We start from the raw sequence: 60,948 nt of genomic DNA, 5'->3' as shown, positions 1-60,948 counted from the left end.
CTTAAATATTTACAACATTAAGCTTTATTTGTTTCAATAACCAGACTATGGTTTTTTTTTCTTCTTCTTATTTTGATTTTCAATGAATAGTGTAGATTTTTCTCTTAGACTGTGAAGTTTTTTTGCTTTCCTTTAACATGTTCGACTGCAAAGTTGTAAAATATGTAATTTATTTATTGCCCGATATAAGCCCGATATAAACCCGAAACCCGAAAAAATACGTGAGCCGAGTTTGAGCCTATAGGCATGAGACCCGATGGTATTAGAGCTTGAGCCTATAATAATGAGGCCCGATGGTATATGAGCTTGAGCCGACCTAGGCTCGGCTCACACGGCCCGATTGCCAGCCCTACTCACACTCAATAACAATACTCATACTAATATTGATACGAAGAATAATACTGATACTAATATGATTACTCAAACTCATACTGATACTCATACTCATACTGATATGTACACTAATATTGATATTCATACTGATACATATATTGATACTAATACTGATACTCATATTCATACTGACACTGATAGTCATACTGATACTGTTACTTATACTCATACTGATATTGATAGTCATACTACTGATATTGATACTGATACTAATACTAATATTGATACTCTTATTGATATGCATATTGATATTGATACTCATACTCATACTAATATTCATAATCATACTCAAACTCACACTACGCATACTTATACTCGTTGTCATACTTATACTCATACTCATACGCATACTCATGCTCATTGTGATACTCATATTCATTACTAATACTAATACTAATACTAATATTAATATGGATACTACTATTGATACTGATATCAATACTCATACTTAAACACATACTGAAACTCAGATTCATACTCATACTCAAACTGACACTGTTACGAATACTTATATTAACATTGATACTAATACTCAGACCCGTACTCATATAAAATACTCATATTCATACTCATACACACTAATACTCATGCCCATGCTTATACTCATACTAAAAGTCATACTCGCTGATTATCGGAGGAATGGCTATTGGTGTCTCTATTCCATATTTCATCGGTTCACTTTTCTATCATAGAATCCACGTATGGGCATTTTGTTATCCGTATTTGTTTCGAATTTTTTTTTTTTTTTTTTTTTGGCGCTGGTGTTGGTTTCTATGCTCAACGGTACATTTGTTGTTGTTTTTCTTTCTTGAGTGTAGGTGTGGTTAGAAAGGTATCCGAAGAGAGCTTCTATCGTAAAACTAGCGGGCGAAGGAAGTTGTTTTAATCAGTTTCGAGCTGTTGATTTGATTAGGATTTCTCCTTTCCCATATGTTATATATAACTACTGTGCTGTGGCTACTGATGTGAAGTACGTTCCTTACTTGTTGGGGACACTCGTTGGAATTGTGCCAGAAATATTCGTTGCACTTTACACGTGAGAACTCTCTCTCACTCTCACTATATATATATATATATATATATATATATATATATATATATATATATATATAGAGAGAGAGAGAGAGAGAGAGAGAGAGTTAATTGCAAATACCACCCCTGTGAAATCTCTAATTGTGAAATACCCCCCTGTCAAAAAAATATTCACTCATGCCCCCCTATGAAATAAAAGTCAAGGCATCGAAGCCCTTCGGAGCAAATCGTGTCCCTCACGCGCTGACGCTGCGAATTTTTCTCTCTTTTTGCGTGGAAATGTCAAATACACCCCCACCCAAGCCTTTTTTTTCCTTTTCTCTTTTTCTTTTTTTTTTCCCTTCTTTTTCTTTCCTCTCCTTCCTTCTTCAACTTCTTCAAACCCACCACCGTCAAACATGTATCTCCTTCCTTCTTCATCTTCCTCAAACCCACCCCTGTCAAACATGTAGAAAAATCTTCCTGTTGATATAGCCCGGAAATTCTATAGAAACCATTGACATAAGTTTTTTCTCGCCTCTGCAACTCCAAGGCTGACCGTTGCCGCCGCACCGGTCTCACCACCCACCGCCGCGGCATGGCAGCGACCTCAATTGTGAGAAAATCGTTCAATCCTCCATTTTTTGTAGAAGATCTTAGTAAATTTAGAAGAAGAAATCGAGAGAAAATAATGTTAATATAACCTAATTTTAGGTCCAATTTTATTTTTTCATTAGGTCATTCAGATGAGTGAATTAAATGTATTCAAAATGTGAACTTTAGAGTGTATTATGTCCATAGTTGAAATTTTTAGCTTGGAGTTTGTGCGGCGGATCTGTAGAAGATGTGGTGGTGTTGTTGACGAGCGTGGTGGTGCAGGAGGGTATGTGCGTGGGGGGCTGTTGCTGGGAACAAGATGAAGATATTTTCTCCTTTTTTTTATTTTTTTTTATTTTAATAATAATAATAATAATAATAATAATAATAATAATAATAATAATAATAATAATAATAATAATAATAATAATAATAATAATAATAATAATAATAATAATAATAATAATAATAATAATAATAATAATAATAATAATAATAATAATAATGTTATTATGATTATTATTATTATTATTATTATTATTATTATTATTATTATTATTATTATTATTATTATTATTATTATTATTATTATTATTATTATTATTATTATTATTATTATTATTATTATTATTATTATTATTATTAAAATAAAAAAAAATCAGGCGAGCACTGTTGAAATGCTCGTGTATTTTTGCGTGAGCAGAATAAATGCAGTTTATTTGATTAATTAAAAAAAAAAAAAAATTAAATTGCTCGCGTGGATGTACACGAGCGCAGTGGATGCGCTCGTGTAAATCCACGCGAGCAACCCAAAAAACCGGTTTTTTTTAAGAAATAAATTTATAAAAAAAAAAAAAAAAAAAAAAAAAAAAACCAAAAAATATTATATTCAAACGCTCGCCTGATTTTACGCGAGCGAAGTGGATACGCTCGCGTAAAATCAGGCGAGCGTTCCCAAGTTTCGATTTTTTTCGTTTTTTTTTTCGGATTCGTAATCTACATAACAAGAGGATCGTAAAAACGTAAAAATTACCTCCGATCTGTTGACGATTTACACGGGCTTTGCGAAAGAAAATCGAAAGGGTAGAGAGAGTTTTTGAGTTTTTTACCTTTTGTTTTTTGAGAAATGGTAAAAAATGTGCCTGAATGTTTAATTTGTGCCTGCACAAATCATTTCAGAAGATTAAAATGGCAAAAGGTGCAGTGTGTTTCAAAATATGTTACACAAGGGGGTATGAGTGAATTTTTTTTTGATAGGGGGGTATTTGACAATTAGAGATTTCACAGGGGTGGTATTTGCAATTAACCCTATATATATATATATATATATATATATATATATATATATATATATATATATATATATATATATATATATATAGGGGTAATGGCAAATAGGCCCATGATAAGGGCACTTAATTAAAAGAGGGACATCCAACTTTTTTGTCTTTCAAATAAATCCAACCCATGCAAACTTATTTGCAAATAAAGAAAATCCTTTTATATATACCAAAATTATCCCCAATTCATTGAAACTCAATTTAACTCCAATTTCATGATTTACACCCCAATTTAGCCCAATTTCATCAATTAACCAATTTTAACCATAATTTCAATTTTGACCCCAATTTTGACCCGCCAACACCGGAGACCGCCGGTCGCTGCCGTTGACTTTTTTTTTTTTTGAATTTTCTTTTTCCTGAAATTTTTTTCCGGCCGGTCAACTGCCGTTGACCGCCGGGTCTCCGGCGGTGACTTTTTTTTTATAATTTTGTTTTTTCTTAAAAAAAATATTTTAATTAATATTACTGTCTTGGCTGCTAAATTACTGTCTCCGGCAGTTATTTAACTGTCGGAGACAGTAATTTAACTGTTAATTGACTCTTTTTTTTTTTTTCTCTTCAAAAATATTTTAATTAATATTACTGTATTCGTTGCTAAATTACTGTCTCCAGCAGTTATTTAACTGTCGGAGACAGTAATTTAACTGTTAATTAACTTTTTTATTCTTAAAAAAAATATTTTTAATTAATATTACTGTATTCGTTGCTAAATTACTGTCTCCGGCAGTTATTTAACTGTCGGAGACAGTAATTTAACTATTAATTGACTTTTTTTTTTTTCCTTAAAAAAAATTATTTTAATTAATATTACTGCCTTGGATGTTAAATTACTGTCTCCAACAGTAATTTAACTGTCTTAGACAATAATATTAATAATATTACTGTTCGGAAAAATAATATTCATAATATTACTGTCCCAAACAGTAATATTACTGTCCCAAACAGTAATATTACTGTCTGAGACAGTAATTTAGTAGCCAAGACAGTAATATTAATTAAAATATTTTTTTTCTAAGAAAAACAATTCGAAAAAAAAAAAAAAAAAAAAGTCAACGCCGGAGACCGGCGGTCAACGGTGGTTGACCGGCCGGAAAAAAAATTCAGGAAAAAAAAAAGTCAACGGCGGTCTCCGGCGGTCAACGCCGGAATCTGTCCGGAAAAAAAAAACATTTCAGAAAAAAAATTATTTTCTGAAAAAAAAAAAATTGGGGGTTAATGTGATATATTTGTTTAAATCCGGGGTCAATGTGTAATATTAAGGAAGTTAGAGCATAATGGGTGGAATTGATAAGAATTATATTATTGAGGGTATTTTAGACTAAAGACATGGGGATGAGCTTAATTGAGAGACTGTTTTTTTTGTGGACCAAAATGCATTTAAGTCCCATGTGATGGGTCTTTTTGCCATTTGCCCATATATATATATATATATATATATATATATATATATATATATATATATATATATATATATATATATATTATGTGTGTGTGTGTGTGTTTGAAATTGAAGTCGTGATTTATTGGTTGTGTTTCTTTAACTGCAGTGGCATACTAATTAAAACTTTAGCTAATGCTTCGCACGATGGGCGCTCCCTCTCAGCTCCACAGATTGTTTTGAATGCAATTATATTGGATTAAGCATTACTGTGATTGTAACAATTTTAATCACACTATACGCGAAACGGCGAATTAAGGAACTGCAGATGCAAGAAGAGCTATTGCTGCAGTGAAACTCTCTCGTATTTGAATAGCTGTGATACAAATACAACCGCACAAGCTGAGCTTATAAATATACATGATGATTGAAGAAGTTGACAGAGAGCTCTGATGAAACTGACTCGATAATAGTTCATTTCGTTGATCGAAGAAAAAGGGAGGCTCTTTTCTTGATTTTATTCGTTCTTTCGTACTCTTACACATGTTTCTCTAGTTAGTTAAAATCTTGTTTGATACAAGATAACCTACTCTGATGTTATAATAGACATGTTTACGATATACTTGTGATGAATGGTAAATGCTATAATCAATAACTCGTTTTTTTATGCTTGCTTATAACTTTTTCAAGTTGGTTTTTTGGGATGTAGACCAAACATAGGGGTGAACCTTGCAACAAAATTTTCAATTTCCTGATCCAAAAAAATTCAACGTTAGAACAATTTTTTTTCATTTCGATTTCCAAAACTCCGATTTCCGATGTTTCTGATTATTTTTTTTTTATTCCAATTGGAATTATATAAAAAATATTTGGAATTTCCGATCCGATTTAATTTTCGAAATTTATTCCAAAAGTTTTGATTTATTTTCCAAAAATACCCCAATTATGTACATATATATATATATATATATATATATATATATATATATATATATATTCATTTTGATTTCCAAAACTCCGATTTCCGATGCTTCCAAATTTTATTTTTTGGATTACAATTGGAATTATATAAAAAATATTTGGAATTTCCAATCCAATTTAATTTTCGAAATTAATTCCAAAATTTTTGATTTATTTTCCAAAAATACCCCAATTATGCACACACACACACACATATATATATATATATATATATATATATATATATATAATACTTTATTTATGTTAGTTAGCATAAAATAAATTAAATATTTAATCATAGTTTGTCTTTACTTTGCTATTTTTCACGTAAATAAACTCTAGTTAGTTTCTTCCCTAGTTTTGACTCTGTCATTTCGAGTGATTATAATTTTGTGTTATTTGAAAATTGGTGTTCAGTGTAATTTGAAATCATAAAAGTTATTACTAAAATACTAGAGTTTACCATAATAGTAGTTTTTATTTTATGATTTTATGAAAGTGTTCTGAAAATTTATGAAGGTTTCCAAAAGAAAATGTTAAGTTTACGAGATTTCTAAAATTTCCGAATTTCCAAATTTTTCATAACATTTGGAATCGGAATGAATTTCTAGATTCTCGAAATGTAAAATGACAACTTGGCAAATACCTAAATCTTTTTTTTTTCTAATCCAAAACAAATACCTAAATCATACGTAGATAAGACGTCTTTCACTTCAAATTGTGAATGTAGACGTATGTATGTTTCGTATTCTGGACTAGGAACTCGGTTTCGTATTGCCGAAAGAAAGAAGAAAAACACATGTTTCGTATTCTAGACTAGGAATTCGGTTTCGTATTGCCGAAAAAAAAAAGAAGAAAAAACATCGCCAGCAAATTACTGGACATATCTGTTAAAGCATTAATTTATAACTTTGCCAATTTTCATACATATGATAGAGTGAACCATCTCACGTGCTCAGAACCAAATTCTCCATGTAGCAACAAAGTTCACTCTCACGATATAATCGGATCTGGACCGTAAGTCAACTCTATCGGCTTCACACTGCAAAAGTTCATTACAACGGATGAGAAATTATATATATGTAATATTGCTCATTAAGTTTAAAAAGAATCAAAACTAGATATAGAAAACGAGAATAATTTTAAATTATACCATACGGATAATAAAATTATATATATATGTGTGTGTGTGTGTGTGTGTGTGTGTGTGTGTGTGTGTGCGCGTGCGTAGTTCCTCGAGTTATGTAACGCACCTTTGCCTAACTTTAAGCATCCCTGTGCCGATTTGGACCGGTATGCCCATAATAATGCATTCACTAACTCCTTCAATCTTATCGACCTTCCCATGTGCAGAAGCATTGAAAAGATGATCTGATGTTCTCTCAAATGAAGCAAGCATTAGTACACTGTCCTTCATTTTCTGCACACCGTACCTCGTTATTCCCAACACTTCACCCTGAAATATACATGTCACAACAGTATAAATGAGCAAAAACATTTGAGTTCGAAATTTCCATCAACTGAGAAAACGGAAAAGATTTTATGTATATCAAATAAGTATTATCTTGACGTTCTACTTTCACACTTTTACCCATATTTCTTGTGTGATTTTAAAATAATTTCAGAAACAAAGTTAGAATTATGTGTGTGTGTGTGTGTGTACACACGAATAAGCAAAACTGGAAGTAGAAGAATATGAAATAGACCTTAAATGTCATAAGATCTGCGAGAAGCATCATGTGACGTATGTCAATGGTCATGCCGTGGCTTGACATGGTGTACTGTATCTCATCAATAATTTTCTTTCTTGCAGCTTCGATTCCAAGTGTATGCTGTACTTCAATGATGTGATTACTCGTCGTCTTTCGACCCTCAACTCCTTCAATGCCCATGACAGATAAAAGACCAGTCCTGCATTTCAAATATTATGCACAATTAACTCGATGAAATATCAAACTAACATTTAATGCAACTATTACTATAATGACAATCTCTTCTAGGAAATTATACCCAATCGCCCCAAAAACAATGTAACCCATTTAGAACAAGATGCTTATTTGTTTGAAACAAACCAGAAGGTCAAATAGAGGCAGGGGAAGGCAATAAATAGGCAAAACGGAGTGTCTTCTTCCTAATATATATTATAATCATCAAACTAATAACACGAGAAAAGGCAACGATAGGTAAACTACTCTTTTGCTGGTAACACAAGGAAACATAATTCATCAACTGAAGGTCAAACAGAACATCCATAATAATATCGATTATTGCCCAATAACAAAAAAATGGACAAGGATTAAAGATGTCTGCAATGTACTTTACGATCCCGTTCGTCCCTTTCCAAAATGAAGCGAAGTCCTGTTACAAAGGTAACAATTTTGGAGATCTTATTTCTTTCACTCCGAATGATGCTTTCCTATATACTGATCTTACATTAGAGGATTAATAGTGGATATGTTTTTTCTTACCATGACAAGGCTAACAAATTCAATTTATCTGAAGTAGTGTAAGCCTTTTCTATTGCTTTTTCAATATCATAATCAATTCAGTACAAGTGTAGCCATACGCTGCACCATTTCATCTCACAAAATAGATGGGGAACAGTGTCCGTCATGTTGTGCATCAGTGCATGTGTCACACTGTTCGTGTTACGAAAATAACGTATGCCAATAGGAGGACAAAACTAATATCAATACAGTATGTGGAACTAGTGGGTGAAAACATGAAATGCTCGCTAGACTCAAAATATCCGTGATTATTTTGGTAAAAAAGAGAAAACAGGTAAACCTCTACAGACTCTTAACAAAAAGCAAATTAAGAGTCACAAGGCATTTTATTGAAACTTACCCCTCTACCAGTAACTTCATTTTTTTGTTTGCACTTGGATCTTTTTCCTTTGCTTCATTTAATATTATAGCACGTTCAACAGTGTCGATCCCCTGCCATCCAGAGAAGATGCCCATGGAAAAATGAAGAAAAAGGAGAGAGATTTAAGTCTTAAACAACTAATGGAAGCACCAGACCAAAATCAAATGAAAAGGCATCAATATCACAAGTTTAACTTCCACATCAGTTTCACCTTCACAACAACTTTGGAGATCTTATTCTTAAGACCGTGGAGTTCAAATTGAAGTTTTTTTTTATCGGCGTGCATGACGATTTCCAGCTTTCTGTGATCCAAGACCTTGACTTGCTGCAGCAGAAGAGGCAGTAGTATCAACAATTAACGGACACACACACATGCACACAAACACGTAAAGAGAAGATGATAGGGATATCGAACCTGCTCCTTCAGTTTCATTCTTTTAGTTTTTAGAATTGATTCCTTCACAGTATAAGCGTCAACAGACAGATGTGCACCTTGAATTTTTGTCATGTCAAGTGTTATAACTATGGATGCGGATCTCGATGCTTGGGAAGTCTTTATACTCTTAGCTACCTACACAACAAAGAGATGGCCAACTAAAAAGATCAGCTCAATCCTATTATATTGACTTCAAAATTCCAGAGGCCAAAATAAACTTATCAAAAAATTAGAGGAAGAAAATGATTAATAAATCCCACTTAATAAGCATTTGAAAGGTGATGGAGCAGACTGATTTTAGATACCATAACAACAAACTATTTTATCCCTGAAAAGAAAGCTCTAAAATATGCCTCTACAAACTGTTTAATCTAGCAGAAAATTGTATAAAATCAGATTAAAAACCAGCATTAGCACTCAATGCACGATTTTCAATTGAAAAATATGGGGCTTACCTGCTCGAGAAGTGTTTTTTCAATACGCCCCTTCACTATCTTAGCAATTATCTCGTTGTTGTCGGATTGCAGTGCGGTAGTAATAATTGGTGTATTGATTTTTTTAGCAGCATTGATTATTTCCTTTATACGCGGAACACCAAGGGTAACATCTATTCAAGATTAAGTTAAACATATCGGAAGCTACTAAGTATTACGTAATATACAAAAGGTCAGAAAACCATGATAAAATCAGGGAATAATCATATAAAAAAGGATACTCATGCTTGCAACTCCAGCAAAATGGAAGGTTTTTAGTGTCATCTGTGTCCCAGGCTCTCCTATACTGTGGGCTCCAATTGCACCTATTGCGGTCCCACCTTCAATTTTCTTTAAACTGTAACGAGAGATGCAGGTTTCTAGGAAGACCTAAAACAATAATACAATAAGTTCTGCTGTAAGTTTCAGATATCATATTTACAGCTTTTTCTAGGCAAACTCTGTACATGTAACAAATCAGAACATATTAATCAAGGATTGTGCAGATGGCATAAATGTAGAATTTAAACGAAATGAATAAACATTCAGTGTTGTTTCATCAGCTGTTTCTCATTCTCCTCTCCTTCTTTCTCTCACAGATGCACATAAACTCAGAAGTGAGAGAAGTGGTTAACTGAAGTATCTAACCAAGCAATATTAGCTGCATTATGATTGTTAGACTAGTCTAACTGGCTCTTCTACAGAAACATAAGCAGTAAAACTGTAAAAGTTCAACTAAAACATACGCATAGTTCAGTTGATAACTATTATTATATCAAGTGGCAAGCTATGTTAGCCTACAGCCATGTCTTGCCCAAAACAAAGGGTCCTCTTTACAGTAATGTTCTTTTACTGTAAACAGTTCTTTAAAGCTTTAATGCACATCCAAGAAATGGGAGAATCTAATTAGGCTACTAAATTGCCCCTTTGTTCTGGTAAAAATCTCAATGCAATTAGTTATACTCAAACCAAATGTGAGAACTCTCTTGCAGGAAGAGTAAAAACATGGAAACGAAAATTACCATTAGCTGCTGCCTAGTAACCCCACATATATTTGAAGCAATTTTTTCCAAATAACCTTTATCTTCATCGGAATGTTCCTTTCCATTCAACTTCAGCATGAGATCTGAGTTTGGGTATTTCTTCTGAATAAATTTTCTTAATGAGTTATCAAAAGTTTCCATGCCACCCTCTTTATTTGATGAAGCAGAAAATGCCTGTGAGCTCTCCCCTTCAGGAGTCCCAGTCGATTCTGAGAGTCGATCCCCAATTATCTCGTCCATTGTTTTGTCGATTTCTTCAATACTTAGACTCTTTTGCTCTACTGCAGGGCAGGTGGCCTTTCAAGATAACAATGAAAAATTACTTTATCAACTGCTGCTGCAATAATACAGTGAATTATATGTCTTTAAAAGAGGAGGCAAAGAAAGATACTAATACCTTTGCTTTCATAAACAATCTTTCAAAGTTCAACGGAAGTCCACTTTTTTCTTCCATCTGTCCAGGATCCATAGCATCACCCCCATACACAAATTGAACAATGCAAACACTAGCATTTCTCACTGTGCCGTCATAATGAACTGAGAGGTCCTCTAAAGCTTTCATAAGTCTACGAGCCATATACCCTGTGTCAGCAGTTTTAACCTGCAATGAAATTGTCAGCGGTTTTTTTCTTGTCACGGATCATATCATCAATTAAGGCTTCTTATTCCTATTTTGTTTACAAAACATGATTAATTAAAGTACAAAATCCGTTAACAAGCGTATGTGCAGTGCCGCAGTTAACTCAAGGACCCTAGTAGTGGGACAATAGTGGGAGACGGTAATTTGGTAATCTGTTCAAAACCAAATCTAGAAAAACAGAAAATTATACATACCGCTGTATCCACAAGGCCTTCTCTTCCTCCCATGGTGTGGAAAAAAAATTCAGTAGCAGATAAGCCAGTGTAAAAAGAATTCTGAACGAAGCCTTTAGCCTGAATTGAAAATGCAAACATGATATTAACATGTTAGTGTATATACTTTCCAAGTTGATCATAAATGAACATACAAAGGATAAGCAGAAACCTAAAAATGCCAGATTGGAACCAACGAAAACGGCTAATTTAATTATTGGTGGTATCTACTTCTTACAGAGTTCTTCCAACAGACGAAGATAAGAGGAAAGCAGCAAAAAATTGGACAAGCAAGTACGAAGATGTCTATCATATCTGATATTAAGTCAAATTATTCATGAAAGGGTATAGCACCATAGCCTACGTTGAGTCCTAAAAAGGTTTATGTCATATAAATATGTCTATTTGCCAGATTGTACTGAACTAAATCCTAGGGCCTGCAGTTTTCAGTTTGAATATCAAAAGACACATTTGTTTCCCATAACGATAGTTCAAATTAATAATAAATAGGACAAGTTGAGTTTAACAAAGAACGTGTCAAATTTTAATGCAATGCTAGAAATTGGATGAGCTCAACATTTGAAACATCCTATTTGCCCAATAATCTAACTGATTTAAGAGTGAACACCAAATAAAATAGTAATTGAACTCAACCTACTTCATAGACCATCATAGTACCACTATCAAAATACTTGATAATTATTCTTAAGACCAAACTCAAGCAGTCTATCTCTATCTGCAATAATGTAAAATCTCAATTAGATGTCAGTGAAAAAATTCATATTTTCGCGGATGCAAATAATTTAAGAGATTCCAATTTCATTTAAGGGGCTTCATGCATAGATTTCATCTTCACCTAGGAGATTGAAAATCATGAGAATATTTAGTGTTTTGAGAAATAGGTATAGAGGCCTCGAGTGGAAAAAGGACTGCATGTATTTTGAGTCAATAGTTTTTTAAGGGTTTCTTCCCATAGGATTCTACAAATGCAAGCATTTGAGTATCAAAATACCATTTACTGGGTGTCATTGGTTCGATGCAGGCATGTATGTTGCTTGAAACTTCACTTAAATGTATCTTCCCTTCATTATATCAGAAAATGTGTAGGGTCTATGCAATCTAACCCACAAGTCTCTAATATAGTGACATTTTTGAACAAGTGATAGCTGTTTAACCAGAGAGCAACAATCTACTCAATCAAAAAGCACATATAAAGTTTACCAAAAAATAAGAAAATAAGGCAGTAACATACGTCTGGGTCCTTCGCTTCTCTTTCAAAATGAGGCAGAGTTCGATCAACGAATCCATTTGGTGCTCTACGACCTCCGACAGATTGTTGACCGACGCATGCAACCATCTGTGCGATATTAATGGGAGATCCTTTGGAACCACACTGTGACATGATTAGGGGGCTATTCCTCCAATGTAAATTATTCATGCAAACCTACCAAAACAATTTAAGATGATGAATACGTTAGATTTTAAAATTATCCAACGAGAATGTTAGATTTTAAAATTAACACGCCGGTTAAACAATTAAACAAGTACAAGATTTTCTACAGGAATTATAACATTGAAGGTTTAAACACAGATCAGTTCAATCTTGTACAAAACAAATGTGCATGATAAAGTTCAAGGTGGGGAGCAGATGAAGAGAAAAATAAACTGTCATTTGAGCCAGCTACAAATATAGAGAAATCACAAAAAAGAAAAACACCGCCCTGAGGTAATAAATATTACCCAAATTCCATGAGCTAAATTACGGGTATAAGTTTGTACCAGAACAGTAAGAGAAAAAATAGCTGAACCAAGAATTTATCCAGATATTGGGCTCATAGACCATGCTATCCTGGGTATGGCTTGGTTTCCAATGTTCAGGAATAAAAGTCCCATAAGAAGTAAATAGATCAGACGTAATAGACGGATAAACCAAGTAAAATATTAACAGGGTTGACATAAAATATTCATGACAAAAAACACATCCAGATCATTTCCTGATACCCAAAATGTACAGAACATAAGATGTACAAAGGCGATATGGTCCAGGTCCAACCAATTGGGAAATTTGGGAGTCAGAGCAACCTTGAGGAACATAAACCAAGACACCAGCAACCTTGAGGAATAGAATTTAAGAGACCACAAAAAATATAGTAGCCAATAAAACTTCGTTGACATTAATCTTGATTATACATGTATATTTGTCAAAAAATCTGAACTACTCCATTTTCTATTCTCAGCTTGATAGTCGTTTAAAGAAAAAAAATTAGTGTTAAAGAAAAAAGAAAGATAATCGTTTAACTCAGCTTGATCGTTCCCTCAACCTAGAAGGGGGTTTATATACAAATTAAGGGATACAGAAAGGGTGCATTTGGATTGAAGGATTTGAAACGACTCCAAATAAGATGAATTTGAATCCACCACAATTTCTCCAAAAACAGAACATCGGAGCTTTGGGTTTGAAATTTCTTGTTAAACTACTCAGTCCCAACAAACTCGATGGATTTGTTATTATGGATTTGAAATCCCTCCCCCAAATCCTCCCATCGGAAATGCACCCGAAAGGAAAACATATACAACTCTCATCGAAAATATATGACTAGGAAAATATATGCAATTAATATGACTGATTTTCAGCCATAAGCTGTCTATCGAAACCTACTATTATCCCTAAACTTAATCCTATAATTAAGTAATTCATAACAATTTCCAAATTCACAAAGAAGAATTCCAAAATCTCTTTAATACTAGATTAATAGTCACAAAAGACAACCAGATATATCCTCTTACCCAAGTTAGGATGCTTCTTTATTACGTTGCTCGCAAAATCTTACATCCTAACAGTCCAAAACAAAGATGCACACCATGATCAAGTTTAAGGATCATGGTTTCTAGATGTTGCAACCGAAAAAGGGACTGGAAAAGCAAAATTTAATAAGGGGGGTCAAATCGGCAAAGAGTTGGGAGTTTTATATAATCGGCAGAAATTCCGTTAGCAACTAATCCAGGCAAAATCTGCAATGTCATATACTGGTTTCTGGACTTACAAGAGCAAGATGAGCCACCAGAATCATCGACATATAATAGTACAAAAAGAATTTAGAAATCATGTAGTGTCACCAAATTAATAGTCATACTATAAGAAAAGAGACGGCCTCTTACATTTGCAGTTCTTTCTCGAATGTTATTTAGGGTTCCAGTTATATTAGCTTCAAGAGTCTCAGCGTTATTGCAGCCTGGTAGCAGGTCTAGACTTCCAGATTTATAACTGCCTATATAGTCAATACACTGGCCATAACCCTTATCGATTGTCACCTTCTTCTCCTTGTTTAGTACAATTCCAGGTTGAACATCATTGATTCCAATTGAGAATCCATGATTTCCAATCCAGCGAGCACTGTAATGTAAGAAAAATAAAAATAAAAAAAAATCAAAACCGAACTGCAGCAAACTTCAGAATCTTTATTTTCTTCGAAAATACAAAATATCAAGAACACATCTCATCGATGCATAAACACACACACACACACACATATATGCATTTATCCTACCCACATCATTTAATGACATGAAAACACAAACATAAGTTCATCGTGCAGTTGAAAGGCCCACTTCTAATTATAGAATCAGTTACCTTCTTCAATATTAAATCCAACTCAGCATCAACTACATAAATATTTTGTTTCAACATTCAGCTATTAGGAAAATTAACACTTCTTATATCTTACTTTTATTGTACAGAGGAACAAAAATGAGGATCCCAAAAGGAACAGGATTAGGTATTATAATTTATTCATCAGCTTCTAGCTGAGAACGTTTGAGACAGAATGAGTATCTTCTTCACGTTAAACCCATTTTACAGGACAAGTGTAAGAACCCCTATAGATTTCATAAAATCATATGATATTTAATCGAGTTTTACTAGTTAACTGGCACCAGCAAAGAGAATAAAATAGTCCATGCACTTGAACTAGAGTTGCACTGGTCTCACCTTAACTTAGCCAAGCGATTCATGCAAGTAGCAGCCGCATGTGCACTGTAGTCCCTGAGAAGAACGGAGTAAAGACCATCCTTACTCCCATTTCCTGTTTTCACATTGAATGAATAAGCAGATGATCTTCCAGCAGAATACAGAATAAATCACTCAGTAACCATATCTGGAATCGCAAAAGTCTAATAAAACTGCCATTCGGACAAATAGCAAAAGCATAGAAATTAGAGTAACCTAATGTAGCCTTCCCAAGTTGCCCGCTAATTAGCTCACTATTGCGGATATAAACAAACCCATCCTTCGGGCACATCGTCTCTCCAGATTTCCCATAGTTCTTTTCTGCCACTGTAAGATTTACATATACTCTCATTTTTGCATGGGGGCGCAATAGTATACTAAACAACTGTTTACCAGTCCAAAGCTCCACTGGCTGCAATGAAAAGATAATAGATATTAGATTAGGTCACAGATACCAAAATCAACATTAGAATGGGATATATCACAATCCCCACAGTAGGATACAAGGCTAATCACAAAAGGTTCTGACATCGAGAAGAATGTGGTTCATTAACATCAACCACTTGTGACATTGGTGTATGCTCAGAAACACTACAATTATCAAAAAGAACACTAGCCTATCGTGCTTCAAATACATGCAATACAGAGGTTATGGCCATCAAAACTCTTCTGATGATAGAAGAGCTTCTAGTTATAACCAGAATGCCCTTACTTGCTTTGGAGTATTTTTAAAATAAGAAAATTATTTTACAGCTCTCAAGCATTTATTACGCTACTTTTCTAAATGTTACCAGGGTTGCATAGGACCATTACTATGTATAGACGTGCTGTGCTGTACACCATCCTATTCTTCTTTTCTCAGAAAAGTACGACTTATCAAACAAGGATGGAAACGGTGTTAACTTATCACCCCTGATTTTGAATGATCTTTTGTTGCTCCTGCCCTCAATGAGCCACATGGCTGGGGCATCATAACCAACCCCCTCCTCCATCATTGCAGAACCACAGTCCACAACAGATCACTAGTTATTGGTGTGGAGGTGGCTCCAGCATATGGAAAAAGATGTCACAAAATGCAACATAGCACTTCATCTAGGGTAAGAATTACATCAATCGGCAACAAATGGATGGTTCTTGTTCAACCCATCATGTACGGCCAGACTTCAGAAGAAAGTGATACCATAGGGTTAGTAAAACCAGTTTGGTTCATGCCTTGATTTGGGACTAAAACCCCTAAATCTCGTGAAAAAACAGGTACACATTCTAGCATAAAGATGAGGTACTAACGAAAACATATATGCTTTGACATCAAGATGAACCAATACATGATGAAATATATGTGTATAGAAAGACAGATACACATAAGGATGTGAATAAATAAAATATTGGGCTCGTGCATGACCTATAAATTGTGTATGACGACAGTGAAGCACACAAGCCTACTCATATCACAGAGTGCATTACCGATTCAGTAGAAGTGTATGACACTGTGTACACAAGCCCCGATAACAGAGAGGACAGAGAAGAAGATAACAAATAGAGGTGCAGAAAGTTATACACAAAAGACAGCAAGAAGGAACTAAAGCACACCCATATATGGATGGGTACAAGAGCAAAGATCAAAAACTTTTGTAGCACTAGAATGTGCATGCTGCCTGAACTCACCTTAACTAGTGCTGGTGTTGGCAAATCAATCGGGTCCATCGCATCACCCATGTATGAGCATATAAGAGAAAAAGAAGCACGGTCATAAAAGGTGTCTTTCCTTGTTATAAGGTAGGATGATGTCAAAAAATCCTGGGTTGAAGCCACCAAGATTTCTCCATTCTTTGGGGTGCATAAATTGTTTTGCACCTGTAGTTGTATCACCAACAATGAGAAGTCAAAACCATTGACACATTACTATGTGGTCATTACAGTCTAAACTTTTGTCCACATGCAAATGTACTATTTAACCAATCACAATCTGATGAGGAAAAAATTATATAAAATTCAGCCCTAAATTGAAAGAGAATAAATGGAAGAATTATCTAAATATTGCACCATAATGTAATACTACCACCAAATGATTTTGGACAATTCTACGTAGCATTATGATTGTTATTCTATGTAAATCACTCGAGTTATAACAAAAGAGTAAAGATCAACTGCGTGTGAAATATTCCAGATATCAGACATCATAAGAACTCCTTGCCTTAAATCAAGTTCAGACATTACAACAACTCATTCTTCAACAACGCTTGGATAAGTTGCCTAAATCATGTTTCCACCCTCCTCCCTAAAGAATAGTTTCACGGAGAAACAGGGAACTCATTCTCCTATTTCACTTATATTTGGCCATCTCATGAAGAACTAGTTGAGACACAGTTAACTTACTCTGTATGGGTGCTTAATACATGACAACATGCTTTCATTGCACATAAATGAAACAACAAACAAGTAGATTATGGCAAGAACTATGTGATCCATCCAAGATTGATGAAGTGCGGCAAGGATGACAATAACCAATGATCAAATAATATATCTAAGTCAAAACCACATGAATATACATATTATTAACGGAAAACAGATGAAATAGCTAAAGCCAAAAGATAATAAAATGGAAACATTGTTTACCCCCATCAACATCAGAGCCTCTGTCCGAGCCTCTTCTGTTTGCGGTACATGCATATTCATCTCATCGCCATCAAAATCAGCATTATATGGGTTGCAAACTGACTCGTTAAATCTCAGCGTGCGCCATGGCATAATCCTTGCCTGAAGAAGAGAAAAATGATGAGGCAAATGACAATATCTAATACCAATTTCAACATATATGTTTCAAATGCAGCAAGTACCCGATGAGACATGATTGACATTCGATGCAAACTTGGTTGTCTGTTGAATAAAATAATATCTCCATCTTGAAGATGACGACAAACAATGTAACCGTACTTCAAGTCATCTGCATGGCGATGTCTGACTTTACTCGTTAATGATCTGCAACAACATACCAATTGAAGACAAGTAAGAATTGAGCACAATGCAATTTTATTTTATGTACAAATATCCAACATTTACATCTCTGTGCCATCAGGATGCTTTATAAACTTGGCCCCTGGATATTTAGTCGGGCCATTACGAACACATTGCCGCAATCTCTCTATATTATGATGTGAAACACGCTCAGGATAAGATAAAATTTGAGCCATTAGGATAGGAACAGCAACCTGTCGCGGAAAAAAAAAATGGTCAAAACAAGGTGAATAGCTTGGGTTTTATAGATAAGTAGAAAGCCTGACCTCGTTAATCTTCAGATTTGGATCGGGAGATATAACAGTCCTGCCAGTGAACTCTACACGTTTCCCTGACAAATTACCACGGAACCTTCCATGCTTTCCTTTGAGGCGCTGAACAAAACCACTCAATGGCTTGGTGTTTTCAGAATATTGCAATGGGACACGGACATCACTGTTGATGTATTGTGCAACCTCCACTTGTAGAGAATCCCAGTTATTCGTCTAGCCCACATTTTATGATAAATACACTTTGTAAGAATGAGACATATTCAAAAACGGGTTGACTAATTCATAATAACCGCACAAATATTAGTAAGGTTAGTTCTACAATCATAAATATCCTTTACTCATGTTTCAGTAACATGCAATAAAGCACTACTGCATTTATGGAGTTACTCACAACGCATCAACACCCAATTATCGAGATACCAACAGTAAACCCAATTTTATGACTAAGAAAAGGATGGAAGAATAATAATATTTTTAACAGCTCTGCAGGATGAACTTGGAACAAAGGATTATCTCGGAAAGGACTATCATGGTTCTAAAGTCAGCCCAGTACAGGGATAACAGGGATAATAGGAACCAAAAAAATGTACACAGGAAAAGAGACACAAACTATGCAGGTTTTACACTATGCAGTGCACCCATCGATTTTTTGTTATTAGTAAGATTTCTAAAACTGAGCCCGATCACAAAGCAAAGATAATATTTGAAATTCATTATTCATCTATTCTTTCTAAACCCAGAGGACTCTCTAATCTCCATTAAAATTTATGTTTCCATTTGAATTGAAAACAACCAAGCAGTCAAGAAATCTCCATGTCACACCATATGTATACAGAGAAACGTCGACCACTTTGGATTCAACTGGAGGAATTGTAAACTGTTTCCAGTCCAGGTCACCATTATTCAGAACAAATATACAAAAAATTTGGACCTTGTAAGGTTGTCCTTACTTCCTATCAAAAAAAAAAAAGCTTGTCCTTACTCCTTAGACATCCAAACTTGTCTAGGACTCAAAATATTAATCTTCATAAATGTATCAACAGCCACAAGACAACAGTCTTAAACTATATCAACAAGTACAATATGAAACATAGACCAATAAATGGAGTTCTAGTAAACTTCGATAGGCCAATCAAAAATACAAAAAACTAAAATTTCAAACTTAATTCAAATAATATGCATCGTTAGATTTAGAGTCTAAACTATTATCTGCAAGAGATAATTAATTGGCAATCTAATTGAGTGTGTTTCCAAAAGCAGAATGCTTACATGACCCAAGTAAAGTTGGTATACAGAAGTATAACAAGTTTGATATTATGCGTCACTGCATTTTTGTTGATTCCCCTTTATACACCAATAAAGCCTTGGGTACTCAAAATCTCATTAAACCTATCTAGATTCTAGCCGCATTATTAGATTGCACAATATATTTTCCGCTTATGCCTCATGCTTGAAGTTTAGTTTCCAAAACCAGAGACAAGCAAAACTTAGAAAATAAAGGATAATGCTATAGAAGAACCCATTAATGTTTCAAACAAACAGAAATACGTAACTTCCAAAAGAAATACCACAATGAAAAACCTAGTCAAACAATATCATACCAGGCTCTGGCTCTGAGAGCTTTGATCTGACATTTCTTGTAGAACTGCAGCATTTATCTGAATGATTTGTTTTAGCCTCGATGTAATGTCATTCTCATTGCTGCACCACCAAAAAAGAAAATGAAAAAAATCAAAACAGAACAATATCATGGTAGAACAGAGATATCAAGGCAGTCCAGTGTAGGTTTTCTTGGTCCTGACAAAGCTGACCTATGCAGCTCTTTGCAAACTTCAATAAAGAATCGTTCACACTTGGTTCTGATTCAATGGCATACATGCCTCTACATAACCAAGAGGATGGACTCAGCTACAAAATTTATTTTGTACTCAGCATAATTACTGGTGTTTGAAGTTATTTAACAGGCAACATAGAAGGAAGGCAACTGCTGATATTTAGGAGGTTAGAACCATAGAAGGCATTTCTCGCTAAAATTTCAAAATCAGTTACAAAATTTGTTGGTTCCACTGATTCTTTTCTTGGGTATCACCAGATCTTTACTAAATTCCAGGTCCTTAGGTTACTCGAACATATCCATAATATGTTCCTTCACATATAATTTTTTTCTAAGTTTACGATAGTGAAACACAAAAGGACAAAAAAGTCAAAGCACAGGCAAAAATATAACTGAACTCCTCATGCTGATTACAGGCACTGTATCTATGTGTACCAAAAAGTATACTCACTTCCTGATGGGGAACATACATTAGTATAACCACGACTATCATGTAATTCCACTCACGTTGCATATAACTTTAGCCTCAGGTTATTTCCAATCTTAGAAAGTTTTTTTTAACATTAAGATCTTAACATTTGAACAAAGCATACAAACATTAACGGAAGCAAAATAGCAAGGTAGAGTGTGTAATTCTTCTCGGGATACCTCATTGCTCTTGTACTAAAAACCGAAGGGCGTATAGCTATTGGCGGCACAAGAATATTTGTGACAATAAGTTTCTCTGGTCTATCATGTAGATAGAGCAACTCACAATCCTGTAAACAAAAATGAAAGGCAAAAGGAAACAAGAACACAAAAACTAAGAATCATTGTAAATAAATATATCCAAGATAATACGGTAAATTACAAACAACTCTTCAGATAAGCCAGTTTATGAAGGGAAAAGAAAAAACAAACATTTAGATACTAATACTCTTCAGATAAGCCAGTATGTCATTCAGGGTTGTTGGCCATTTATAAAAACAAACATTATGTCACAAACCTTTTAACGGAGATCGTGTAGTATCTAAATTGCCTCCGGATTAAAAAAACAAATTTGTGAAAATATCTTAACAGTGATTTGTTTGTCATACCTTTGTGTTATTATTAAAGAAAAGAGAGTTTTTTTCGCAACAAAAGAGTTCTTGAAATCCTATTTTCCGAAACAAAACTTAGAAGGTTCAGAGATAAACCCACATGTACATCTCTTGATGTATAGTATTGTATACGATGACCATTTTCATGGAAACAAAGTTTAACAGGCACCTTACAGTTTTTTCTTTTTAGTTTTTATTACTAATTTGAGATATGCTATTAGAGAATGTCATGAAAATGTGATAGAGAAAAAGCAATTGAAGTGACAATAAAAATAAGCAACGAAGTAGTATTAAACTGGCTAAAAGAAAGTCAAATTCTACATCATAAAAAATTATATTAAAATTAACCCCTAATAACTAAAAAATCAATTAGACCTCTGACAGTTACAAGGATAAAATTTGTTTGGATTGATATTCACGGGATCTAAAAGATTGTGCTAGTGTTCATAACCACCATCAAGGGGAAAATTTTAGGCACGTGACAGCTCAGGGTAAATGTAATTACGCAGATAAGTGGGATTTTTTCGTAATTTATCCTCACCAGTTACCACGGAAGTGATTTTAATTCACCCAAGATGACATTCTAAGTAGACCATGAGTTTATAACCGAGGGGTGTAAAAAGGGCCAAATATTCTTGAAAAGCTTTTCTCATACAACCATGAAATCAAGAGATCGAGGGGAAAGAATACCTCATCCAACATATTTTCTAGTAGATGGTAGGCTGTTTTAGGGTCAATTGTAGAAATAACCATGGAATTTCCTTTGAAGTCCTTTGTGTGGGCAAGAGCAGATCGACGTTCATCCAAGCAATTGTCAACAACTTTGGCACGATCATGCTGAATCTTTAAAGGTTCTTTTGCCTTTTTTACCATCCCTAAAACAAAATAAGTGTTCAAAATTCCCCGTCAAGAAAGAACGTGACAAGCAGAAAAGAACCAAGGAAAGCGGTAATGCTGATCTTTTTTAAGGAGCAGAAGTATTTTGAAAGTTATCATAAGCACAAAAGAGGCAACATGTTCCACCTTTCTGAATATTTAGTTTCATAGCCATCCAGTAGTTGCTCACAATTATAGGGGAAAATATGTAGATCATATATGTGATTATATCCTCTAAGAAGAGAAACCAAAAACTATTTCTTCAACAAAATCACTGTTTTCTCCTTTCCTTCAAGAAAAATTCCTATAATATTCATGGAAAATACCACGCAAATTGCAATTATAGCTGAAAGATATATCATGTATTTTCCAAGGTCCAACTCCTGGACGACCCCACAACAAAGACTGATGCTGCCACCTTGGCTTATCACATAGTAAAGATGGTTAAAGCTCAAGGATAGAGAATCTATGCCAACATCCCAATCCGAAAGAATTCCCAAAACACAGGTTTGTAAAAACCCGATGGTAGAAGATACAAGCATGCTATACTGCAAAAGACTCAAAATTTCACATAGGTTATAAATCTAATATCTAACATTAATGAAAAAAAAAGAAATTAAATTCAACAAGTGAATCACCAATATAATAAAGCAAATAGACACGGGAACACGGACACAGAGAAACATGGAAATGTGTACGGGGAAAACATTATAAATGTAGGTGTATATTTACAAATATATATATATATATATATATATATATATATATATATATATATATATATATATATATATTTGTACATACATATACGTGTTTTGTTCATATATAAATTATCTTTATGTATTTTCAGGGAAAAAATAAACAGTAATGCATTTTTTATATGTTTTGACTAACCATTTATATATCCACATCTGGAGCACTTTACAGCCCTCTTACTTCCTGCCAGGCTATTACACTTCTTCACCACTCTTTTCTGTATTTCAATTTTCTTCAGCGTCTCACATTTAGGATTTCTCATCTGCTTTAAAAAAACTTGATGATCTTTATCCGCAAGAAGAACTCTGGAGCAATTCTGTTAAAGAAAACAAATAAGAAAATAAAAAAATGAATCTTCAACAATCAGAATCATCACAGGACAAAGACCAGCTATCATCTCTTCATGTACATATAATATTGATGATGATGAAGAGGATAAGGAGGAATAAGATGAAGAATAAGATGGTAATAGTAATAATCACATAAGGATAGTTATTTGTACCATTATGAGCAACAATAATAGCAGCTTAAAAGGATATACGAGACAATATGAGATGAAGGGAAGAATGGATAAGAACTGTATCTAATTGACTACAGAAAGCACTTACCTCTACACAGATATTGAATTTTCCTTTGGAATTCAGATATTTATTATCATGTCTCAATATGATTAGTCGTACTCATAGGTAATTTTCTTAATATGCAAAGTAACTTTTGCAGAAAGCACTTACCTTTCAAAAAAAACTTTTCTAGACTAGAGTGATTTATTAAATGTCTGAATATGAAGTCGTATATGAATGTCATCTCCTTCCCATTTTGAAAAAAAAAATCTTATAAAAGTCATTTACCATATTCAGTGATTAAATCTCCACAGCATAGGCATCCATAGCTTTAAATAAAAGGCAACCGTCGTGAGTATTATTCCAGATTATTTATGATAAAAAAGTTAAAGAGTGTATTTCCAACTTAAGACTGATAAGAAGAAAAACAAATTTTGGTACCTTGCAGATGCACTTCAAGATATCTATTATGGTAAGGAAAAATCCCACATTGTATACGGGAAGAGCAAGAGGCAAATATCCATAATGGCCCGGGCATTCGGCAAATTTTCCACCGCAAGTTTTACAAAGGATGCTCTTGTTTGCTGGCCCCTGAAAACAATAAATAACATATAACAAACTATAGTACTGGACCATGAACTAAGCAAAACGCCCCAAAAACGATTATATGATCTTAATGTTTAATTTAGACCCCGTTCAGTAACAGATGAATTTCATTATATAGAACTGGTTAAGAATAAACAGAGTTCAGTTAAAATACAATAATACTAAATACATTGCTTTACGCCCATTTTTTTACCGTACACCCTCTGATCGCCCCTTCCCATAGGTGGAGATTCAAGTGCTAAATACATTTATTTCTAAAGATGTTATTTATTGAATTGGAATATATTAAGGAAGTGGCCAGTAAGGTAGAACTCTAGTTGTTGATGTGTTCTATTAAATTTTTGTTATCTTCCTCAACTTACAAAATTGTTACTTGCTCTTGAACGGATACATAACCAAAGGGCTCATTTGACAGAGACACGTATTCTGCCAAACTGTCATCCTGTTTTAGCTAGTCGCATAATCATCCTCCCTAAGCTTATTGTATAATTCACTCTTTTGGACATCAAAGTGGAACTGCAACTTCATGAGGACAAACATTAAAGCTATATTTCCCTTTGTAAAATGATTTCTTAAAATGCTAAAATTTTGAAGAATTCTTATACCTTTCTCAACTGTTTTTAATCTGAATCTGCCGGTCAAAGAATAGCCAAAGTATAATCAAATATATATATAAAAAGTTTTGTTTTGTTTTCAAATTTAGGCCTGACAGAGGGAAATATACGACATGACTCTTGCCGGTTTCATATATTCAGTTTATGGACCAAGGAGCTATCATTCATCAATCCCAATAATAACACAAAAACAATAACTCAATAAGGAAAGGGAAAAGAGAAACATTACCATGCGGAGGTCTAACAGACCGTTGTCTATAGGCTTTCTATTTTCATCATAATACGCAATCTTATTAACTTCAACTTCGCCAGCTTTTAGTACTTCGGCGGCGGAGAATGTAGAAAATTGAATGCTTTCTCTGGAAAATGGCAAGTATATTTGAACAAGCGTATAATTCCAAAATAAAATAAACCTTTTACGATTCTTGGTTCTAAATTGAATCATCACTCATGTAAACACCAAAGTAGCTCATGCTGCTAAAAAGAAATGGCTATAAGTATAACAAAATAATAAAGTGTCCAGCAAGTTGTCCAGTCAATATCAAAGGAATTTGTCGATTCAATCAAGAATTATGCTATATGCAGCTTAGAACCTCTTACTCATAATCAATTGGTTGTCATCTATTACATTTTTTACTAGTGTACATTGATACATCTTATTTACACCTTCAAGTGGTTTTAGTATAATCAATTGCATTAAGCAACTGTACTTACATCCTTCGAGGACCAACATCTTCAACGTACGGTCTCTTGGTGAACTGTATGGTTCCGGACTTCTTCATCCCGTCCTGCAAAACCACCATAAAAACTAATCAGATCAAATTTATAAAACCACACAATCAGAATACACCAGTGTGCGTATTTAGAAACTTAATCTTCGTATTTTCCAGTTTTCACAATATTAATTCACATAAATTCACAATAATCGCCTAAATAACAAAATTCCAAGAGTATATGTATGAAATATTCTCTCCAAATTGTTATCACTCACTTACTAATTGGCTTAAGAAATCAGTTTATAAAAGCCATATAGCCTAAAATTTCATCAAAGGACAATTGATTTCAACAAATTTCTGCAAGTTTCTGCAATTATTTACCGAAAATTCATGAATGACAGCAAATGATCAAAGGAAAGAATCGGTTTTCACGACTTTTAAGCAATCGACAAAATAAAATACAGATACAAAAAGGAAATTGCAACGAGTTCTTAGAAGATGATCACGTGTAGGGGTGGAGTTCGGACGGATCGGATCGGATTTGGGTGTTTCGGAAAAATTCCGTTATTTTTTCGGAAGTCCAAAATGCCTTCCGATTCCAATTCCAAATTTTAAGGAATTCAAGAATCGATTCCGATTCCAATTTTTTTCGGGAATTTTCAGACTTTTGTGAGAAAAAAAAAATAGTCCTTCACTGCCACCGACTGCCACCGACACAGTAGCAGAAGATTGGAAAAAAAAAACTCAAAACAAATATTGTTCAAAGCAACAGACCCAACAATAGCCGAATTGAAAAACAACCCAAACAAATATTCTTCAAAAACAACATAAAAAAACGATTAAAGTCTTAAATCATACGAACGTGGGTGGAGAGCACGGGCGGCGCTGGTAGTGGTCGTCGATCGGAGAATACGGGCGGCGCTGGTGGTGGTCGTCGGAGAACACGGGCGCCGCTGGTGATGGTGGTGGAAAAAAAGAGAGCAGAGTTATTAGGGGGAGGCTGAAGAAAGACGAGGAGAGAGATGGGGGGCAATTAGGGTTTCAAAATAAAACACAGATACAAAAAGGAAATTGCAACGAGTTCTTAGAAGATGATCACGTGTATGTATAGGTTCGTACTGCTCCAATTAACCTGTTCGTCAAGATTTTGAGCGGTTTATCACCGGAGAAACTTTTTTTCCATTAAAAAAATGCTAAAGAAGCATAAAATAGTGAACTGCTTGGGTTTAATGAAATTTTACGTATTGTTAGGGTTTAAGAATGAAAAATGGTGGCCCCTTTTTTAATTTTTATATCAGCCCAGCCCTAAATTCGCGTGGGGTTATCAAAAAATCGGATTTTTATATTTTAATAAGGGAAAATTAGAGAAAACCCCCAATTTAGGAAATATAGTTAAGGAAACACTCACTCCCAAAAATAATTAGAGAAAACACCCATACCTAATATTCCACCGATGTGATATTTTTTATAATTCCAAAACTACCCTTAATTGTCTTTTATACTTTTTCAAAACCCTTAGGTAATGTATCCCCATTTCCCAATAACTCTCTCCATATATCAAGTATATATTCCAAAACCCTTAGTAGATTAGTAATTGACCTCATAGAAAACAATTTTTATTAATATAAATATATTTTTTTTTTTCTGAAAAACAATATTGCACTAGTGTATTTATTAGTGGAAAAAAAGTGAGATTTGTTCACTCATGAAAATAGAAAAAATGAAGTTTGACGCAAGGATTTATAAGCCGAGTGTTAAATATTTTCCGACCAAGAATGAGGTAATGTACTACTTTTTCCCAAGGAAAAGATAAAATATTTGTTCCCAAATAAATGCTACATTTCTCAATCCTTAATCTATATGGATAAAAGAAGAGATTCAACCCATTGGAGAACTCGCCTTAAATCTTCTTGTAGCAGAAGTGGGATAATCTACCGTCAACCAGCTGCAACACCGGAATCGTTCGACCGGAACAGAAGCGGGCGGCCAAACTACCAACTACTTCGAAACCAAAATCGAAAATCACCTGCGAAGCGGAGACAAATAAATTTAAGGGCTAAATACAGTTTGCACCCCTGTACTATCACCACTGTCGCATTTATTCCTGAACTATGAAATGCGACAAAACACCCCCTCAACTTAACAGTCAACTCTCACATATCTAACGGCGTTAGTTTCTGCTGTGTAATTATATTTTTACCCTTTCTTTTATTTGATAGAAGTAGCCATTTATAGACTTTGTAATTTGGGACAAAAATATCAAGCACGTTCAGCAAAACAGAAGGGAGAAACTTTAACCTCTTCCCCTGTTATTCAACTTATCCCCTGCGATTCAACACATCATAGATGTCTTTGAAGCAATTTTAAGAGAACTTGGTGTCAACAAAGGTAAGTTTTGAAATTTTCGCTTAATTTAGGGTTAGGATTTTTTGAGGGTTTTATCGTACGAAAAAATTGGGTTTAGATCTTCAAGGATTGGGTTACAACCCTACTTACACAGAATTATCAATACAAAATTTACGGTTTTGGATTAGTATTTACAATACAAGATCTATTTTGTAATTAAAGTTATGTTTTTTTGGATTTTGGGGTTTACGAGTGAAGGATTTTGGGGTTTTGGAATTTTTTAAAATGCAGTTTTGGGAATCTATTTCAAAAGGGTTTTGAAGAGATGGTTTCTCGAATTTGGGTATTTTTGAGTTTAGGGCTTTTCAAAATTTTGGAAATTTTGGGGATTTTAGCTACTGTAATTCACATTTTTTCATGTTTTTATGCAGGTTAAAATGCTAGATACGTTTTTTACCTTTAGAATTAATCGTGGAGGAAGGTTTGATAGTTATTTTGATTATGTTGGGAGAATGGTTTCAATTGTGCAGAATATTGACCCCGATTTAATGTCGTATTTTGAACTACTAGATATGGTTAAAGAACTTGGATTCTAATTGTCTTCTTGTAGTTGGATGCTCCATGTTCTAATATTTTGAGTTTTTCTTCCATGCCTTGCATCTTCATCATCATTTCAGTGTTGGTTCTGGTCAAATTGAGAGCTACCTCATGGAGTTTCTCATTGTTCAACTTCAGTGTTTCATTGGCAGCCTCTAACATGTTGATTTTTCTTTTTTGTATCAAAAAATCTTTGAAATCCTTGCCCAATCTCGAGACCATTCTCACATATTTCAGGCTCAATCCATTGTAGAAACTTGCATCCTTTGGGTTTCTATTTTGGACCAAAAACACGAATTTTTTGAACTAACGGAAGACATTTTAAAACCAATTAATTATGAATTTTAAAAAAAACAATAATAATTTCTAGAATATATTTTTTTTTTCAGAATTTTTGGGTTAAAAAAAGGGGTTGAAAATGAAAATTTGGAAGAAATTGGGAAGGAATTGAGTACAAATGAGTGAAGAATGATGCACCCATTTTATAGACAATTAGAGGGGTGTTTTGGTGAATTTTTTTCCAAAGGCTACTTCAACCGTCAGTCAACATTTGAAAGGGACGGCTTTTGTAACAGATATGGACGGCAGGGGGTGTGTCTCATTTCATAGTTCAGGGGGTAAATGCGACAGTGGTGATAGTACAGGGGTGCAAACTGTATTTAGCTCTAAATTTAATTACGAGATGAAGGAACGGAAACCCATATGAACCCAAAATCGAAACAGCCCGCTTTTGGAACAAACAAATAAATTTAATTACGAGATGAAGGAACGTAAACCCATGTGAACCCAAAACTACTCACAGGTGATTTTCGTAATTACCCGGAACAGAAGCGGGCGGCCAAACAAATAAATTTAATTAGAACAATAAAAAAACCGAAACCCATATGAACCCAAAATTCTTCAATTTTACTCGGATGCATTTGAAGCAATCTGTGATTACTCCGGTTTAGGGGGAGGCCTAAAAAACGAAGAAAGGAGCGTATTAGACTACCTAGATGAGTCAATTATCCGAAAAAATACCTCCATGAAAAAATCACGGACCACAGTGGAGAAAAGCAGAAGAACGAAGAATGGCGGTGTATTGCTATGAGGGGAAAATTCTAGGGCTAACACCTAGGGGTGGAGATCGGACAGATTTGGGAAAAAAACTCAAACAAATATTCTTCAAAGCAACAGACCCAACAATAGCCTAATTGAAAAAACAACCCAAACAAATATTCTCCAAAAACAACATATAAAAACGATTAAAGTCTTAAATAGTACAAACGGGCCGGGGGTGGAGGAGCAGCGTGACGAGAGAGACCGGCGCTGGTGGTGGTCGTCGATCGGAGAATACGCTGGGGGTGGTCGTCGGAGAACACGGGGCTATTGACGACATGTCGACATGATCGAGATAAAACTTTTGTTTGCATGTAGAATGGCTTTTGGATGTTTTGTGCCTTCCTAAATGTTTGACTTCCTTTTAATCCTATATTTATAATGACATGGTGAATAATGTAAAGTCTGAAAATCAAGCTTATAAGCTGTCCTCAAAGCCTTCTTTCCCAACAGCCAGTCAATTGGCTAAGCAAAATCGTCCTTTTCAAGCTGGTTATTCTATGTGATTATTTATTGCCTTAATTCCAAAGTGTTAAGTAGGTGTCGCTGTCTCGCTTGAACATTTGAATGAGAAGAAAACTTATACATTTGTAAAATTCAAAGTGGAAAGCTGACCGAGTATTTTTTATTGTGTCGTAAAAGCTCGATGGTGGTCTCCTGCGGAAGGTAAATGTTATGTTCTTTTAAATTCATTCGAATCACTGTTTGAGTTTAATACTTATCTTGCTTTTACTTGTTACCAAATATATAGTTACAAAGTTACTAAGGCTGCGTTTGGATTGAAGGATTTGAAATCCTCCACAGCTGCAGCAGCCTAACTTGGTTCACAAGGCACCCAAGTGGGTATGTAGATTACATCTGAAGCAAGATCCTTAACAATGTCATTTAATTTTGAGCCCGTCATTTCAATTATTGCATATGTGGTTTAAAGATCTTTAATATGATTTGAACTTGATGGATCCTTCTACATTTCATTGTATTTTTCGTTTCAAATTTTTATTCCTCGTAATTATGCATTTATTTTCCTGCTCATGTCATATACGAATGATCATCTAATCACGTGCATCTCACTATTGCACTTCCATCTGATTTTCTATCTTTGGCACTTTTGTTAGCCCTTTCGATGGAAAGTCCGATCTTCACTCATTATTTGCTAAACATATTTCTCGACTATAGTTGTTACCTTTTTTGGTAAATCCTCCTTTTTTGGTAAGTACCATGAAATGCCTTGTGCTCGCTTAATTTATCATTATGTCTTTACACTCCATTTAACTGTTACCAAGAATCATCTACGAACCACTTGTCCATTTTTTTTGTAGACTGCATAATTGCCGCTCTAATTATGTTTTTATGCAATGCGTTAATTTACTTAATATCATTGAAAATAAATTGCATTTTGTGACACTTGTCTCTTTTGCTGTACTATCTGAAACACAACCAGTAGCTAACTCCGCTTCGAGAGTACCATGGTCAATCAGCAAAGGTTTCCACGCAATTCAATTTTTGTATTAACAATTTTAGATATGTTATTTTTAAGGTTCTTATTTGAAACAAAAATGATTTTGTTACAAGGGCTTAAAAGAGAACAGGCGGGTTCATAAAAGATTGTCCGGCGATTTAATTTGCTGTTCAGTCATGCAATTATATTCATTTGAAAAAGAAAACTGATGACAGATAAAACAACATGTGAAAACGAAACTGCTGCTTGGAGGAAGGCAACAATTCAGTGCCAACGAGGAAAGAAATGAAGTCAGTACTGCTTAAAAAATCGTCTTACTCGACTTTTATAAGTCTACGGCTAATTATGTAGTGCTGCTGCAGGATTAAGCCCGTTCGGTGACATTTAAGAAGGGAATATCTCGACTTGATCTTTCGAGTTTTTTTTTGCCATGGATTGAGGCTGGCAAATCATGGAGGGATATTTAACAGGTAAATAGATCTTGTGGTGAAATGAAGTATCAACCCCAAATATATAAATCATTTTTATACTAGCAAAAAATGGGGTAATTCCTAATCTATTATGTAACCAATCAGATTTTCGTAAAATAAAACGTTGGTGCAATCCCTTGTCTATGTAATCAAGATTCATTAAATAAAATGTTGTAGGCCGAAACGTGTATAGCGAGAACGAACCGTGTTCATATGAAGCATAAGCTTTAGCTTGTCTTACAAAGATCTTTTTTTTTCTCCGTTGGGTTAATATTCGTGTCGTGATTGAGGTAGTGAATTTGGTATCTGAATAATGGGATGAAGATGTAATTTAACAGTCAAACAAACAAATTCTGTTTGCAAGAATCGGAGTTGGTCAATGTGTTTCACTTGTTAATCTTTTCTTGCTAGAATCTGCAGTTCTAAAGCCTCGTTCGATAGGATTATAGGATGTTGGTGACTAAAAATATTACCACATTCTCATTCGAAATTTTGAGCTGCAATTTCAAATTCTGCCCCTATGCTTTTGCTCGCGACAAACATTCATTATACGCAGCAATGAAGGTTAAAAAAATCGAAAATTGGTGAAGATGAACGATAGTAAAATAACAGATAGCAACCTCCAATTTCTTAATAACAGTAAAATTGGTGAAGACGAGATCTTTCACACATTGGGGGATCAACCCAAGCGAAGTAATTGCAACCTCCAATTTCTTAATAACAGATAGCCGTTCATAAAAAATCGAAACTTACAAAAATGCTATTTCAAAATTTTTTCTTACCCTATATTTTTGACATGTTTCATATCTCCTCCTGGGTTTAATTCAGTCCAAGACGTTTTCATTGTTGTCCTCTTTGAACAGTAGCATGACATTTTCAAGAACACAAGAAAAAAAGGTGAAGAGAAAAATGGAAGGAATGGGAGAATGAGAGATGGGTTACAGTGGAAATAAATGAGATAAAGAGAAAAAGGGAGGGAAAATAATGGACATAAGAGAGAAATGGAGGGAAAATTGAAGGAAATAGGGCTTTAGGACTGGAAAAGACAACAGTACCCTTGGATTTCGCATGTGCAACGCGCGTGTGTCCAGAACAGGTCATTTTGATCTGCAAACGGGCAAAAAAGGGCAAAGTGGCACAATTAACAGAGTACAAATGAACTCCTGCAAAAAAATTTGTTCAGGTGATAATGTGGAAAAACTGAAAAAGTTCAGATGGTTTAATGCTATTTACTCTATAAATTATATAACCATAATGAATTCAAATATTTGGATTTAGGTTTGAAGCTCATGTTTATAAAAAAAATAACGTAAATAAATTAATGAAAACAACGATTGTTCAAATATTCATGGGCATCGTTCGGATTCAAATAAATTTGATCTGATTAGTTGTTGTTGTGTTCTATTACTTCTAATTTTTGTTATCTTCCTCAACTTACAAAAGTGGAACTGCAACTTCACGAGGACAAACATTAAATCTATATTTCCCTCTGTAAAATGATTTCTTAAAATGCTAAAATTTTGAAGAATTCTTATACCTTTCTCAACTGTTTTTATTCTGAATCTGCCGGTCAAAGAATAGCCAAAGTATAATCAAATATATACATAAAAAGTTTTGTTTTGTTTTCAAATTTAGGCCTGACAAAGGGAAATATACGACATGACTCTTGCCGGTTTCATATATTCAGTTTATGGACCACGGAGCTATCATTCATCAATCCCAATAATACCACAAAAACAATAACTCAATAAGGAAAGGGAAAAGAGAAAAGTTACCATGCGGTGGTAACTTTTCACGGGAATTTTATTCGCTTTCTTGGTGCTAATGCTCCCTCCCCAGCTGAATGTTCCATTTTGTCTTGCCCATTGCATGCAGTTGAATTTGAGGTTTAGATTCTTATCTTAAAGCTACTGATGGAGTCCATACATAATGGGGAAGATAATCTAACTTTTTGATTTATTTATTTCGCGGGCACTTATACTCCCTTGTTCTGTGCGAATACATATATCCACTCTCCACCTGGATTTTCTGTTCTCTCTTGTCTATGACATGCAGTTGGGTTTGAGGTTTAGAGTCTTGTCTGAAGCCATTGATGGAATGTTTCATTCTGTTGACCATTGATTGCAGTTGTTCAGAGTTTAGTGTCTTCCCTTATAGCTATTGTTGGGATCGAGACGTAACGTGGAAGATGATCTAATTTTTTATTTATTTGTTTCTTAGTGACTCTAACCTTTTTGTTTGCTAATATCTCTCACTACCTAAATGTTTTATTTCGTCGTTGATGGGACAAAGAGTTAGTGGGGTTGATAACTAATATGTGATCTGTTTATTTCTTAGGACTTCTATTACTTCTTGTTTGCTAATTCCCCTCCCTACTTTGATGTGTCATTGTCTTGTCCATTGCTTGCAGTTGTTCTGAGTTTAGTGTCTTACCATAAAGCTATTGTTGGGATCGAGACATAATGGGGAAGATGATCTAATTTTCATTTATTTGTTTCCTAGGAATTCTGTCACCTTTTTGTGTCACTGCCTAGATGTTTTATTGTGTCTTGTCTGGTAAATGCAGTTGGATCTGAGAAAAGCTGGCAACGGATCGAGACATAATGGGGAAGATAATATAATTAGTGATATATTTATTTCATAGGACTACTATTTACACGTTGTTTTAATACCCCCTTCCTACATTGATGTTGCCTGACTTTGGTGGTGTTTGCAAACGCTTTTTGAAAGTGATTATGAGTTTTTTTTACTCATAATCTGTTTTCAGGTGTTTACAAAATCTAATTTTGCTTTTGCTTCTCTTAAAATAATCTGCTTTGAGGTTTTTTAAAAGCACCCCTAACCCCGCATTTTCTATTTAAGTTCATTTGCCGGAATATTTGCAAACACCCCCAACTTTTAGAAATAAGCACTTAAAACTGACGTAACTCACAATCACTAACTTCTGCTTTTAATAATCATTTGCAAACAGCACCTTTGTAATCTGATTTGTCCTTTAAATTGCAGTTTTATCGGAAGCTACTTGGGTCGGGACATAAAGGGGTAGATCTAATTGAGGATTTATTTATTTCATAGGACTTCTTTTACCCTCTGTGTTTTTTTACCCAGTCCTCCGTCTGTTTCCTTTTTTCTTAACTTTGCATGCAGTTGGATTTGAGGTTTAGAGTCTTAGCTACTGATTGGATCACGACATAATGGGGAAGTTGACGCATTTTGTGATTTGTTTATTTCATAGTATTTCTATTACCTTATGTGCTTTTTTTCATTTTTCTGCACACACAGACATTAGCGAAATATATTACATATCTGAATAAGCCTTTTGAACTACTATACTAACAATTATTTATGCCATTTGATAACTTTAATGATTTGTTCGACCCTACACCCGGTGAAAAACACCGGGTGGGTCTTCTGCTGCCACGTGTCTCCTTTTTGTATTTTATAATAGATTCCCCGCTAGGGTTTACCTTTAGGGATTTTAGAAAAATAAAAAAAAGAACACGTGGCAGCGGAAGACCCACCCGGTGTTTTTCACCGGGTGTAGGGTCGAAGGAACCTAACTTTAACAATAGGCAAATCCAATTACGTGTAGCTTCTTGAACTTTCTCTCCATGTCCTTTGGTTTCTTTTTGTGGCTTTTTGTGTTCAGTAAAACATATTTATCTATGCTCGAGTTCGTCTTCCTAGTACCTCGTAGAGTTTGGTTGCTGAGTTGATTGTGTTATGCTGGTTTCTCAGTTTTCTTAGCAGGAATAAAGTATCATAATGCATATATAGCTCTACTCTGTTTTTGTAATTGAATAATCTAGAATCTTTAATTTATTAAATTTTCTAATCTTGAATAGGATAATTTAAATTGTAAATTATATATAATTTATGGATGATTGCAGCTAGATTTTATCTGTTTATAGGGTTTTTTGCAAGAACCACCCTTGTGTAATCTCTAATTGCTGAAAAACCCCTTGTGTTAAAAAAATTAGCAAGAACCCCCTATGAAAGTTAGTCAAAGCCAATAAAGTCCCTAACATCTTATTGTGTGCTGCACGCGCTCATTGTGCGGCTGGGATGCATATTTTCACCTGAAAAGATATAAATACCCTTTCAATAAAAAGTGGAAAATTACATATTAGCCCCAAAATTTTCATAACCCCAAATTGAAGCTTTAAGAATTTTCAATTCAGTCCTTCACAATTTCTAAAACGCCCTCTCTCCAAATTATCTCCTCCCCAATCAAACTTTCCACAATTTTCACGCAAAACACACACAAAATGCTTCCTGATGGTGCCTCCTTTGCAAATATATTTTTTTTCCGGCAAAATGTTTGGAAGGTACCTCACCAGAACATCCCACTTCCAAGTCTGACAAATGCCGAAGGGGAAGGTAAGCGGTCTCCTTTCCTCTGTTCCATCTCTCCGGAGAAACTCCGACCATTTCAACCGGCGACATATCCACAGTTCTGTCGACGAAGAAGGGGCACGAGCATGTTGAGTATGGGGCGGCGGCGGCGGGTGGGTATGGTGGTGACGAGGGCAGCGTATGGGGGCAGAGTATGGGGCGGGGGGCAGCGGCGGATGGAGGTAATGGCGGTTGGGTATGGTGGTGACGGCTAACACCGGCAGAGTATGGGGCGGCCGCGGCGGCGACGGGTGGAAGTAATGGCGGTTGGGTATGGTGGTGGAAGATTGAAGGAAGAAGGGGAACAGTAAAAATGGCTTATTTGATGGAAGAATTATTTTGGGGTGGAAGTGGGTCAGTGGGGAAGAGAAGAAGACTTGTCTATTTTTTTTTTTTTTCTTTCACAAATATTTCAATTGGATTTTCGGTATATTGCCTTTTTAAATCAAGATTAATTTTGTAATTTCATTCAAGTCAACAATTAAATCTGATAAAAAGGGGCGGTGTGCTAAATAAAACCAAACGTAAGGGGTTCTTTGCTAATTATTTTATCATGAGGGCTTTTATGCCAATTAGAAATAACACAGGGGGGTCTGTGCTATTAGCTCTCTGTTTATAATATCTTGGCTAGAATTTATCTGTTTATAATATCTTGGCTAGAATTTTCTATATGATACGTGTTGGGTGCTAAATACCAACACGCAAGTGCACGTATCGCAAACAAGTAGTAAAAGTAGACTCGTGAGAGTCGGATGTCGATCCCACAGGGAATACTCAAATTAGCTAATCCAAAGTACCAAATTCTAACAATTATGATTTTTATCCAGCCTACGCAAAGTTGTCAAATAAAATCAATTAAACAATTAAACTAATTATGAAAGCAATTAAACACGAGAAAATATCAATAAAAACGGACCTAGGATTTTATCTTCCCTTATGCAAGAACTGCTCACCCAAAACCCCTCAATTATGAAATATATGATTCATGATTATTAACCCGAGACACTAATTTACTCATAACCCGCTGTCGCGTGTATTATGAGTCTATTATTCATAAACGGTTCACTATATGTCTATGCAAACAAATTATGAATAAAACATTAACTAACAAGTCTCGTAAATGGCTACCTAAGGTGATATCTGTATGTCTACGACACCACATGCAATTGACACACTCATCCGGTGAAAACTACTCGAAGGTTCTTATACTTACCGTCTAATTATCAAAATAGCTCTGTCGAGTCAATCCCAATAATCACAGATAAAGCACATAAATTGATCAAGTTCATGCACTAACAATCATAACAAGTATAAGAAATAATCATAAAATCATAATTGCATAATCTCAAGAAAACGGGTTCACCATCCCCACATAGGGTTCCAACAAAATCCTAGATTAAAAAACTTAGCTACTCATGTTCTCTACGAAAAACATAATAAAAATATAAAAAGACATAGATTAAGAAAAGACAGATAAAAGAATAATTGTGATGAAGATTTGTCAATTCTCCGTCTTCGATTCTTCGTTCTCTCGCTCCTCTCGCTCCAAGATTGTGTCAAAAGTCCTCTAATTCGTGCTTGGTTTGGGCTTAAATAGATGTCCCAACTTGGTAGATGATTTTAGGTTTCCTTGTGTGATTAAAAGTCCAAAATTGTCTCCAGCGTGTTTTGGCACGGCCGCGCGAAAATCAGTGCAATTCTCACACGGCCGCGCGAGAATCGCCGAAACCTTCTGCCCCAGTTCTGCTGTTGGCATGGACGTCCCATTTTTAGGTGTAAATTTGGGACGGCCGTCCCGTGCTAATTTCGTCAGATTTTTGATTATTTCACTTTTGGCCCATATTTTCTCCAAAATTGCAGTTCTGACCCCATACTTTTCCAATTCTTCAATTTGTACCTAAAATACAATAAATCAACTTTTGAAGCATCAATTATCATTAAATTACACCAAAAGCTCAAATAAAAAGATACGATAAAGTGTAAAAATATACACTTTTTTTTTTTGATAAGTAAAAAAAAAAAAAAAAAAAGCATTTGATCTGTCCCGGTGGTTTGTATTGTTGTAAAAATATACACTTAACAATACTCTTACGCTAAGGATAAAATTCACTCATCTGTGCTTAGGCTGCATGATCTGCATCGAGTCTTTTACTTCCTTCTGCTACATTCATAAACCACATCCGACCATCATTTATGAAGACAACGAGGTATTTACAGATTTTCGTATGAACGATGAGGTTGAGCGCCTTGAGGGAATTATTCATCCCAGTTATGTAGATACTTTTGCGTGTGATGAGAGTGAGATGAAGATGATGGTAGAGGAACTTGACGAACAAAATCCTATCCACATTGTAACTCCGGATTTGATTGTGACCGATGAGATGAGTATCGAATTCGAGGTAGAGCTTACTCCAAAGCTCGAATATCTTGTATACAAGTTTGAGAGATCGGTAGGCAAGCAACCCATTCTAGTCTCCTACCGACTGATTTCCAAAGCAAACGAGAAGTTCCATGGGATGGGATGGGCACTACGTGATTGCAATCTAGTCCATGATATGATTGCAAAGTATGTATCAAGACTGACGGATGGATGCGCAATCTAGAAGGTTTTGGATTGGACATAATCCGTCCAAAACGTGTCGAGCCGTCGACAGTAAAACAGGCGCTGAATGGGAGGCAACCCATTATTTATTTCTCGTCATTTTGTTATTATTTGTTTTTGTCATTTTTGCATTTTTTTTTCTTTATTAAAGCTAGATTTCACCCATTTTTCTTGATTTTTGCCGGTATCTCGTCCCCAAGGAAAGAAGAATAAGAAGTCGGGAAGTCTAGACAATTCCGGCAATTCGCCATCGGTGCCAAAATTCATGGCACCCCGTGCAACCAAAGAACACTTTCGCAACCGTAGAACACTGATCAATCTGCGGCACGACTGTTCAGGGCGTATTTCTTTCTCCTTTCTTTTATTTTTCGCATTGAGGGCAATGCATGATTTAAGTTTGGGGGTGAGTTTAGCTTATTTTGATTAGTCTTTTGCATGCATCTCATATAATTTAGTTTCATTTATGTATTTCGATTTCCGTAATTGTGTTATGTTTGTCACATGCATTTCATTTAAGATCGAGTGTAAGTTGCATTTCCGGATTCTATTGAAGCAAAGCAATTAATGAATTAGTAGACTGGCTAGTTGATTTTAAAATTGAAATTGTGAATAACCGGCTAATAATAGATGAACCTTCCGACTGCGTTTTTGCAACTTGTGTGGATAGCCTTTCGAATCCTTTCCGATTAAGCTTGAGCGCACTTTTCTGAGGGGTATAATAGTCTGAGGTTTGGGGGGCGAGTTATAATTGAATTATGTGTTCACAATTCGAGTAGTTGGCTAAAAGTTCTATCTATGGTCTTTACGTTTTTATTTTATGTTATTTTGTCTAAAAAAAAAAAAAAAAGATAAAGAGAAAAATAATAATATGTGGTGTTGTTGTGATTCACGCTCTGATTTCCCCGCCTTTCTGACTCGAGCTTAACCCGTTGGGTGCACCTCGTCGCCTAAGTCTCTCGAGTTGTCAAGCTTGGGGGTTTCTTGGACTAAAGTTCGATACATGGGTCAGAGAGATAACACAGTGGTATCGAGCCTTGCACGAGTCACGATTATTCCCGTTTCAAAAAAAAAAAGAAAAAAAAGAAAAAGTTGTGATGAAAATCACCAAAAAAATTGTTGTTGTCATTTTTTTTCTATTGAATAAATAGACCTTACTTATGCCCAACTCGAGTTTCTGAATTTCAGAATCAAAACTTACTTTTCATCCACATTTCTACTAAAAAACCTCGATGATTGTGTTTATTGTTTAATTAAGGATTCTTGAGTCTTATCTTTCATTTTGGTGTAGAAACAACTAATTGCGTCGGTAGGAAAGTCGAATACCTTAAGCCGTATGCCATTCTAAGATTTTAAGTTATCTAGCTCGTTTTATCTTTAGAATTAATTGCAATGCTTTGACCAATCCAGCAACTTTGTGGGTGTGTTGTCTGAAAACCCTCACGAGACACAACTCGTCCTTTGGGGGTACCCAGGGGTTCAAAGGCTTGTTGCATACGCTAAATGCAATCGTGTTTCCCTACTTTAGTGGCCTAGTTTTAGTTTGTTGTTTCTATTTCCTTTTTGTTTTTGTTTCGTTTTGATTTACTCATGACGAGTAAAGATCTAAGTTTGAGGGTGTGATAAGTGTTCATTTTGCATGATTTTCACTTATCAATTCTTCAAGTTTTGGTCTTCGTTCGTACGAGTTTTCGGCTTTATTTGTTTATATTATGCGTTTCTTGTTTTATTTATATTTTCAGGTTTTGTTAGCTATTTTTGCCGATTCGAAACGATTTCTAAAGCGAAGCCGAGAATCAAGTCAAACAAGAGCAAAAATTGCAATCTAGTGGATGGTGGCAGCGTTCGGTATTTTATGCATAACTTCTTCATACGGCCTCCGATTGAGTTGATTCACATGGATTTAGAAAGCCAACTGCAAGGGCTACAACTTTTGTGAAATGCAAAATTGTCAAATTCGGGCTGCAAAAGGGTCAAAACAGAGTTTGAAGTTATTGCAGCGACCATATCGCGATATTCCCTTCCATATCGCGATATGGGAGAAAACGAAACAGAGAGCTTGCATTTTTGCCATATCGCGCGATATGCCATTCCATATCGCGATATGGGGAGAAACGAAACAGAGAGCTTGCAATTTCACCATATCGCCCGATATTGCCGCTCATATCGCGATATGGGCCTTGGGATGCGTAAAAAATATCTTAAAAGGTAAAGCATACTATAAATAGATCCCTTGTGTCATTTAACAAAGGGGGACTTCTTCGTCGAACCGACTCTTCGACTTCTTCTTCGGTTTGCTCTTCGGTTCTCGCCAGTTCTTCGCGGGAAGCTTCGACGAGGGTTTCGACTCGGGCTTTTCATAAGCTTTTCTTTACGTTTAGTTTATAATTTCTCGTGTTCTTCATTTTGATGCTATGTTTGTAATGAACTAAGCATTTTCTTTTTGGGAAATGAAACCTTGTATATACTGATTTTGATTTCCAGATCTGTGATCTATTTGTCGTTCTTTGATTCTGTTTATATTTTCCTGTATTAAATGCTTTCGATTGTTTGGCCAACAGTTGAATTGATTCTAAATGGGAATGAACTCGAGAGAGGATTTCTCGTTTGATTTTAGGAAAACATAGCTCGGGTTGTGGAAACGGAGACGTTATGCACCTCGGGTAGCCCTTAAGGACTTGACCTAAATGCTCTCTTAATATCAGGTTCTGAACGGAGACGTCGGACCTGTGGGTAGACTCTAACTACACTGGAGACGGGGGTTAGGGTACTTTAGTGTCTGGGTTAAGGAACATAGAATTGACATTAGATTCGGATTTGTAGATCTTTATCGATAGTACACTGGTGGATTTTACCCTAGAAGCCATTACACGTCGGAATTCCTCGATTATACTGGCGGACCGTTGTTTTTATTTTTGTTTCCTTTTTGCTTCATTTCATCCCCATTATTTCCTTCGTCTAGATAGAGTTTAGGATAGTATAATTACGGTACTTGGTAGATTTAGGAACTTAATTCCCTGTGGATCGATATCTGGAATTCACTATTCTACAAAACGCGATACTGTACACTTGCGGTTATTTATACATAGGTTTTACGCGTATCAAAGCCCCCAAATGTGTCTTCATCTATGGCGTTCGGATGCTATTTCTATTAGTTCCTCTTTTATTTTGCACTGGAGTTGTTTGTGCTTTTAGTTTGTCATATAATGCACTACTTCATCTATGGCATAGACTTGGAAGGAAATGGCTAAAATATGATTTTTGGTAGAAGAAACAACTTCATGTTTGAGTATTTTCTCCTTATCCCGGCTTTGCTTTTCCTCTCGAAAATTAATGGTGGATGTCCTCGCATTTGGTAACTTTTGTTTGTGTATTTTAGGGGTCTGCATTAGTTCCATCTTTGGACTGAAAAACCCATTGCTTCAGCAAAAGATGGATTTGTGCAGTTGGATCTGAGGTTGAGTTTATTTATACGGTCATATTGACATTACTCTGGCGTACCAGTCAGTACCCTTCTTTTGTGGCTTAAGGGAAGTGTCGTAGTTCAATAGTACTATCTGAAACTACATGTGCTATAGGAATGATGAATCTGATTTTACATGTATCCCTTGGACCCTTTGCACAGGATCACCTATTTCTTATGTAAACCGTTGGAAAATGAGCTTCAGAGTCTCTTATGTAAAGCCTTTCTTTTTGTGGTGCTGATTTGGGTGGTTTTGCTGGTCTTACAGTCTAATTATCGGGAGCCTCTGTTATATGTTTCTTTTTTCTGTGGCACTGTTTAGGTCTTCTTTGAATGATAATTGGTCTGGCAAGGTATTTATGATGTTTGCTTATGGAGTGATATGAAATTTAATATCATGTGGTTTGGATTTGGTTCATGTTTTCCCATCTTGGTCTGGTTGTTGGCTGGATTGATTTATTTTTTTTAATTGTGCGCGGTCAGGATTTCTGGATAAAGGAAAGTGTTTCGAGCTTTGAGCATTTCTCCGTCTTTTTGTGAATTTGCTTGCTTGTATGACAATTTTATGTTATGTTTTGAGAAGTTCGGTTGCTACATAAGATGGTTTGGGCTTTGTTTAATGTTGATCAACGAGTGGTGGTGAGTACGATAGTGATGTTAAGTTAATATTCTTTGAATCCCTCCATAATCTATTCGTTTTTACATTTCAAATCCTATTTCGTTTTTCCTTTCTATTTGCAGAAACTTGCAACAAAAATGACGGTGTTTTCCAACCATTTGGTACCTTTGATTTGTGGTCTTTAGGAAGTCGTGCTAGTTTCATCTTCATTTTCTAAAGCTAACTACTGGAATGATGAAAATCTAATTTTACGAGATTTTAGCCTCTTATGGATCATGTGAACAGATCACCTTTCTCGTAAGAAAAAGACCTGAGTAAATGCAGCTGGATATGAGGTTTAGAGAGTCTTATCTTAAATCTATTGAATGGATTGAAGCATAATAGAGAAGATAATTGATTTTTTGAATTGTTGTGTGCTCACACAATCCCCCTTTAATTCACCCACTCAGCCAAATCTTAATTTTTTTTTTTATTCATGTCCATCAAATGCAGTTGGATTCAGATCTCAGGGTTTGTCCGTTATATACAATTTGGATGATGATGGGATGAAGACATAAATTGGGAAGATAATCTAATATATGATTTATTTATTTCGTTGCATTTTTGTGTGCTAATGCCCCCTCCCCACCTGGATGTTCCATTGGTTTGTCTGTAGCATGCAGTTGGATCTCGGGTTTGGAGTCTTATCTTAAAGCTATTAATGGGATCGAACATAATGGGGAACTAATTTGTGTTTTTAAATTCATAGTTCTATTTCGTGCTAATCACCCCCTCGCGGCCTAGATGATTTATTCTGTCCTGTCTGGTAAATGCATTTGGATCAGAGGTCACAAACACAATGGGAAGATAATCTTATTTTGTGTCTGGTTGAATGCAGTTGGATTGGATGTTTAGAGTCGTATCTTAAAGCTATGGGAACGAGAAATAACGGGGAAGATAATCCAACTTGTGAGTTATTTATTTCATAGGACTGCTATTCGCTTATTGTCTTGCCCATTGCATGCAGTTGAACTTGAGATTCTTATCTTAAAGCTATTGGTGGAGTTCATACATAGTGGGGAAGATAATCTAAATTCTGATTTATTTATTTCACGGCACTTAAACTCCCTTATTCTCCACCTGGATGTTCTGTTCTCTCTTGTCTATGACGCGGTTGGATTGCCGAGGCTTGTGTTTAATGGATTGCCGAGGCTTGTTTAATTGAACATCCTCTATTTCTTTAGTGATTTCTGTTGTTGGCAGTTTGTTCGTTGTGTTTGCGAGTTGTGCTTGTTGTGTTTTATAGTTGTTCTTATCTTTGGAGATCTTTCCTACATGGACTTGGTACTGAACTTGTGCTTTGATCTAATTCGAGTTGAAATCCTATTTAACTTTATCACGCCGAAAAAAAATGGAGATTATTGTAGTTCTTTCAGAAATCCTTTTTAACTTTTTTCATTTTTCTACGTTTTAGCAATTTATAATCTTTAATGTATAAAATTTTCTAAACTCGAATGGGATAATTTAAATCATAATTTATAATTTATGGACAGCTAGATTTTATCAGTTTATATCTTGGTTAGAATTCATATCTTCTATGATCTTCCTCTAGTTTTCTAGGATACTGGTGATCCAGATTTATATAATTCACAAATTATAAGTTATAATGTACTGATTTGAATTTGGATTTTTATTTTTATCATGAACTTGCTGCATAAAAATTTTATTTTCAATATTGGCATTTTGAATCTGTTTCTTGCATTCTTCTTAATTAACATGCCATCCTAGGTTCACTAGTTTCTGAAGTCTCTGTTTGTCCGAAAATTCACTTTTCTAAGTAATCTAGTAAAATTGCAATTTGGTATGACGACTAAAACGAATGATAACATTGATATTTTCTTGGGCTTTAAACTAGAGGCTGAAAATCTTATTCATAACTGAACTTTTGCCTACTATGTGTCGAAAATTTTGACTCTTCTTTTACTTGTTGGTTTGGGTCGTTCGCTTTTCCGGAGCTGTGATTTTTTATTTACTTTATTTTTCTTTTGCAGTCTTCAGTTAATCCCTATCATGAATTTCTCGATTCCAGGAGACACTTTTATCATATTAACTTCACTACAAAATATGAGATAATGACTTGCAATAAGACCCCACCTTGTGTCTTCATGTATGGTGTTCTTTGGTTTCTTTGAAAGGTTTCTGCACCGAGTTTTGTTTCTTGCCTTAGATTTTGAAAGCATTGGTAAAAGTGTTCGGATGTTATTTCTATCGGGTTTTCTGTTATTTTGGCACTGGAATTGTTTGTGCTATTAGTTGGTCGGATAATGCACTACTGGTGTGGAATGTGCTTTTTGGAATACCATTCTGCACAGTTCTTGGCCAGTTCTTCATCGTGATTTCTACTATGTGAGAATTTTCAAGTGTGTGAAATTGTCTTTTGCAGATTGTGAGTTAATGGTCTTATCTAACACTGGTAATATGCTAAAGTGATGCATTTTTTTCAAGTCTCGGTGAATTTATTTGATTAAAGGTTTGTTTCTGCGTAAATGTGCAAGTATTAGTTACCTTATTTGATAAAATTTATGTCCTCTTGGATTTTTCCCCGATACGACTTTGGTAATTTTGTTCACATGAGATTTTTCCTTTATCAGTAGGGTCTTTCTAGGGTGAGATACCCCATGTTCTAAACTTTTATGAGATATGCATTAATCACCATTAATTTTCTAAGATTAAATCTGGACCCTAGGAAAATAACATGGCTTATGTTCTAAAAAATGAAGTACTTTACCAAATTATCCTTCGATTATTTTTTTTATTAAATTAATATAAAATTGATTAACATTGAATTGTCTAATTTACCCCCTACTATATTTTAATTAAATAATTAAAATTGATTAACATTGAATTGTCTAATTTACCCCCTACTATATTTTAATTAGATAATTAATATAAATTCATTGTGAATGAGTTTTATTTGATAAATAATCGAAAAAAATGCATTCATTGGAAATCGAACTTGTAACCTCTTAATACATTTATCACTCTTAACCATCCAAACACATTAACTTATTATGAAATATTTAACCATCATTGTATAAATACGGTTAATGCAAATATTAATTGCAACATTCATTATTATTAAATGGTATTAAATAAATTATTAACAAATTTAATAAAATAAAGTTTGAAAAATATAAAGAATTGCAGTTCAATACGCCAAACATCTATCATTAATTATATAATATTAGAAGTATTAATAAAATCCACAATTTAAAAATGTAAAGAATGCTCAATTAAATAAAAAAAATGCATAACTTAATTCAAACTCACTTATGTTATTTAGTCGATAGTGTGGCAAATCCAAATAAAAATTAAAATAATATGTTTATTTAGAAGAAGAAAAAATTATAACTCATTCCAAGTAGTAATTTTCTTACTTTAAAATAAAATTATATACTACAAATACTATATTGTGAATTTTCTTTTAATATTTAATTTAATCAACTAGTAAGATTTGAATCGATGAAGTACAAACCCTTTCAATTAGTAAACATTATTCAAATATTTGAATTAGTTACTTAACTATTGACATAACATGTTACAAAATTGATTTAACTATTTATAAGTAATGTCTAATATCTTTTTAATTCAATTTTGTCATAAAAATAACAAATTTAATTCCTAACACATGTAAGAACCTAATCGTAAATCATAATATTTTATCAAAGCGTAATATTTGAACCAATTAAGCTCAAGTCCTTTCAATTCGTAAACATTATTCAAATATTTGAATCGATTCATTAGCGCGCTCAACTATTGACAAGAACGTCTTAATCAAATTAACTATTATTAATTAAAGTGTAATACATTTTTAATTCAATTTTATCATAAAAAAATAATTCCTAAATTACGCAAGAATCAAATCATAAGATTAATTAAAGCGTATGATTTGAATCAATTAAGCGCAAATCCTTTTAATTTGTAAATATTATTCAAAAATTTGAATCGATTAAGTTCAACCACTGACAAGAACGTATTAATCGAGTTAACTATTTATAATTAAAGTCTACTATCCTTTTAATTCAATTTTAACAACAAAATAATAATTTAATTCGTAAAATCGTAAGAATCTGATCGTAAATCGTAAGATTTAATCTAACCATGAACCGATTAAATCTGACGATTTTTACCAATTAAATTTTATTATTTTTTATAATAAAATTCAATAAAAAAAAGTTACTAAACTTTAACTATACACAGATTGATTAATACGCTATTATAAATTATTGAGTTTAACCAATTCAAATATTTGAATATTGTCTACGAATTGAAATGAGTTGAGCTTAATCTATCAAATCTTTGAATATTGTTTTTGAATTGAAAACACATGAGTTTAATTGATTCAAATATTACGATTTAATTAAATCTTACAATTTACGATTCAATTCAAACTTCAAATTCTTTCGAAATTAATTTTTAAATTACACGAGTCGAACAACATTTACTTAGACTTTTAAATTATATTATATAAAGATTTGTTAGTATGGGATATTTTTAATATGTAATAATAATAATAATAATAATAATTATATGAGAATTAATAATTTATTTAACATTATTTATATAAGTTTTATAACCATTATAAATTGTAGCTTTGTGATATATATCCGTATTGTTAGTTTATTGTCAATTATGTGTTGTGTCTTAATGGTAAGTATTCTTGTGTGTTTTCAGATGGTCACGAGTTCGAATTCAGGTTGATTCAATTTTGGATCGGTGGTTTAATGATTTTTACGAATAATCATATAATTGACATTATAAATTTTAATTCAGCAACAAATATATATTTAAAATTGCATTAAAAATATAGAGGGTAAAATTGGCATTGCATTAATAATATATAATGGCCGATTTTTTGAAAATATTAATTATATGAAGGGTATTTACGACAATACGTAAATGAGGAAAAAATAGATTTTTTGGCAGGGACACGTGGCGCAATATAAATGGGGTATCTCATAAAAGTTTAGAACATGGGATCTCACCCTAGAAAGACCCTTATCAGTAATGTTCTCCACAATAATTAGAAGATAGAAAAGGGAAATGAATGATTGAAACGAGTACAAAAGTTTTTACAAGTAACTGAGCTTTTATCCAATTTACTATCTTTTTGTGATTTTTATCCCATCTACGATGGTATATGAATCAAACTATTTCTCAGCCTTAATATTTGTTGTCTTGAATGGTATGTACAATTTGCTTGCTTATATCTATGTGTGGATTATGTGCATGTTTTAGTGTTGGTAGTTGTATATATAGGTTTATTCTTGTAACTCCGCTTGTGCCTGCAATATTTTATTGGGTTAATATGCTATGAGCCCCTCAAATGAAACCGAATTTGAACTAAATGATAAATTCAATTTCATTTTTTTAATTAAATCCTTAATTTCAAATAATATATGGGCTACATCCCTAATTTTTTTTTTATCCCTATATTGCCCTTATACCCTAAATTATATAACCTACATATATTCACGTTTCTCCAATTTAGATTTATTTCGTTTTTTGATTTCTCTCACGTTCTCTCTCTTCCTCCATCTCTCACACGATCTCTGTATCTTTTTTCAATTCTGTTTTTTTTTTCTCGCTCTCTCTCTCACCTCTCCATCCCCACACACCTCTCTTGCTAATTAATTCAGTAGTAGCCGAGCCAGGGGTTGTGATGGAAAGGGCGGCGGCGGGGGCTGTGGTGGAGGAGGAGGCGGCTGCGGCGGACTGTGGTCGAAGCGGCGGGTTGTGGTGGTTGAGATGGCGGCGAGGGATTGTGGTAGTCGAGGCGGCGGTGGGGCTATGGTGGTTGAGTCGGCATCGGCGATTGTGGTGGTCTAGGCGGCGGGCTGTGGTGGTCTGGATGGCGGCGGGGCTGTGGAGGAGGAGGCGGCGGCGGCGGGCTGTGGTGGTCAAGCCGGCGGGCTGTGGTGGTCGAGATGGCGGCGGGGGTTTGTTGTGGTTGTGGCGGCGGGATGTGGTTAATTATGGTGGAGATTTGATCTTGATCTTCAAGATATTTTGTTTGTGTTGGGTTCAAAATCGTAAATCTGGATTTCCCAAAGTTCGTAGGTGACTATGGTTGCGATGGATGCAGACGTTGGCGGCTAGGGTTTGACGGCTAGGGTTGGCGAGGATTGTGTGTTTGTTGGTTGCTAGGGTTTGGTAGTACACCGTAGTAGACCATAGTGGACCGTAGTATACCACAGTCTACTATAATATTACAACAAATAAAATAATAAAAAATAAATAAATAGATTGAATTAACAAGAACGAAAAATGAGTTTTGTTTTGTAATTTTCAATAATATTGTAGATTTTTTTTTAATAATAGTGTAAAAACGATAGTACACCATAGTACAACATAGTATACCATAGTATTTTTAAAATTTGCTGAATTATTTAACAAAAAAAGAAGAAAAATAAAACGTAAGTTTCAAAAAAATGTTATAAATAAGGAAAAAAAATTGTTTATATATAATAACGTAAAAAATGTAGAGTGAAAATTGAAAAAATAAAGATGAGTAAAAGGGCATTTTTGGAATGAATTTAATAAAGGATGTGTAGCAAATGTTTAGTTGAGGTTGTCATTTAGTTCTAATTAGTTTTGTCACCAGGGACCTATATCTTAAGACCCCTATTTTATTTTATTTGCTCAGCACAACCGGTCCCAAGCCCGGGTAAAGGAGGAGGGCCGAGAATATCTAACTTTGAAATTTTCCCATTTTTCTAAATTTTCGTTAGAAATGGAATTTTAGTCTTTGCGTCATGCATGAAATGGATGTTGAAAAAGTTCTGAATGATAATTACTCGTAATCTTTGTTTTCTTAGATCTCGTCCTCTTGTTTGTTTATTTATTTATTTATTGTTTTTTTCTCTTTTTGGCGATTCACAACTGGTCATCTGTGGAATTCAATTTTTTTCTATTCAATTTTTTTGGGCAGAGGTCGATATTGAACCCATCGTCTTTCCTTGTTTTCTCATTCTCAATGAATATATATGAGTTCTTATTTGCTCATGTGGTATTCCATCTTACATGCTTGTCGGTTTGATAGGTTTTTCTCTGCTGATTAGGGTTTGATTTGATTGGTTCTTTTGCGTTCTTCATCATCGATTTGATATCTGCACAATTTAATCTAATCTTCGAGAATTCTCGGTTGTGTACTTTTTTTTTTCTCCTTTTCCTTTTCTTTTCTTCCGGAATTTTTAGCCGGTTTTCGGCGTTGACCGGCCGATCTCCGGCGTTGACTTTTTTTAGTGTTTTTTTTAAGTTTTTTTTTTGTTTGTTTTTTTTTTCTTTACGCCCGCCGCTAAACGTTGACCGTAATTGTGCTGTCACTGACAGTAAATTAAGGTAAATATACTGTCAGTGGCAGTTAATTAACGTAATTGTACTGCCGTTAACAATACATTTATGTAATTGTTCTGCCGTTGACAGTAAATTAACGTAATATTATTATTTTTTATATTTTATTATTTATTTTATTTTGTTTGATTTGTTGACAAGTCAATGTAATTATATTACTGTCGTTGACAGTAAAATAACTGTAAACACAATAATATTATTGTCAACAACATCAATATTATTATTTTTTTTGGGTTTTTTTGTTTTGTTTGAGTTATTCACGGAGTAATGTAATAATATTACTGTCTATTATTTTAATATTACAGTAAACACAATAATATTACTGCGGTTGACGGTAATATTACTGTTGTTATAGTAATATTGCTGTCAACCACATCAATATTATTATTTTGTTTGGATTTTTTTGTTTGTTTTAGTTATTCACGGAGTAACGTAATAATATTACTGTCTATTATTGTATTATTCTTGTCGTTGACGGTAATATTACTGTTGTTATAGTAATATTACTGTCACTCACATTAATATTAATTCTTTTGGCTTTTTATTATGTTTACATTTGTTGAACGGTCAACATAGTAATATTACTCTATTACACAATAATAATGAGTTTTGTTATGTTAATATTACCGCACTAGAGATTAATATAGCAATATTACTGTGTTAAATTGTAGTTTAGTTAATTTTACTGTGTTTAACAGTAATATAGTTAATATTACTGTCTATCACAGCAATATTGTTGTTTAAACAAAAAAAAAAGTTACACAAAGAAAGGAAAAAAAAAAAATCAAAAATCAAAAAAGTCAACGCCGGAGACCGGCGAAAAAATCCGGAAGAAAAAAAAAAAGTCAACGCCGGAATCCGGCGGGAAAAAAATATTTTTGAAAACCAAAAGTTTTGGGTCAAAATTGAATAATTTGTGAATTTTGGGGTCAAATTGAGGTTAAATTAAGTTAAGGATGAATTGGAGCATATTAAAGTATGAGAGGTTATTTTAGTCCTTTACAATAATCTGGACCATGTGTGGACTTATTGGTAAAATAGATTTTTGTCTTGATCTCTTTATGAATAAGTACCCATTGATGGGCTTATTTGTAATATGCCCTAAAATCAAATAATAACTACATGGTAATAACGTTATTGTTGTAAATAATCTAGAATTTGGGGTTTCCTAACTTAACCACTTTGAGGGTTATCTCAACCTCCCACTAGTGTAAACTTCCTACATCTTTGTCCCATGATGTGTGTAGGAAATAACTTCCATGGAACTTCCATTTGTAACTCCTATTTGTAACTTCCGGTGGTTTACCCCTATATTAATGAGAAAAACTCCCTCCCCATTAATCCCCACAATTATCTCTCTTCGGATCTTAAGATCCGAAGGATTAGCTAAATCAAGAGCAACAATTAGCAATTAAAAAAGCAGCCCTCCTTTCAAGGTAATTTTCCTTTTTTTTAAATCTTTGTTTGTTTATGTTGAAAATTTTGTATGTGTTTGATTATTGCGAACTATTTTTGGGTTTTTTCTTGGAATTGTGTGTTTGTTTGTTTTATGTTGATTTGATGAGCCTGTGTTGCTCGAAATTATTGTTGCTCGGAATTATGCGAACTACCACCTTAATTTAGTTTTAGTTTATGAATGTAACTTTGAGAATAATTGTGATTTTAATAATTGTGACCATTCCCAATTTCTAGGTAATCTTGTTAATTAAAGCATGCCAAAAGATAAGAGTTGGGTTTTATTAGATGATCGTCGGTTAGAAGTATATCAAAATGGTTGTGTGGAATTTATGGATTTTGCCTTCGCTAAATGTGACGTTGATAATAAAATAAGATGCCCATGTAGAGACTGTAAGTGTCGTAAATGGGGGGATCGTGAATTCGTTCATAAACATTTACTTTGGAGGGGTTGGGATAAACTGTATGGGCAACGCCGATGGACTCTTAGTAACGAGGTTACGCATTGGGATAATTTTGATCCATGTATTTCTTGGCCTAACCACAAAAAAATGGGCCGTGTCGAGGGACTGTGGAAAGCGTTTAAGGTATTTGTATGTAATTTTTATTTTATTTAAGTTATTTAATTTTATGTTTCATTTCAATTGTATATTTTTTTTATTTTTTTTAGGAAACTTGGAAACTTCCTGAAAATGAGGCTACAAAAAAATGGTTCAATGAGACTGCTAACGGTCGTTGGAAAGATGCGAAAACTAAACGATTGAAGGCGGTCTTCGATAGAGCTCCAGACCTTGCCACGGCTAAGGCAAATTGTCCAAATAGGATTAATGTTCAAACTTGGGAGAAACTATGTGATCAATTTCATTCTATTTCCACTCCTGGTGTTGATGGGAAGGTAAAGTATATATATTTAATGTATGGATCATGTTTAAATATATTAAAGAGGTTTAATTTTTTGTGTTATTGTTCACAGTCCAAATCAACCAAATGCAAGGACTCGCGAAAGAAAGTCTCGACGGACCACCATTGGGGTCGAACAAGTATCAATAGTTGGTCCCACAATCATGTAAGTAATTTGATCTATAATTTTAATTTATTTAAGTTTAAAATAGATACTTACTTTATAATATTTTAATATAGTTTAAAAAATTGGGCAAAAATCCTACGGTGTTTGATACGTATAAGAAAGCATATATGGGTATTGATGTACTGAGGGAAACCGGGCCAAGTATTAGTGAGGAAGGAGATACAGAAGAACCGTATAATGGGATAGCAACTCCTGAACAACTTCGCATTTCGGTAAGTGTAATGCAATTTTATTTTCAGTTGGTTGTATGTTAATTATTTATGTTTATTGTTGTCGCATGTTTATCACATGTAAATTATTTGATATGTTAAATTAGTACGTAGTTGAGATATGTGGATATGAATATTTGTTTTAAATAATGTTAAGTTGTTGCGTACATGGATGGTTTTTTTGGGGATCTTCATTTATTAGTTGTTATGCTGTTGAAATTTTTGCTAAACAAGTGTACTTAATCATTTTCAGGCTGATTTGGAACGAGTGTACGATGAGACAATTCGTGATGGAAGTGACGAAAGCACGGCCAACTCAATTGCGATAGAAAAAGTGCTCGGGAAAAGCAAAGGGCTTGGAATTAAGATTGCAACCACCACAAAGAGTTCAAAGTCGAGATTTTCTTCAATTCCGCCGGAAGTGCAAATGGAAATGAATTCAATGAAAGAGCAAATGCTACTTAAAGATGAAAAAATGGAAAGATTGGAAGCGGAATTGAAAGAAACCCGAGAAATTGTGAACACCTTGGTCGGCCGTTTTGGACTACAAGCCTCGACATCGACTCCTTCCAATGATGGTGGAGTATAAAAAGTGATGAACTTTGTTTGATTTTTGAATTAAACTTTGCAACACTACATTATATGCTTTTAAATTTTATGTACTTTTTTAATTTATGTTTTGTGCTACCTTGATATTTAATCCGTATAATTGGTTTTAATATTTTCGATATAAGTGTATTTTTTTTTGGTACAACTGCTGAATACAGGTTGAATTTCTTAAATGAAAAAATAAATAAACCAGAAATTCTATTAAAAAAAATAAAAAACCTAGCGACGAATAAATAAAACAAATCGTCGCAAATAAATCGTGGGGCTTGCGACGAAAACGGACATTAGTCGCAAATATTTTTTGTAAACGTAGCGACGAAACGTCACAAAACGTCGCTTACAGTAGCGACGAAAATAACATTCGTCGCCAACGTTTGCGACTTATTACGTATTCGTCGCAACTTGTAAGCGACGAAAGTATAGGATCCGTCGCGAATATTAAAGAAAACATTTTTTTTCAGAAAATATGAATGTTGCGACGATTTATGACATTCGTCGCCAACTTTGCGTCGAAAATGTTTTTTCGTCGCCGACCTTGCGACGGGACGTTTGGCGACGTTTTGTGTAGGATTTGGCGACGAAAATAATCCGTCGCAAACAAAAAAAATCGTCGCCAAATACACATTTTCGTCGCCAAATTTCGTCGCCAGTCGACTGTTTTGGCCTAGTGCTTATTCAGTTATGTTCTCTCTTTCCATCTCTGTATTATTGTATTTACTTTCTTGTGTATTACTATATTCCACAATCACCAAACCAAAGAGTTACGAGAACATGCTATTCTACAACACGTTATCAGCACGAAGTGCTCGCCGTTATCGTGGAAACACAATCGTTCGTGGAGCGAGGATACTCGAAGAATTCGAGGTGCTCGTGGAAAGGTAATTGCTATCTTACTATTGGGCAAAAATATTGCATGTTCAAGTATGTAATATTGTTATGAATTTGGCCGTCTGAATCACGCTATATGATTCTCTGTATTTTGCTATATGTGATGATGTGAATGTTTGAAAGTGATAAAATCTGGTGATATATTCTTTTGTTTCATGCTCTTTACGAATATCACTTATGCCCAATGTGATTGTATGAATTTTGCATTATGGATCTGTTTAGTTAATTGGTAATTAACTATCTCAGTCATTTCAAATTGGTTCATGAAATTTGTATGAGTTATATATACATGATAATTATGATTTATATCGTGGCAAGTTATACGGTTTTGATTATCTTTTATACCAATACTATTGAGCATGCTATGTCTTTGATGTTTGTCAAATTTTCATTGTCTTAATTGCATGAAGACTTTGGTCTATCCCTAATGGAGAATTCTATTCAATTGATTAATTATTTATCTACCATATGTAATTTTGTGATACAAAAATGATAAGCAATATTTCGTTCGTCGTAATGGTTTATCTTATGAAATCCATGAATGTGTATGAACATGTGGTATATGAATTATTAGACCGGAAGTTCTAATAAGTTAAATATATTCATGAAATTGTTTATGGAGGTTACATTCCCATAAAACAATAATACTCCATGTGTATTTGATTTGAGATGAAACACATGAGCAAACTCGAGTTTACCCAACTTAATGTATCCGGTGAAATTTATATTAGTTGGAGAATGGATTAAGATCCATACGCTTAGTAAGCAATTGAGAATGGTTGTTTTCGAGGATAATTTATTAAGTAAAGCCCGGAAGGAAGGCCGAGACTGTGTTTCTAATTAGGAGATAGTTAGATGAAGTCCTTCGTTTGGGCTATTCATCGAACGAGGGTCCTCTGAAGAATGGGATACACTGAGTAGTCGTCTTGATTACAAAGTCGTACATTTGCCTGAAGCAAGGAACAAGTGAATTCATAAATGATTTGTATATGAACGTACTTTAAAATCCGAATAGAGAAAAATCAAAACATAGATATATGTTTTATATGTGCTGGATCTGAGCATTGGTTACTGATGAAGCTAAAGAATAGCACACCTAGGGTAGTATAGAAAAGAGCTGGGAGAGCAAAGCGGATCAGTGGCTTGATAACTTGATGCTCCTGAGGTCCCTGCGAAAAGAGCACACGTGAACTAAGCCGGGGGTTGATCCGGCGGAAACCCCTCCGACGCTCAAGTCAGATGTACGAATCGTAGAGAGAGTAGAGAGAATAAACTCGTGGTGGATTATCAGTTAAAATGAGAACGTACCTTTACAAATGAATAAAACTTCTATTTATATGTCGTTGATTAAGTTGGGCTTATTTTGTTGGGCCCAAGCCTTATTTTGAAGGAGCTTGGGCTTTCGTGTAATGGGCCCACCTCGTTATGTGTTTGGGCTTTCTTGTAATGGGCCTAATTGGTAGATAAATTTGAGGGCCCATTGGGTCGGCCCATTTAGGTATATCATTAAGCCCCCCAACTCTCGATTCGAGACGGGGACGTGTGTAGAGGGATCCGGGTCGTGTCGAGAGTTAATTGCGGCGTTGATTGAATTGTTTCCGTTGGTGGTGAATTAATTCCTTAATTTAAATAAGGAATAATTGTATTTATTTGGCAGCGAGGTATATATTTAAGGGTTTTAAATAATATACCAGGGGCCAAATAAATATACTCCTTTTGTGTTGGGAAGAATTAAACTTCAACTCTTGCGTAATAGATATGGGTATGTATCTTTAACCTTAGGTCTTCTTCTGCTTTCTCTTCTTTTATTTTATATCGGTAGAGTAGAAATTTTTTGTTTCTTGATTATTTGTCGGGGAAAGTTTTTTCCCATGTCGAACTCGGGTAATTCGAAATCTTTGCGAATCAAACTTCGAGATCCGATGGAAGGGGGGAAGAAAACTTTTGGTACCGTAGGGTTGGAACGCGAGAAGGTAGTAATTTCGGATCCGAAAATCGGATCGTCGTCATGTAGTGCACGGAACGAAAGTAGGAGTATGGTGGAGATCTGTGGCTCAGCAGAGGATGGCTTAGGGCAAGCCGTTTCCAATGGCGGCTTGTGTCTGGGTGGGACTTTCGAGGTGAGCCGTGGAGGAGAGAGGAAGAAGACGGCTTGCGTTTCTACCGAGGGGAGCCGTGGCTTGGCTGCTGTACGTGGAGAAGTTCACGCGCGCGCGTCAAGCACGGATGCCAAGGGACGCGCGCGCGCGTCTGCTAGTGGGGGGGTGTGTTTGCCACGTGAGTTGCGCACGGGGCTCGAGGCACGCGCGAGCGTGGCTGAAGCTAGGCAGGAGGTAGGGGCGCGCGCGTCGCCGACACTACCCAATGATGCAGCGCGGCTGGGGCGACGCGCGCGCGCGTCTAGAGAGAGAGAGGGCGCGTTTGCAGGTGGGCGTGGAGAGCACACGCGCGCGCCAGATGGGGTGTTAGGTGGACGCGCGCGCGCGTCGGCACCACTGCCCAATCTGGGCGCGAGTTCTGCGCGTTCCAGCGCACGCGGGCGCGCGTCCGATCACATTGAGGGCGCGTCCGGGGCGCGTGAGGAGGGTTTTGAAGAGGATTTTGGCGTGCGGAATTATCCGGAGGCGTCGGGCGACGATGTGTTGGATGTTGTGCCTTTGGAGCATGGTTTTAGCGAGATGGTACGTGCTTGGAGTGACGATTTGGAGTCTAATATTAATATTTGCCCCACTATTGATGAAGCGGATTCTAGTAGACGTCGCCGTGTCGTGGATTTTGGAAGCGATAGTGATGATTCGCATCAAGCTCCTTTGGCGAGTGATCCGGCGGTGTCGAATAGTGAAGTTGAGCTGACAGATGAAGAGGAGGAGGAAGATGATATTCCGCCAGGTGATATTGAGATTGATAAGAGGAAGCAAAAGAAAATTAAGCCAATTAATTTGGACTTAGTTGATTTTGATAGTGTGTTGACGGAAGAGCATCTGCACTCTATTCGTCGTTTATCTGGAGCGCCAAGTAACGTTGAGTTGTTGTTGCCTCAGAAGGGTGATCGTTTGTATTCGCCACCCGATGGATTTCATACGGTGTTTTTAGGTTACTTGACGTGTACATCTCAGATTACACCGCATCCGACCTTGTTGAAGGTCTGTGAGGAATTCAAGATTGGGTATAGTCAGCTAACGCCCAGTGCTGTTCTGATTTTCCAGGCGTTTCATTTTAGGGTGGCTCGAGTAGGTCTGCCTGTGTCTGTGAGTTTATTTAAGGCGTTATTTACGCTACACCGGCCCACTAAGATGCCTTTCTTTTGCTTTCATCCTCGCGTTCATTACCAATTCGTGAAGAGTGTGAAGCTATCTTTGGGGAAATGGAAGACCTATTTCTTTTACGTGAGGGCTCCCACTTTTGACGTTCCCGTAGTTTGGAATCCTACGTGTGAGAGTTTCGCGATAACTGCAAATATGGCGAAGAGGATTGAGGAATCTGGGTTGTGCGATGTGGAATTTGATCCGAGGAGTTTGATACCGACGGTGGAGGGTCAGCATCGTATATCCTTTTGTTGCCTTGAATTGTTTTTTTTGTTTTTTTTTTTTTTTTTTTTTTTTTTTTTTTTTTTTTTTTTTTTTTTTTTGTAGTTCTTTGGTCATGTATACCTCATGTTTTTTTATGTGTTTGTTATCTTTTGTAGATGGTGGTATCACCTTTGCGGCACTTCGAGCGAAGGTGAATGGGACGTCGAAGAAGGCATCGAAGAAGGTTCCCTCTAAGTTGGGAGGTTCTTCGAATGGTTTGCCTCGCGAGGAGGTTCATGTAGAAAGTCCTCGAGTAGTAGCAGATGATCGTAGCAGTGCTGGCGTAGTGGAAGAGCGTCCACCGAAGAGGGATCGTGGCAAGGGAAAGAGGGTGGATACTGAGTATGTGGCTGTGCCTAAGCGTCCACGGGTAGATCCAGAGGAGACTTATGCTTTCCATGGTGGAGGAGGGAAACAATTGTTTACCTATGGTGTGAATCGCGACGGTAAGGAGTCGTATTGGGATGTGTCGGACCATGATTTGCCCTTGTTGAGTACCGAGGGATTTGTTCGGGAGTATGATCGTGCTCGGATGTCTGGTAAGGGTCCTTCTCACATGTTGGAGTTAGCCGGTGGGGACATCTGTCGGGTGAGTCTTTGTTTACTTAAAACAAGATTAGGCGTTACTCCCTCTCTTCCTTGTGTAAATTTTTTTTTTTTTTTTTTTTTTTTTTTTTTTTAGTTGGTAGCGACTTGGAGATACCTCGTGGAGCACGGTAGGAATGCGGAAGCTGGTAAGGAAGAGGATCGGGCTCGAAGTCAAGCACGTGAGGATGAGCTTCTAAGTCAGTTGGAGGAAGCGCGGTCCGATCTCGCTCTACGCTCTGAAGAGCTTGCTCGGAGGACAGAGGAGCTTGCTGAGAGGACCGAGGAGCTCGAGGTTATTCGGGGTGATGCGAAGGCGTATAAGGATGATGTTCATAAGTTGAACGAGTGCTACGATCAGCTGAAAGAGAAATATGAAGCTGAGAAGGCGACGGGGAAGAGGTTCCTCACGACATCAGGTGGTGCGGCTTATAAGGAGTCTATTGTGGAGGAGACTAAAGCTAGTTTCCGAGGTAGTGATGAGTGTGCTGCTATGATTGAGGAGCATGCGTTGGCTGTGGTTTATAAGCCATTAGTGCGTGCTTGTCGCAAATATCTGCGCGATGCGGGTGGGATCAGCGAGGAAGTGATTCGTGGGATGGAAGCTGGCATATCTGATGAAGAGGAGGAAGAGGTAGATGTCAATGGGACGGGCACAGAGCTCGTGAATGACATGGTTGCGGGTGACTCTACTGCGGGTACGTCTTCCGCTCGCGGTAGGGGAGCTTAGACTTATCTGTTAGGATAGCTAACTTTTCCCTTTTATTTTTTATTGCTATTATTTTTTTTATGGATTTCGTATTTTATTTTTATCGCTGATGTAGTTGGGTATGTCCACTACTATTTTATTTGAATTTCTTCCTCGTTTGACTTTGAAGTATAAGATTTCGATTTATTTATTTTGACATTGTCAAGAATTAATGCGTTGCTTCTATGTGTTTACATTAGCATTATACGCGATGTACTTGAGGAGGGGATCAGTCTCCCAAGGTTTTTGTTAGGGGTCGTACCCTTTGTTTTTGACCACTTGGGTCTATAATATTTTTGTCCGTGGCCACGTTTTAAAAGTAGCACCTCGTGAAACAATTAAAGGGACTTAGCTAATCCAGCTGGCCAGGCTATACGGATTATCCAAATCACTCTAAGTGTTTGTAGGGTGGTATTGATTTGAACTCATGGTAAGAGGTTATTTGTATAGACGTAAAGGCGTAGATAGTAAAGCGAAAAATATTATTTATTCAACGATAGCATAGGAGAATTGTTACATGCCTATGTGAGGCGAATGTAAGTAAATGACTAATGCGATGGGCCTACGTGAGGCAAAGGTAAATAACTACTGGTGGAGCGAGAAAGAGAAAAAAAAAATTGACTTGATAAAAATTGTTCTAAGTGATTGTACTACACTTGTTCTTCTTCTTCCACGTCTTGTTTGTACTCGTTCGTTTTGCTGCGTTGATGGTAAAATGAATTCCTTTGGCGTTTCTATGCCTGTCAAATATAATTGAGAAAAAAGAATTTTGTCTAAGCATTTGTATTGAAGACTTAGTAATTGAAGCTGAGGGGATGCGTATTGCGCTTTCACGTACCCTACTACGGATTTGATTTTTCTTTCTCGCACTCCAAGACATGAAATGAAGTCGTGAGTTGTCGCGAGTTGCTATGCGATCGTGCCTGCTAGTGGGATTATTTTGTCACGTTAGTAATCGTAAATGAGATTATCTGTGCGTTGAGTTCTAGTAGAAGTATAGTTACCCTTGACGATGTGGTATGGGGTGTCGTCGAGCAAGCAGCGCATTGATTGCTTAATATACATCCTCACGTAGTAGGTTCTCGACCTGTAAGGAGACGATGGGATGTGATTATGAATTTCTGATGTAAGTAGCAATTACTAGCCCCCCAGTTTAGGAGGGACATTAATGCACCTTGTTATGTGGTGCCGAATTTCCAACCATGTCTAAGCAGCTTTACAAGACGAGTGACGTGGAAGGTTGTGGAGCCTGCATGGGTGAAAATTTGTAAGTAATTTTTCTTTAGTAGAGATATGGGTGATGATCTCAAATGATCAGAAGTAAGGTAGATGTATACCTTAGGCGTAGAACCGTTTGAGGTTCCCTATATTCCATGTTCTGGGTATAGGGTGTCCGTCAATGTTCTCGAGGCGATATGCTCCAGTGTTGACCACCTTTGTGATTTTATACGGTCCTTCCCACTTTGGGTCGAGCTTTCCGACGGGGTGGGAGGCTTCGGCTTTTCGGAGGACTAAATCTCCGACTTGAAAGGAGCGAGGGCGGACCTTTGAGTTATATGCCTTGGCCATGCGTGATTTATACATCTGTTGTCGGATGTATGCGATCTCACGTAACTCATCTATGAGGTCTAGGCTTCCTCGCATAGCCTCTTCATTAGCTGTTGGGTCATAG

At 35.3% G+C, this 60,948-nt stretch overlaps 2 protein-coding genes, 1 long non-coding RNA gene and 1 pseudogene across 11 annotated transcripts; 3 read left to right on the top strand and 1 right to left on the bottom strand.

The window, feature by feature from the left end:
• The first annotated feature begins 930 nt into the window (after positions 1 to 930).
• LOC148771569 (uncharacterized) lies at positions 931 to 5,155 on the top strand (annotated as a pseudogene). Its single transcript, XR_016030224.1, has 3 exons — positions 931 to 1,092; positions 1,212 to 1,429; positions 4,892 to 5,155. The product of XR_016030224.1 is annotated as an uncharacterized LOC148771569 (transcript).
• A 1,278-nt stretch (positions 5,156 to 6,433) lies between these two features.
• On the bottom strand, positions 6,434 to 26,966 carry LOC105973936 (DNA-directed RNA polymerase III subunit 1). 8 transcript variants are annotated; one of them, XM_088815427.1, is made up of 29 exons: positions 26,788 to 26,966; positions 26,551 to 26,609; positions 25,687 to 25,760; positions 25,202 to 25,331; positions 24,194 to 24,343; positions 23,331 to 23,508; positions 22,251 to 22,435; positions 21,130 to 21,239; positions 20,249 to 20,348; positions 18,642 to 18,860; positions 18,421 to 18,569; positions 18,198 to 18,339; positions 17,977 to 18,117; positions 17,026 to 17,214; positions 15,577 to 15,772; positions 15,343 to 15,436; positions 14,514 to 14,748; positions 12,607 to 12,798; positions 11,337 to 11,435; positions 10,900 to 11,103; positions 10,482 to 10,799; positions 9,702 to 9,849; positions 9,442 to 9,593; positions 8,966 to 9,121; positions 8,762 to 8,875; positions 8,530 to 8,621; positions 7,389 to 7,593; positions 6,936 to 7,138; positions 6,434 to 6,724 (listed from the first exon to the last, which is right to left on the bottom strand). In XM_088815427.1, the coding sequence occupies exons 3-29, from the start codon at positions 25,752 to 25,754 to the stop codon at positions 6,676 to 6,678; spliced, it is 4,218 nt and encodes a 1,405-aa protein (XP_088671553.1). In that variant the 5' UTR covers positions 25,755 to 25,760; positions 26,551 to 26,609; positions 26,788 to 26,966; the 3' UTR covers positions 6,434 to 6,675. The 8 variants fall into 8 exon arrangements, with proteins under 8 accessions (XP_088671553.1, XP_088671552.1, XP_088671557.1 ...); XM_088815426.1 differs by having other exon boundaries at positions 26,547 to 26,609; positions 26,788 to 26,951; XM_088815431.1 differs by lacking the exon at positions 26,788 to 26,966 and adding an exon at positions 26,672 to 26,728 and having other exon boundaries at positions 26,547 to 26,632.
• Positions 26,967 to 28,005: 1,039 nt separating this feature from the next.
• Positions 28,006 to 28,684, top strand: LOC148771568 (uncharacterized). Its single transcript, XR_016030480.1, has 2 exons — positions 28,006 to 28,076; positions 28,466 to 28,684. It is a non-coding gene; the product is annotated as an uncharacterized LOC148771568 (long non-coding RNA).
• A 23,679-nt stretch (positions 28,685 to 52,363) lies between these two features.
• On the top strand, positions 52,364 to 53,610 carry LOC105952679 (uncharacterized). The gene is made up of 4 exons (XM_088815424.1): positions 52,364 to 52,476; positions 52,555 to 52,647; positions 52,722 to 52,880; positions 53,131 to 53,610. Exons 3-4 carry the CDS (start codon positions 52,776 to 52,778, stop codon positions 53,464 to 53,466), a joined length of 441 nt encoding a protein of 146 aa, XP_088671550.1. The 5' UTR covers positions 52,364 to 52,476; positions 52,555 to 52,647; positions 52,722 to 52,775; the 3' UTR covers positions 53,467 to 53,610.
• Positions 53,611 to 60,948: the final 7,338 nt, after the last annotated feature.

Source organism: Erythranthe guttata, chromosome 3, assembly GCF_056151865.1.
Source record: "Erythranthe guttata isolate IM_541 chromosome 3, IM_541, whole genome shotgun sequence".
NCBI classification, from domain to species: Eukaryota; Viridiplantae; Streptophyta; class Magnoliopsida; order Lamiales; family Phrymaceae; genus Erythranthe; species Erythranthe guttata.
The sequence above is the reverse complement of the archived record's forward strand: the minus strand, read 5'-3'. Positions and strand labels throughout refer to the sequence as shown.

Bases quoted from the DNA above. Each gene is read 5' to 3' on its own strand.
- LOC105973936 (XM_088815425.1), bottom strand. From the start codon at position 25,775: ATGGTGGTTTTGCAGGACGGGATGAAGAAGTCCGGAACCATACAGTTC. The intron at 8,876-8,965 runs GTTCGATATCCC...CTTCTGCTGCAG, and splicing joins GAATGAAACTGAAGGAGCAG to CAAGTCAAGGTCTTGGATCA. The intron at 7,594-8,529 runs GTAAGTTTCAAT...TTTGAAATGCAG, and splicing joins ATGAAGTTACTGGTAGAGGG to GACTGGTCTTTTATCTGTCA.
- LOC105952679 (XM_088815424.1), top strand. From the start codon at position 52,776: ATGGGTATTGATGTACTGAGGGAAACCGGGCCAAGTATTAGTGAGGAA. The intron at 52,881-53,130 runs GTAAGTGTAATG...AATCATTTTCAG, and splicing joins CTGAACAACTTCGCATTTCG to GCTGATTTGGAACGAGTGTA.